Source organism: Diuraphis noxia, unplaced genomic scaffold (genome assembly GCF_037042655.1).
Source record: "Diuraphis noxia isolate RWA-SAM2 unplaced genomic scaffold, SU_Dnox_SAM2 contig0004, whole genome shotgun sequence".
In the NCBI taxonomy this organism is placed as follows: Eukaryota; Metazoa; Arthropoda; class Insecta; order Hemiptera; family Aphididae; genus Diuraphis; species Diuraphis noxia.
In genome coordinates, this window is record NW_028301714.1 from 74,346,616 (window position 1) to 74,418,704 (window position 72,089).

Below are 72,089 nucleotides of genomic sequence, written 5' to 3' on the forward strand. Positions count from 1 at the left end.
TTTTATATTTTTAACGTTAAGTTCACATTATTTTACATCTAAAACACGTATTTACAATACATTTGGGTGAATACAAAAAATAGAAAAAAAATTTGGGAAAAAATTTGGTAAAAAATGGTGATAATTCCGCTAAATATCGTTTAAAGTCATTTGTATTGAACTAATCATACTTTTTATATTTTTATCGTTAAGTTCACATTATTTTACATCTAAAACACGTCTTTACAATACATTTGGGTGAATATAAAAGGTCGTAAAAAAATTTTGAAATACAGGTGATGAATCCGCTAAATATCGTCTTAAGTCATTTCTATTAAACTAATCATACTTTTTATATTTTTAACGTTAAGTTCACATTATTTTACATCTAAAACACGTCTTTACAATACATTTGGGTGAATATAAAAGGTCGTAAAAAATTTTTGAAATACAGGTGATGAATCCGCTAAATATCGTCTTAAGTCATTTCTATTAAACTAATCATACTTTTTATATTTTTAACGTTAAGTTCACATTATTTTACATCTAAAACACGTATTTACAATACATTTGGGTGAATACAAAAAATAGAAAAAAAATTTGGGAAAAAATTGGGTAAAAAATGGTGATAATTCCGCTAAATATCGTTTGAAGTCATTTGTATTGAACTAATCATACTTTTTATATTTTTATCGTTAAGTTCACATAATTTTACATCTAAAACACGTCTTTACAATACATTTGGGTGAATATAAAAGGTCGTAAAAAAATTTTGAAATACAGGTGATGAATCCGCTAAATATCGTCTTAAGTCATTTCTATTAAACTAATCATACTTTTTATATTTTTAACGTTAAGTTCACATTATTTTACATCTAAAACACGTGTTTACAATACATTTGGGTGAATACAAAAAATAGAAAAAAAATTTGGGAAAAAATTGGGTAAAAAATGGTGATAATTCCGCTAAATATCGTTTAAAGTCATTTGTATTGAACTAATCATACTTTTTATATTTTTATCGTTAAGTTCACATTATTTTACATCTAAAACACGTCTTTATAATACATTTGGGTGAATATAAAAGGTCGTAAAAAAACTTTGAAATACAGGTGATGAATCCGCTAAATATCGTCTTAAGTCATTTCTATTAAACTAATCATACTTTTAATATTTTTAACGTTAAGTTCACATTATTTTACATCTAAAACACGTGTTTACAATACATTTGGGTGAATACAAAAAATAGAAAAAAAATTTGGTAAAAAATGGTGATAATTCCGCTAAATATCGTTTAAAGTCATTTGTATTGAACTAATCATACTTTTTATATTTTTATCGTTAAGTTCACATTATTTTACATCTAAAACACGTATTTACAATACATTTGGGTGAATACAAAAAATAGAAAAAAAATTTGGGAAAAAATTTGGTAAAAAATGGAGATAATTCCGCTAAATATCGTTTAAAGTCATTTGTATTGAACTAATCATACTTTTTATATTTTTATCGTTAATTTCACATTATTTTACATCTAAAACACGTCTTTACAATACATTTGGGTGAATATAAAAGGTCGTAAAAAAATTTTGAAATACAGGTGATGAATCCGCTAAATATCGTCTTAAGTCATTTCTATTAAACTAATCATACTTTTTATATTTTTAACGTTAAGTTCACATTATTTTACATCTAAAACACGTCTTTACAATACATTTGGGTGAATATAAAAGGTCGTAAAAAATTTTTGAAATACAGGTGATGAATCCGCTAAATATCGTCTTAAGTCATTTCTATTAAACTAATCATACTTTTTATATTTTTAACGTTAAGTTCACATTATTTTACATCTAAAACACGTATTTACAATACATTTGGGTGAATACAAAAAATAGAAAAAAAATTTGGGAAAAAATTGGGTAAAAAATGGTGATAATTCCGCTAAATATCGTTTGAAGTCATTTGTATTGAACTAATTATACTTTTTATATTTTTATCGTTAAGTTCACATAATTTTACATCTAAAACACGTCTTTACAATACATTTGGGTGAATACAAAAAATAGAAAAAAAATTTGGGAAAAAATTGGGTAAAAAATGTTGATAATTCCGCTAAATATCGTTTAAAGTCATTTGTATTGAACTAATCATACTTTTTATATTTTTATCGTTAAGTTCACATTATTTTACATCTAAAACACGTCTTTACAATACATTTGGGTGAATATAAAAGGTCGTAAAAAAACTTTGAAATACAGGTGATGAATCCGCAAAATATCGTCTTAAGTCATTTCTATTAAACTAATCATACTTTTAATATTTTTAACGTTAAGTTCACATTATTTTACATCTAAAACACGTGTTTACAATACATTTGGGTGAATACAAAAAATAGAAAAAAAATTTGGTAAAAAATGGTGATAATTCCGCTAAATATCGTTTAAAGTCATTTGTATTGAACTAATCATACTTTTTATATTTTTATCGTTAAGTTCACATTATTTTACATCTAAAACACGTATTTACAATACATTTGGGTGAATACAAAAAATAGAAAAAAAATTTGGGAAAAAATTTGGTAAAAAATGGTGATAATTCCGCTAAATATCGTTTAAAGTCATTTGTATTGAACTAATCATACTTTTTATATTTTTATCGTTAAGTTCACATTATTTTACATCTAAAACACGTCTTTACAATACATTTGGGTGAATATAAAAGGTCGTAAAAAAATTTTGAAATACAGGTGATGAATCCGCTAAATATCGTCTTAAGTCATTTCTATTAAACTAATCATACTTTTTATATTTTTAACGTTAAGTTCACATTATTTTACATCTAAAACACGTCTTTACAATACATTTGGGTGAATATAAAAGGTCGTAAAAAATTTTTGAAATACAGGTGATGAATCCGCTAAATATCGTCTTAAGTCATTTCTATTAAACTAATCATACTTTTTATATTTTTAACGTTAAGTTCACATTATTTTACATCTAAAACACGTATTTACAATACATTTGGGTGAATACAAAAAATAGAAAAAAAATTTGGGAAAAAATTGGGTAAAAAATGGTGATAATTCCACTAAATATCGTTTGAAGTCATTTGTATTGAACTAAACATACTTTTTATATTTTTATCGTTAAGTTCACATAATTTTACATCTAAAACACGTCTTTACAATACATTTGGGTGAATATAAAAGGTCGTAAAAAAATTTTGAAATACAGGTGATGAATCCGCTAAATATCGTCTTAAGTCATTTCTATTAAACTAATCATACTTTTTATATTTTTAACGTTAAGTTCACATTATTTTACATCTAAAACACGTGTTTACAATACATTTGGGTGAATACAAAAAATAGAAAAAAAATTTGGGAAAAAATTGGGTAAAAAATGGTGATAATTCCGCTAAATATCGTTTAAAGTCATTTGTATTGAACTAATCATACTTTTTATATTTTTATCGTTAAGTTCACATTATTTTACATCTAAAACACGTATTTACAATACATTTGGGTGAATACAAAAAATAGAAAAAAAATTTGGGAAAAAATTTGGTAAAAAATGGTGATAATTCCGCTAAATATCGTTTAAAGTCATTTGTATTGAACTAATCATACTTTTTATATTTTTATCGTTAAGTTCACATTATTTTACATCTAAAACACGTCTTTACAATACATTTGGGTGAATATAAAAGGTCGTAAAAAAACTTTGAAATACAGGTGATGAATCCGCTAAATATCGTCTTAAGTCATTTCTATTAAACTAATCATACTTTTAATATTTTTAACGTTAAGTTCACATTATTTTACATCTAAAACACGTGTATACAATACATTTGGGTGAATACAAAAAATAGAAAAAAAATTTGGTAAGAAATGGTGATAATTCCGCTAAATATCGTTTAAAGTCATTTGTATTGAACTAATCATACTTTTTATATTTTTATCGTTAAGTTCACATTATTTTACATCTAAAACACGTGTTTACAATACATTTGGGTGAATACAAAAAATAGAAAAAAAATTTGGTAAAAAATGGTGATAATTCCGCTAAATATCGTTTAAAGTCATTTGTATTGAACTAATCATACTTTTTATATTTTTATCGTTAAGTTCACATTATTTTACATCTAAAACACGTCTTTACAATACATTTGGGTGAATATAAAAGGTCGTAAAAAAATTTTGAAATACAGGTGATGAATCCGCTAAATATCGTCTTAAGTCATTTCTATTAAACTAATCATACTTTTTATATTTTTAACGTTAAGTTCACATTATTTTAAATCTAAAACACGTGTTTACAATACATTTGGGTGAATACAAAAAATAGAAAAAAAATTTGGTAAGAAATGGTGATAATTCCGCTAAATATCGTTTAAAGTCATTTGTATTGAACTAATCATACTTTTTATATTTTTATCGTTAAGTTCACATTATTTTACATCTAAAACACGTGTTTACAATACATTTGGGTGAATACAAAAAATAGAAAAAAAATTTGGTAAAAAATGGTGATAATTCCGCTAAATATCGTTTAAAGTCATTTGTATTGAACTAATCATACTTTTTATATTTTTATCGTTAAGTTCACATTATTTTACATCTAAAACACGTATTTACCATACATTTAGGTGAATACAAAAAATAGAAAAAAAATTTGGGATAAAATTTGGTAAAAAATGGTGATAATTCCGCTAAATATCGTTTAAAGTCATTTGTATTGAACTAATCATACTTTTTATATTTTTATCGTTAAGTTCACATTATTTTACATCTAAAACACGTCTTTACAATACATTTGGGTGAATATAAAAGGTCGTAAAAAATTTTTGAAATACAGGTGATGAATCCGCTAAATATCGTCTTAAGTCATTTCTATTAAACTAATCATACTTTTTATATTTTTAACGTTAAGTTCACATTATTTTACATCTAAAACACGTGTTTACAATACATTTGGGTGAATACAAAAAATAGAAAAAAAATTTGGTAAAAAATGGTGATAATTCCGCTAAATATCGTTTAAAGTCATTTGTATTGAACTAATCATACTTTTTATATTTTTAACGTTAAGTTCACATTATTTTACATCTAAAACACGTGTTTACAATACATTTGGGTGAATACAAAAAATAGAAAAAAAATTTGGTAAAAAATGGTGATAATTCCGCTAAATATCGTTTAAAGTCATTTGTATTGAACTAATCATACTTTTTATATTTTTATCGTTAAGTTCACATTATTTTACATCTAAAACACGTATTTACAATACATTTGGGTGAATACAAAAAATAGAAAAAAAATTTGGGAAAAAATTTGGTAAAAAATGGTGATAATTCCGCTAAATATCGTTTAAAGTCATTTGTATTGAACTAATCATACTTTTTATATTTTTATCGTTAAGTTCACATTATTTTACATCTAAAACACGTCTTTACAATACATTTGGGTGAATATAAAAGGTCGTAAAAAAATTTTGAAATACAGGTGATGAATCCGCTAAATATCGTCTTAAGTCATTTCTATTAAACTAATCATACTTTTTATATTTTTAACGTTAAGTTCACATTATTTTACATCTAAAACACGTCTTTACAATACATTTGGGTGAATATAAAAGGTCGTAAAAAATTTTTGAAATACAGGTGATGAATCCGCTAAATATCGTCTTAAGTCATTTCTATTAAACTAATCATACTTTTTATATTTTTAACGTTAAGTTCACATTATTTTACATCTAAAACACGTATTTACAATACATTTGGGTGAATACAAAAAATAGAAAAAAAATTTGGGAAAAAATTGGGTAAAAAATGGTGATAATTCCGCTAAATATCGTTTGAAGTCATTTGTATTGAACTAATCATACTTTTTATATTTTTATCGTTAAGTTCACATAATTTTACATCTAAAACACGTCTTTACAATACATTTGGGTGAATATAAAAGGTCGTAAAAAAATTTTGAAATACAGGTGATGAATCCGCTAAATATCGTCTTAAGTCATTTCTATTAAACTAATCATACTTTTTATATTTTTAACGTTAAGTTCACATTATTTTACATCTAAAACACGTGTTTACAATACATTTGGGTGAATACAAAAAATAGAAAAAAAATTTGGGAAAAAATTGGGTAAAAAATGGTGATAATTCCGCTAAATATCGTTTAAAGTCATTTGTATTGAACTAATCATACTTTTTATATTTTTATCGTTAAGTTCACATTATTTTACATCTAAAACACGTCTTTACAATACATTTGGGTGAATATAAAAGGTCGTAAAAAAACTTTGAAATACAGGTGATGAATCCGCTAAATATCGTCTTAAGTCATTTCTATTAAACTAATCATACTTTTAATATTTTTAACGTTAAGTTCACATTATTTTACATCTAAAACACGTATTTACAATACATTTGGGTGAATACAAAAAATAGAAAAAAAATTTGGTAAAAAATGGTGATAATTCCGCTAAATATCGTTTAAAGTCATTTGTATTGAACTAATCATACTTTTTATATTTTTATCGTTAAGTTCACATTATTTTACATCTAAAACACGTATTTACAATACATTTGGGTGAATACAAAAAATAGAAAAAAAATTTGGGAAAAAATTTGGTAAAAAATGGTGATAATTCCGCTAAATATCGTTTAAAGTCATTTGTATTGAACTAATCATACTTTTTATATTTTTATCGTTAATTTCACATTATTTTACATCTAAAACACGTCTTTCCAATACATTTGGGTGAATATAAAAGGTCGTAAAAAAATTTTGAAATACAGGTGATGAATCCGCTAAATATCGTCTTAAGTCATTTCTATTAAACTAATCATACTTTTTATATTTTTAACGTTAAGTTCACATTATTTTACATCTAAAACACGTCTTTACAATACATTTGGGTGAATATAAAAGGTCGTAAAAAATTTTTGAAATACAGGTGATGAATCCGCTAAATATCGTCTTAAGTCATTTCTATTAAACTAATCATACTTTTTATATTTTTAACGTTAAGTTCACATTATTTTACATCTAAAACACGTATTTACAATACATTTGGGTGAATACAAAAAATAGAAAAAAAATTTGGGAAAAAATTGGGTAAAAAATGGTGATAATTCCGCTAAATATCGTTTGAAGTCATTTGTATTGAACTAATTATACTTTTTATATTTTTATCGTTAAGTTCACATAATTTTACATCTAAAACACGTCTTTACAATACATTTGGGTGAATACAAAAAATAGAAAAAAAATTTGGGAAAAAATTGGGTAAAAAATGTTGATAATTCCGCTAAATATCGTTTAAAGTCATTTGTATTGAACTAATCATACTTTTTATATTTTTATCGTTAAGTTCACATTATTTTACATCTAAAACACGTCTTTACAATACATTTGGGTGAATATAAAAGGTCGTAAAAAAACTTTGAAATACAGGTGATGAATCCGCTAAATATCGTCTTAAGTCATTTCTATTAAACTAATCATACATTTAATATTTTTAACGTTAAGTTCACATTATTTTACATCTAAAACACGTGTTTACAATACATTTGGGTGAATACAAAAAATAGAAAAAAAATTTGGTAAAAAATGGTGATAATTCCGCTAAATATCGTTTAAAGTCATTTGTATTGAACTAATCATACTTTTTATATTTTTATCGTTAAGTTCACATTATTTTACATCTAAAACACGTATTTACAATACATTTGGGTGAATACAAAAAATAGAAAAAAAATTTGGGAAAAAATTTGGTAAAAAATGGTGATAATTCCGCTAAATATCGTTTAAAGTCATTTGTATTGAACTAATCATACTTTTTATATTTTTATCGTTAAGTTCACATTATTTTACATCTAAAACACGTCTTTACAATACATTTGGGTGAATATAAAAGGTCGTAAAAAAATTTTGAAATACAGGTGATGAATCCGCTAAATATCGTCTTAAGTCATTTCTATTAAACTAATCATACTTTTTATATTTTTAACGTTAAGTTCACATTATTTTACATCTAAAACACGTCTTTACAATACATTTGGGTGAATATAAAAGGTCGTAAAAAATTTTTGAAATACAGGTGATGAATCCGCTAAATATCGTCTTAAGTCATTTCTATTAAACTAATCATACTTTTTATATTTTTAACGTTAAGTTCACATTATTTTACATCTAAAACACGTATTTACAATACATTTGGGTGAATACAAAAAATAGAAAAAAAATTTGGGAAAAAATTGGGTAAAAAATGGTGATAATTCCACTAAATATCGTTTGAAGTCATTTGTATTGAACTAAACATACTTTTTATATTTTTATCGTTAAGTTCACATAATTTTACATCTAAAACACGTCTTTACAATACATTTGGGTGAATATAAAAGGTCGTAAAAAAATTTTGAAATACAGGTGATGAATCCGCTAAATATCGTCTTAAGTCATTTCTATTACACTAATCATACTTTTTATATTTTTAACGTTAAGTTCACATTATTTTACATCTAAAACACGTGTTTACAATACATTTGGGTGAATACAAAAAATAGAAAAAAAATTTGGGAAAAAATTGGGTAAAAAATGGTGATAATTCCGCTAAATATCGTTTAAAGTCATTTGTATTGAACTAATCATACTTTTTATATTTTTATCGTTAAGTTCACATTATTTTACATCTAAAACACGTATTTACAATACATTTGGGTGAATACAAAAAATAGAAAAAAAATTTGGTAAAAAATGGTGATAATTCCGCTAAATATCGTTTAAAGTCATTTGTATTGAACTAATCATACTTTTTATATTTTTATCGTTAAGTTCACATTATTTTACATCTAAAACACGTCTTTACAATACATTTGGGTGAACATAAAAGGTCGTAAAAAAACTTTGAAATACAGGTGATGAATCCGCTAAATATCGTCTTAAGTCATTTCTATTAAACTAATCATACTTTTAATATTTTTAACGTTAAGTTCACATTATTTTACATCTAAAACACGTGTTTACAATACATTTGGGTGAATACAAAAAATAGAAAAAAAATTTGGTAAGAAATGGTGATAATTCCGCTAAATATCGTTTAAAGTCATTTGTATTGAACTAATCATACTTTTTATATTTTTATCGTTATGTTCACATTATTTTACATCTAAAACACGTGTTTACAATACATTTGGGTGAATACAAAAAATAGAAAAAAAATTTGGTAAAAAATGGTGATAATTCCGCTAAATATCGTTTAAAGTCATTTGTATTGAACTAATCATACTTTTTATATTTTTATCGTTAAGTTCACATTATTTTACATCTAAAACACGTCTTTACAATACATTTGGGTGAATATAAAAGGTCGTAAAAAAATTTTGAAATACAGGTGATGAATCCGCTAAATATCGTCTTAAGTCATTTCTATTAAACTAATCATACTTTTTATATTTTTAACGTTAAGTTCACATTATTTTACATCTAAAACACGTGTTTACAATACATTTGGGTGAATACAAAAAATAGAAAAAAAATTTGGGAAAAAATTGGGTAAAAAATGGTGATAATTCCGCTAAATATCGTTTAAAGTCATTTGTATTGAACTAATCATACTTTTTATATTTTTATCGTTAAGTTCACATTATTTTACATCTAAAACACGTCTTTACAATACATTTGGGTGAATATAAAAGGTCGTAAAAAAACTTTGAAATACAGGTGATGAATCCGCTAAATATCGTCTTAAGTCATTTCTATTAAACTAATCATACTTTTAATATTTTTAACGTTAAGTTCACATTATTTTACATCTAAAACACGTGTTTACAATACATTTGGGTGAATACAAAAAATAGAAAAAAAATTTGGTAAAAAATGGTGATAATTCCGCTAAATATCGTTTAAAGTCATTTCTATTAAACTAATCATACTTTTTATATTTTTAACGTTAAGTTCACATTATTTTACATCTAAAACACGTATTTACAATACATTTGGGTGAATACAAAAAATAGAAAAAAAATTTGGGAAAAAATTGGGTAAAAAATGGTGATAATTCCGCTAAATATCGTTTGAAGTCATTTGTATTGAACTAATCATACTTTTTATATTTTTATCGTTAAGTTCACATAATTTTACATCTAAAACACGTCTTTACAATACATTTGGGTGAATATAAAAGGTCGTAAAAAAATTTTGAAATACAGGTGATGAATCCGCTAAATATCGTCTTAAGTCATTTCTATTAAACTAATCATACTTTTTATATTTTTAACGTTAAGTTCACATTATTTTACATCTAAAACACGTGTTTACAATACATTTGGGTGAATACAAAAAATAGAAAAAAAATTTGGGAAAAAATTGGGTAAAAAATGGTGATAATTCCGCTAAATATCGTTTAAAGTCATTTGTATTGAACTAATCATACTTTTTATATTTTTATCGTTAAGTTCACATTATTTTACATCTAAAACACGTCTTTACAATACATTTGGGTGAATATAAAAGGTCGTAAAAAAACTTTGAAATACAGGTGATGAATCCGCTAAATATCGTCTTAAGTCATTTCTATTAAACTAATCATACTTTTAATATTTTTAACGTTAAGTTCACATTATTTTACATCTAAAACACGTATTTACAATACATTTGGGTGAATACAAAAAATAGAAAAAAAATTTGGTAAAAAATGGTGATAATTCCGCTAAATATCGTTTAAAGTCATTTGTATTGAACTAATCATACTTTTTATATTTTTATCGTTAAGTTCACATTATTTTACATCTAAAACACGTATTTACAATACATTTGGGTGAATACAAAAAATAGAAAAAAAATTTGGGAAAAAATTTGGTAAAAAATGGTGATAATTCCGCTAAATATCGTTTAAAGTCATTTGTATTGAACTAATCATACTTTTTATATTTTTATCGTTAATTTCACATTATTTTACATCTAAAACACGTCTTTCCAATACATTTGGGTGAATATAAAAGGTCGTAAAAAAATTTTGAAATACAGGTGATGAATCCGCTAAATATCGTCTTAAGTCATTTCTATTAAACTAATCATACTTTTTATATTTTTAACGTTAAGTTCACATTATTTTACATCTAAAACACGTCTTTACAATACATTTGGGTGAATATAAAAGGTCGTAAAAAATTTTTGAAATACAGGTGATGAATCCGCTAAATATCGTCTTAAGTCATTTCTATTAAACTAATCATACTTTTTATATTTTTAACGTTAAGTTCACATTATTTTACATCTAAAACACGTATTTACAATACATTTGGGTGAATACAAAAAATAGAAAAAAAATTTGGGAAAAAATTGGGTAAAAAATGGTGATAATTCCGCTAAATATCGTTTGAAGTCATTTGTATTGAACTAATTATACTTTTTATATTTTTATCGTTAAGTTCACATAATTTTACATCTAAAACACGTCTTTACAATACATTTGGGTGAATACAAAAAATAGAAAAAAAATTTGGGAAAAAATTGGGTAAAAAATGTTGATAATTCCGCTAAATATCGTTTAAAGTCATTTGTATTGAACTAATCATACTTTTTATATTTTTATCGTTAAGTTCACATTATTTTACATCTAAAACACGTCTTTACAATACATTTGGGTGAATATAAAAGGTCGTAAAAAAACTTTGAAATACAGGTGATGAATCCGCTAAATATCGTCTTAAGTCATTTCTATTAAACTAATCATACTTTTAATATTTTTAACGTTAAGTTCACATTATTTTACATCTAAAACACGTGTTTACAATACATTTGGGTGAATACAAAAAATAGAAAAAAAATTTGGTAAAAAATGGTGATAATTCCGCTAAATATCGTTTAAAGTCATTTGTATTGAACTAATCATACTTTTTATATTTTTATCGTTAAGTTCACATTATTTTACATCTAAAACACGTATTTACAATACATTTGGGTGAATACAAAAAATAGAAAAAAAATTTGGGAAAAAATTTGGTAAAAAATGGTGATAATTCCGCTAAATATCGTTTAAAGTCATTTGTATTGAACTAATCATACTTTTTATATTTTTATCGTTAAGTTCACATTATTTTACATCTAAAACACGTCTTTACAATACATTTGGGTGAATATAAAAGGTCGTAAAAAAATTTTGAAATACAGGTGATGAATCCGCTAAATATCGTCTTAAGTCATTTCTATTAAACTAATCATACTTTTTATATTTTTAACGTTAAGTTCACATTATTTTACATCTAAAACACGTCTTTACAATACATTTGGGTGAATATAAAAGGTCGTAAAAAATTTTTGAAATACAGGTGATGAATCCGCTAAATATCGTCTTAAGTCATTTCTATTAAACTAATCATACTTTTTATATTTTTAACGTTAAGTTCACATTATTTTACATCTAAAACACGTATTTACAATACATTTGGGTGAATACAAAAAATAGAAAAAAAATTTGGGAAAAAATTGGGTAAAAAATGGTGATAATTCCACTAAATATCGTTTGAAGTCATTTGTATTGAACTAAACATACTTTTTATATTTTTATCGTTAAGTTCACATAATTTTACATCTAAAACACGTCTTTACAATACATTTGGGTGAATATAAAAGGTCGTAAAAAAATTTTGAAATACAGGTGATGAATCCGCTAAATATCGTCTTAAGTCATTTCTATTACACTAATCATACTTTTTATATTTTTAACGTTAAGTTCACATTATTTTACATCTAAAACACGTGTTTACAATACATTTGGGTGAATACAAAAAATAGAAAAAAAATTTGGGAAAAAATTGGGTAAAAAATGGTGATAATTCCGCTAAATATCGTTTAAAGTCATTTGTATTGAACTAATCATACTTTTTATATTTTTATCGTTAAGTTCACATTATTTTACATCTAAAACACGTATTTACAATACATTTGGGTGAATACAAAAAATAGAAAAAAAATTTGGTAAAAAATGGTGATAATTCCGCTAAATATCGTTTAAAGTCATTTGTATTGAACTAATCATACTTTTTATATTTTTATCGTTAAGTTCACATTATTTTACATCTAAAACACGTCTTTACAATACATTTGGGTGAACATAAAAGGTCGTAAAAAAACTTTGAAATACAGGTGATGAATCCGCTAAATATCGTCTTAAGTCATTTCTATTAAACTAATCATACTTTTAATATTTTTAACGTTAAGTTCACATTATTTTACATCTAAAACACGTGTTTACAATACATTTGGGTGAATACAAAAAATAGAAAAAAAATTTGGTAAGAAATGGTGATAATTCCGCTAAATATCGTTTAAAGTCATTTGTATTGAACTAATCATACTTTTTATATTTTTATCGTTATGTTCACATTATTTTACATCTAAAACACGTGTTTACAATACATTTGGGTGAATACAAAAAATAGAAAAAAAATTTGGTAAAAAATGGTGATAATTCCGCTAAATATCGTTTAAAGTCATTTGTATTGAACTAATCATACTTTTTATATTTTTATCGTTAAGTTCACATTATTTTACATCTAAAACACGTCTTTACAATACATTTGGGTGAATATAAAAGGTCGTAAAAAAATTTTGAAATACAGGTGATGAATCCGCTAAATATCGTCTTAAGTCATTTCTATTAAACTAATCATACTTTTTATATTTTTAACGTTAAGTTCACATTATTTTACATCTAAAACACGTGTTTACAATACATTTGGGTGAATACAAAAAATAGAAAAAAAATTTGGGAAAAAATTGGGTAAAAAATGGTGATAATTCCGCTAAATATCGTTTAAAGTCATTTGTATTGAACTAATCATACTTTTTATATTTTTATCGTTAAGTTCACATTATTTTACATCTAAAACACGTCTTTACAATACATTTGGGTGAATATAAAAGGTCGTAAAAAAACTTTGAAATACAGGTGATGAATCCGCTAAATATCGTCTTAAGTCATTTCTATTAAACTAATCATACTTTTAATATTTTTAACGTTAAGTTCACATTATTTTACATCTAAAACACGTGTTTACAATACATTTGGGTGAATACAAAAAATAGAAAAAAAATTTGGTAAAAAATGGTGATAATTCCGCTAAATATCGTTTAAAGTCATTTGTATTGAACTAATCATACTTTTTATATTTTTATCGTTAAGTTCACATTATTTTACATCTAAAACACGTATTTACAATACATTTGGGTGAATACAAAAAATAGAAAAAAAATTTGGGAAAAAATTTGGTAAAAAATGGTGATAATTCCGCTAAATATCGTTTAAAGTCATTTGTATTGAACTAATCATACTTTTTATATTTTTATCGTTAATTTCACATTATTTTACATCTAAAACACGTCTTTCCAATACATTTGGGTGAATATAAAAGGTCGTAAAAAAATTTTGAAATACAGGTGATGAATCCGCTAAATATCGTCTTAAGTCATTTCTATTAAACTAATCATACTTTTTATATTTTTAACGTTAAGTTCACATTATTTTACATCTAAAACACGTCTTTACAATACATTTGGGTGAATATAAAAGGTCGTAAAAAATTTTTGAAATACAGGTGATGAATCCGCTAAATATCGTCTTAAGTCATTTCTATTAAACTAATCATACTTTTTATATTTTTAACGTTAAGTTCACATTATTTTACATCTAAAACACGTATTTACAATACATTTGGGTGAATACAAAAAATAGAAAAAAAATTTGGGAAAAAATTGGGTAAAAAATGGTGATAATTCCGCTAAATATCGTTTGAAGTCATTTGTATTGAACTAATTATACTTTTTATATTTTTATCGTTAAGTTCACATAATTTTACATCTAAAACACGTCTTTACAATACATTTGGGTGAATACAAAAAATAGAAAAAAAATTTGGGAAAAAATTGGGTAAAAAATGTTGATAATTCCGCTAAATATCGTTTAAAGTCATTTGTATTGAACTAATCATACTTTTTATATTTTTATCGTTAAGTTCACATTATTTTACATCTAAAACACGTCTTTACAATACATTTGGGTGAATATAAAAGGTCGTAAAAAAACTTTGAAATACAGGTGATGAATCCGCTAAATATCGTCTTAAGTCATTTCTATTAAACTAATCATACTTTTAATATTTTTAACGTTAAGTTCACATTATTTTACATCTAAAACACGTGTTTACAATACATTTGGGTGAATACAAAAAATAGAAAAAAAATTTGGTAAAAAATGGTGATAATTCCGCTAAATATCGTTTAAAGTCATTTGTATTGAACTAATCATACTTTTTATATTTTTATCGTTAAGTTCACATTATTTTACATCTAAAACACGTATTTACAATACATTTGGGTGAATACAAAAAATAGAAAAAAAATTTGGGAAAAAATTTGGTAAAAAATGGTGATAATTCCGCTAAATATCGTTTAAAGTCATTTGTATTGAACTAATCATACTTTTTATATTTTTATCGTTAAGTTCACATTATTTTACATCTAAAACACGTCTTTACAATACATTTGGGTGAATATAAAAGGTCGTAAAAAAATTTTGAAATACAGGTGATGAATCCGCTAAATATCGTCTTAAGTCATTTCTATTAAACTAATCATACTTTTTATATTTTTAACGTTAAGTTCACATTATTTTACATCTAAAACACGTCTTTACAATACATTTGGGTGAATATAAAAGGTCGTAAAAAATTTTTGAAATACAGGTGATGAATCCGCTAAATATCGTCTTAAGTCATTTCTATTAAACTAATCATACTTTTTATATTTTTAACGTTAAGTTCACATTATTTTACATCTAAAACACGTATTTACAATACATTTGGGTGAATACAAAAAATAGAAAAAAAATTTGGGAAAAAATTGGGTAAAAAATGGTGATAATTCCACTAAATATCGTTTGAAGTCATTTGTATTGAACTAAACATACTTTTTATATTTTTATCGTTAAGTTCACATAATTTTACATCTAAAACACGTCTTTACAATACATTTGGGTGAATATAAAAGGTCGTAAAAAAATTTTGAAATACAGGTGATGAATCCGCTAAATATCGTCTTAAGTCATTTCTATTACACTAATCATACTTTTTATATTTTTAACGTTAAGTTCACATTATTTTACATCTAAAACACGTGTTTACAATACATTTGGGTGAATACAAAAAATAGAAAAAAAATTTGGGAAAAAATTGGGTAAAAAATGGTGATAATTCCGCTAAATATCGTTTAAAGTCATTTGTATTGAACTAATCATACTTTTTATATTTTTATCGTTAAGTTCACATTATTTTACATCTAAAACACGTATTTACAATACATTTGGGTGAATACAAAAAATAGAAAAAAAATTTGGGAAAAAATTTGGTAAAAAATGGTGATAATTCCGCTAAATATCGTTTAAAGTCATTTGTATTGAACTAATCATACTTTTTATATTTTTATCGTTAAGTTCACATTATTTTACATCTAAAACACGTCTTTACAATACATTTGGGTGAACATAAAAGGTCGTAAAAAAACTTTGAAATACAGGTGATGAATCCGCTAAATATCGTCTTAAGTCATTTCTATTAAACTAATCATACTTTTAATATTTTTAACGTTAAGTTCACATTATTTTACATCTAAAACACGTGTTTACAATACATTTGGGTGAATACAAAAAATAGAAAAAAAATTTGGTAAGAAATGGTGATAATTCCGCTAAATATCGTTTAAAGTCATTTGTATTGAACTAATCATACTTTTTATATTTTTATCGTTAAGTTCACATTATTTTACATCTAAAACACGTGTTTACAATACATTTGGGTGAATACAAAAAATAGAAAAAAAATTTGGTAAAAAATGGTGATAATTCCGCTAAATATCGTTTAAAGTCATTTGTATTGAACTAATCATACTTTTTATATTTTTATCGTTAAGTTCACATTATTTTACATCTAAAACACGTCTTTACAATACATTTGGGTGAATATAAAAGGTCGTAAAAAAATTTTGAAATACAGGTGATGAATCCGCTAAATATCGTCTTAAGTCATTTCTATTAAACTAATCATACTTTTTATATTTTTAACGTTAAGTTCACATTATTTTACATCTAAAACACGTGTTTACAATACATTTGGGTGAATACAAAAAATAGAAAAAAAATTTGGTAAAAAATGGTGATAATTCCGCTAAATATCGTCTTAAGTCATTTCTATTAAACTAATCATACTTTTTATATTTTTAACGTTAAGTTCACATTATTTTACATCTAAAACACGTCTTTACAATACATTTGGGTGAATATAAAAGGTCGTAAAAAATTTTTGAAATACAGGTGATGAATCCGCTTAATATCGTCATAAGTCATTTCTATTAAACTAATCATACTTTTTATATTTTTAACGTTAAGTTCACATTATTTTACATCTAAAACACGTATTTACAATACATTTGGGTGAATACAAAAAATAGAAAAAAAATTTGGGTAAAAATTGGGTAAAAAATGGTGATAATTCCGCTAAATATCGTTTAAAGTCATTTGTATTGAACTAATCATACTTTTTATATTTTTATCGTTAAGTTCACATAATTTTACATCTAAAACACGTCTTTACAATACATTTGGGTAAATATAAAAGGTCGTAAAAAAATTTTGAAATACAGGTGATGAATCCGCTAAATATCGTCTTAAGTCATTTCTATTAAACTAATCATACTTTTTATATTTTTAAAGTTAAGTTCACATTATTCTACATCTAAAACACGTGTTTACAATACATTTGGGTGAATACAAAAAATAGAAAAAAAATTTGGGAAAAAATTTGGTAAAAAATGGTGATAATTCCGCTAAATATCGTTTAAAGTCATTTGTATTGAACTAATCATACTTTTTATATTTTTATCATTAAGTTCACATAATTTTACATCTAAAACACGTCTTTACAATACATTTGGGTGAATATAAAAGGTCGTAAAAAAATTTTGAAATACAGGTGATGAATCCGCTAAATATCGTCTTAAGTCATTTCTATTAAACTAATCATACTTTTTATATTTTTAACGTTAAGTTCACATTATTTTACATCTAAAACACGTGTTTACTATACATTTGGGTGAATACAAAAAATAGAAAAAAAATTTGGTAAAAAATGGTGATAATTCCGCTAAATATCGTTTAAAGTCATTTGTATTGAACTAATCATACTTTTTATATTTTTATCGTTAAGTTCACATTATTTTACATCTAAAACACGTATTTACCATACATTTAGGTGAATACAAAAAATAGAAAAAAAATTTGGGATAAAATTTGGTAAAAAATGGTGATAATTCCGCTAAATATCGTTTAAAGTCATTTGTATTGAACTAATCATACTTTTTATATTTTTATCGTTAAGTTCACATTATTTTACATCTAAAACACGTCTTTACAATACATTTGGGTGAATATAAAAGGTCGTAAAAAATTTTTGAAATACAGGTGATGAATCCGCTAAATATCGTCTTAAGTCATTTCTATTAAACTAATCATACTTTTTATATTTTTAACGTTAAGTTCACATTATTTTACATCTAAAACACGTGTTTACAATACATTTGGGTGAATACAAAAAATAGAAAAAAAATTTGGTAAAAAATGGTGATAATTCCGCTAAATATCGTTTAAAGTCATTTGTATTGAACTAATCATACTTTTTATATTTTTAACGTTAAGTTCACATTATTTTACATCTAAAACACGTGTTTACAATACATTTGGGTGAATACAAAAAATAGAAAAAAAATTTGGTAAAAAATGGTGATAATTCCGCTAAATATCGTTTAAAGTCATTTGTATTGAACTAATCATACTTTTTATATTTTTATCGTTAAGTTCACATTATTTTACATCTAAAACACGTATTTACAATACATTTGGGTGAATACAAAAAATAGAAAAAAAATTTGGGAAAAAATTTGGTAAAAAATGGTGATAATTCCGCTAAATATCGTTTAAAGTCATTTGTATTGAACTAATCATACTTTTTATATTTTTATCGTTAAGTTCACATTATTTTACATCTAAAACACGTCTTTACAATACATTTGGGTGAATATAAAAGGTCGTAAAAAAATTTTGAAATACAGGTGATGAATCCGCTAAATATCGTCTTAAGTCATTTCTATTAAACTAATCATACTTTTTATATTTTTAACGTTAAGTTCACATTATTTTACATCTAAAACACGTCTTTACAATACATTTGGGTGAATATAAAAGGTCGTAAAAAATTTTTGAAATACAGGTGATGAATCCGCTAAATATCGTCTTAAGTCATTTCTATTAAACTAATCATACTTTTTATATTTTTAACGTTAAGTTCACATTATTTTACATCTAAAACACGTATTTACAATACATTTGGGTGTATACAAAAAATAGAAAAAAAATTTGGGAAAAAATTGGGTAAAAAATGGTGATAATTCCGCTAAATATCGTTTGAAGTCATTTGTATTGAACTAATCATACTTTTTATATTTTTATCGTTAAGTTCACATAATTTTACATCTAAAACACGTCTTTACAATACATTTGGGTGAATATAAAAGGTCGTAAAAAAATTTTGAAATACAGGTGATGAATCCGCTAAATATCGTCTTAAGTCATTTCTATTAAACTAATCATACTTTTTATATTTTTAACGTTAAGTTCACATTATTTTACATCTAAAACACGTGTTTACAATACATTTGGGTGAATACAAAAAATAGAAAAAAAATTTGGGAAAAAATTGGGTAAAAAATGGTGATAATTCCGCTAAATATCGTCTTAAGTCATTTCTATTAAACTAATCATACTTTTTATATTTTTAACGTTAAGTTCACATTATTTTACATCTAAAACACGTCTTTACAATACATTTGGGTGAATATAAAAGGTCGTAAAAAATTTTTGAAATACAGGTGATGAATCCGCTTAATATCGTCTTAAGTCATTTCTATTAAACTAATCATACTTTTTATATTTTTAACGTTAAGTTCACATTATTTTACATCTAAAACACGTATTTACAATACATTTGGGTGAATACAAAAAATAGAAAAAAAATTTGGGTAAAAATTGGGTAAAAAATGGTGATAATTCCGCTAAATATCGTTTAAAGTCATTTGTATTGAACTAATCATACTTTTTATATTTTTATCGTTAAGTTCACATAATTTTACATCTAAAACACGTCTTTACAATACATTTGGGTAAATATAAAAGGTCGTAAAAAAATTTTGAAATACAGGTGATGAATCCGCTAAATATCGTCTTAAGTCATTTCTATTAAACTAATCATACTTTTTATATTTTTAAAGTTAAGTTCACATTATTCTACATCTAAAACACGTGTTTACAATACATTTGGGTGAATACAAAAAATAGAAAAAAAATTTGGGAAAAAATTTGGTAAAAAATGGTGATAATTCCGCTAAATATCGTTTAAAGTCATTTGTATTGAACTAATCATACTTTTTATATTTTTATCATTAAGTTCACATAATTTTACATCTAAAACACGTCTTTACAATACATTTGGGTGAATATAAAAGGTCGTAAAAAAATTTTGAAATACAGGTGATGAATCCGCTAAATATCGTCTTAAGTCATTTCTATTAAACTAATCATACTTTTTATATTTTTAACGTTAAGTTCACATTATTTTACATCTAAAACACGTGTTTACTATACATTTGGGTGAATACAAAAAATAGAAAAAAAATTTGGTAAAAAATGGTGATAATTCCGCTAAATATCGTTTAAAGTCATTTGTATTGAACTAATCATACTTTTTATATTTTTATCGTTAAGTTCACATTATTTTACATCTAAAACACGTATTTACAATACATTTGGGTGAATACAAAAAATAGAAAAAAAATTTGGGAAAAAATTTGGTAAAAAATGGTGATAATTCCGCTAAATATCGTTTAAAGTCATTTGTATTGAACTAATCATACTTTTTATATTTTTATCGTTAATTTCACATTATTTTACATCTAAAACACGTCTTTCCAATACATTTGGGTGAATATAAAAGGTCGTAAAAAAATTTTGAAATACAGGTGATGAATCCGCTAAATATCGTCTTAAGTCATTTCTATTAAACTAATCATACTTTTTATATTTTTAACGTTAAGTTCACATTATTTTACATCTAAAACACGTCTTTACAATACATTTGGGTGAATATAAAAGGTCGTAAAAAATTTTTGAAATACAGGTGATGAATCCGCTAAATATCGTCTTAAGTCATTTCTATTAAACTAATCATACTTTTTATATTTTTAACGTTAAGTTCACATTATTTTACATCTAAAACACGTATTTACAATACATTTGGGTGAATACAAAAAATAGAAAAAAAATTTGGGAAAAAATTGGGTAAAAAATGGTGATAATTCCGCTAAATATCGTTTGAAGTCATTTGTATTGAACTAATCATACTTTTTATATTTTTATCGTTAAGTTCACATAATTTTACATCTAAAACACGTCTTTACAATACATTTGGGTGAATATAAAAGGTCGTAAAAAAATTTTGAAATACAGGTGATGAATCCGCTAAATATCGTCTTAAGTCATTTCTATTAAACTAATCATACTTTTTATATTTTTAACGTTAAGTTCACATTATTTTACATCTAAAACACGTGTTTACAATACATGTGGGTGAATACAAAAAATAGAAAAAAAATTTGGGAAAAAATTGGGTAAAAAATGGTGATAATTCCGCTAAATATCGTTTAAAGTCATTTGTATTGAACTAATCATACTTTTTATATTTTTATCGTTAAGTTCACATTATTTTACATCTAAAACACGTCTTTACAATACATTTGGGTGAATATAAAAGGTCGTAAAAAATTTTTGAAATACAGGTGATGAATCCGCTAAATATCGTCTTAAGTCATTTCTATTAAACTAATCATACTTATTATATTTTTAACGTTAAGTTCACATTATTTTACATCTAAAACACGTGTTTACAATACATTTGGGTGAATACAAAAAATAGAAAAAAAATTTGGTAAAAAATGGTGATAATTCCGCTAAATATCGTTTAAAGTCATTTGTATTGAACTAATCATACTTTTTATATTTTTAACGTTAAGTTCACATTATTTTACATCTAAAACACGTGTTTACAATACATTTGGGTGAATACAAAAAATAGAAAAAAAATTTGGTAAAAAATGGTGATAATTCCGCTAAATATCGTTTAAAGTCATTTGTATTGAACTAATCATACTTTTTATATTTTTATCGTTAAGTTCACATTATTTTACATCTAAAACACGTATTTACAATACATTTGGGTGAATACAAAAAATAGAAAAAAAATTTGGGAAAAAATTTGGTAAAAAATGGTGATAATTCCGCTAAATATCGTTTAAAGTCATTTGTATTGAACTAATCATACTTTTTATATTTTTATCGTTAAGTTCACATAATTTTACATCTAAAACACGTCTTTACAATACATTTGGGTGAATATAAAAGGTCGTAAAAAAATTTTGAAATACAGGTGATGAATCCGCTAAATATCGTCTTAAGTCATTTCTATTAAACTAATCATACTTTTTATATTTTTAACGTTAAGTTCACATTATTTTACATCTAAAACACGTCTTTACAATACATTTGGGTGAATATAAAAGGTCGTAAAAAATTTTTGAAATACAGGTGATGAATCCGCTAAATATCGTCTTAAGTATTTTCTATTAAACTAATCATACTTTTTATATTTTTAACGTTAAGTTCACATTATTTTACATCTAAAACACGTATTTACAATACATTTGGGTGAATACAAAAAATAGAAAAAAAATTTGGGAAAAAATTGGGTAAAAAATGGTGATAATTCCGCTAAATATCGTTTAAAGTCATTTGTATTGAACTAATCATACTTTTTATATTTTTATCGTTAAGTTCACATAATTTTACATCTAAAACACGTCTTTACAATACATTTGGGTGAATATAAAAGGTCGTAAAAAAATTTTGAAATACAGGTGATGAATCCGCTAAATATCGTCTTAAGTCATTTCTATTAAACTAATCATACTTTTTATATTTTTAACGTTAAGTTCACATTATTTTACATCTAAAACACGTGTTTACAATACATTTGGGTGAATACAAAAAATAGAAAAAAAATTTGGTAAAAAATGGTGATAATTCCGCTAAATATCGTTTAAAGTCATTTGTATTGAACTAATCATACTTTTTATATTTTTAACGTTAAGTTCACATTATTTTACATCTAAAACACGTCTTTACAATACATTTGGGTGAATATAAAAGGTCGTAAAAAATTTTTAAAATACAGGTGATGAATCCGCTAAATATCGTCTTAAGTCATTTCTATTAAACTAATCATACTTTTTATATTTTTAACGTTAAGTTCACATTATTTTACATCTAAAACACGTCTTTACAATACATTTGGGTGAATATAAAAGGTCGTAAAAAATTTTTGAAATACAGGTGATGAATCCGCTAAATATCGTCTTAAGTCATTTCTATTAAACTAATCATACTTTTTATATTTTTAACGTTAAGTTCACATTATTTTACATCTAAAACACGTATTTACAATACATTTGGGTGAATACAAAAAATAGAAAAAAAATTTGGGAAAAAATTGGGTAAAAAATGGTGATAATTCCGCTAAATATCGTTTAAAGTTATTTGTATTGAACTAATCATACTTTTTATATTTTTATCGTTAAGTTCATATAATTTTACATCTAAAACACGTCTTTACAATACATTTGGGTGAATATAAAAGGTCGTAAAAAAATTTTGAAATACAGGTGATGAATCCGCTAAATATCGTCTTAAGTCATTTCTATTAAACTAATCATACTTTTTATATTTTTAACGTTAAGTTCACATTATTTTACATCTAAAACACGTCTTTACAATACATTTGGGTGAATATAAATGGTCGTAAAAAATTTTTGAAATACAGGTGATGAATCCGCTAAATATCGTCTTAAGTCATTTCTATTAAACTAATCATACTTTTTATATTTTTAACGTTAAGTTCACATTATTTTACATCTAAAACACGTATTTACAATACATTTGGGTGAATACAAAAAATAGAAAAAAAATTTGGGAAAAAATTGGGTAAAAAATGGTGATAATTCCGCTAAATATCGTTTGAAGTCATTTGTATTGAACTAATCATACTTTTTATATTTTTATCGTTAAGTTCACATAATTTTACATCTAAAACACGTCTTTACAATACATTTGGGTGAATATAAAAGGTCGTAAAAAAATTTTGAAATACAGGTGATGAATCCGCTAAATATCGTCTTAAGTCATTTCTATTAAACTAATCATACTTTTTATATTTTTAACGTTAAGTTCACATTATTTTACATCTAAAACACGTGTTTACAATACATTTGGGTGAATACAAAAAATAGAAAAAAAATTTGGGAAAAAATTGGGTAAAAAATGGTGATAATTCCGCTAAATATCGTTTAAAGTCATTTGTATTGAACTAATCATACTTTTTATATTTTTATCGTTAAGTTCACATTATTTTACATCTAAAACACGTCTTTACAATACATTTGGGTGAATATAAAAGGTCGTAAAAAAATTTTGAAATACAGGTGATGAATCCGCTAAATATCGTCTTAAGTCATTTCTATTAAACTAATCATACTTTTTATATTTTTAACGTTAAGTTCACATTATTTTACATCTAAAACACGTGTTTACATTACATTTGGGTGAATACAAAAAATAGAAAAAAAATTTGGTAAAAAATGGTGATAATTCCGCTAAATATCGTTTAAAGTCATTTGTATTGAACTAATCATACTTTTTATATTTTTAACGTTAAGTTCACATTATTTTACATCTAAAACACGTCTTTACAATACATTTGGGTGAATATAAAAGGTCGTAAAAAATTTTTAAAATACAGGTGATGAATCCGCTAAATATCGTCTTAAGTCATTTCTATTAAACTAATCATACTTTTTATATTTTTAACGTTAAGTTCACATTATTTTACATCTAAAACACGTCTTTACAATACATTTGGGTGAATATAAAAGGTCGTAAAAAATTTTTGAAATACAGGTGATGAATCCGCTAAATATCGTCTTAAGTCATTTCTATTAAACTAATCATACTTTTTATATTTTTAACGTTAAGTTCACATTATTTTACATCTAAAACACGTATTTACAATACATTTGGGTGAATACAAAAAATAGAAAAAAAATTTGGGAAAAAATTGGGTAAAAAATGGTGATAATTCCGCTAAATATCGTTTAAAGTTATTTGTATTGAACTAATCATACTTTTTATATTTTTATCGTTAAGTTCATATAATTTTACATCTAAAACACGTCTTTACAATACATTTGGGTGAATATAAAAGGTCGTAAAAAAATTTTGAAATACAGGTGATGAATCCGCTAAATATCGTCTTAAGTCATTTCTATTAAACTAATCATACTTTTTATATTTTTAACGTTAAGTTCACATTATTTTACATCTAAAACACGTGTTTACAATACATTTGGGTGAATTCAAAAAATAGAAAAAAAATTTGGGAAAAAATTGGGTAAAAAATGGTGATAATTCCGCTAAATATCGTTTAAAGTCATTTGTATTGAACTAATCATACTTTTTATATTTTTATCGTTAAGTTCACATTATTTTACATCTAAAACACGTCTTTACAATACATTTGGGTGAATATAAAAGGTCGTAAAAAAACTTTGAAATACAGGTGATGAATCCGCTAAATATCGTCTTAAGTCATTTCTATTAAACTAATCATACTTTTAATATTTTTAACGTTAAGTTCACATTATTTTACATCTAAAACACGTGTTTACAATACATTTGGGTGAATACAAAAAATAGAAAAAAAATTTGGTAAAAAATGGTGATAATTCCGCTAAATATCGTTTAAAGTCATTTGTATTGAACTAATCATACTTTTTATATTTTTATCGTTAAGTTCACATTATTTTACATCTAAAACACGTATTTACAATACATTTGGGTGAATATAAAAGGTCGTAAAAAATTTTTGAAATACAGGTGATGAATCCGCTAAATATCGTCTTAAGTCATTTCTATTAAACTAATCATACTTTTTATATTTTTAACGTTAAGTTCACATTATTTTACATCTAAAACACGTATTTACAATACATTTGGGTGAATACAAAAAATAGAAAAAAAATTTGGGAAAAAATTGGGTAAAAAATGGTGATAATTCCGCTAAATATCGTTTAAAGTTATTTGTATTGAACTAATCATACTTTTTATATTTTTATCGTTAAGTTCATATAATTTTACATCTAAAACACGTCTTTACAATACATTTGGGTGAATATAAAAGGTCGTAAAAAAATTTTGAAATACAGGTGATGAATCCGCTAAATATCGTCTTAAGTCATTTCTATTAAACTAATCATACTTTTTATATTTTTAACGTTAAGTTCACATTATTTTACATCTAAAACACGTCTTTACAATACATTTGGGTGAATATAAAAGGTCGTAAAAAATTTTTGAAATACAGGTGATGAATCCGCTAAATATCGTCTTAAGTCATTTCTATTAAACTAATCATACTTTTTATATTTTTAACGTTAAGTTCACATTATTTTACATCTAAAACACGTATTTACAATACATTTGGGTGAATACAAAAAATAGAAAAAAAATTTGGGAAAAAATTGGGTAAAAAATGGTGATAATTCCGCTAAATATCGTTTGAAGTCATTTGTATTGAACTAATCATACTTTTTATATTTTTATCGTTAAGTTCACATAATTTTACATCTAAAACACGTCTTTACAATACATTTGGGTGAATATAAAAGGTCGTAAAAAAATTTTGAAATACAGGTGATGAATCCGCTAAATATCGTCTTAAGTCATTTCTATTAAACTAATCATACTTTTTATATTTTTAACGTTAAGTTCACATTATTTTACATCTAAAACACGTGTTTACAATACATTTGGGTGAATACAAAAAATAGAAAAAAAATTTGGGAAAAAATTGGGTAAAAAATGGTGATAATTCCGCTAAATATCGTTTAAAGTCATTTGTATTGAACTAATCATACTTTTTATATTTTTATCGTTAAGTTCACATTATTTTACATCTAAAACACGTCTTTACAATACATTTGGGTGAATATAAAAGGTCGTAAAAAAACTTTGAAATACAGGTGATGAATCCGCTAAATATCGTCTTAAGTCATTTCTATTAAACTAATCATACTTTTAATATTTTTAACGTTAAGTTCACATTATTTTACATCTAAAACACGTGTTTACAATACATTTGGGTGAATACAAAAAATAGAAAAAAAATTTGGTAAAAAATGGTGATAATTCCGCTAAATATCGTTTAAAGTCATTTGTATTGAACTAATCATACTTTTTATATTTTTATCGTTAAGTTCACATTATTTTACATCTAAAACACGTATTTACAATACATTTGGGTGAATACAAAAAATAGAAAAAAAATTTGGGAAAAAATTTGGTAAAAAATGGTGATAATTCCGCTAAATATCGTTTAAAGTCATTTGTATTGAACTAATCATACTTTTTATATTTTTATCGTTAAGTTCACATTATTTTACATCTAAAACACGTCTTTACAATACATTTGGGTGAATATAAAAGGTCGTAAAAAAATTTTGAAATACAGGTGATGAATCCGCTAAATATCGTCTTAAGTCATTTCTATTAAACTAATCATACTTTTTATATTTTTAACGTTAAGTTCACATTATTTTACATCTAAAACACGTCTTTACAATACATTTGGGTGAATATAAAAGGTCGTAAAAAATTTTTGAAATACAGGTGATGAATCCGCTAAATATCGTCTTAAGTCATTTCTATTAAACTAATCATACTTTTTATATTTTTAACGTTAAGTTCACATTATTTTACATCTAAAACACGTGTTTACAATACATTTGGGTGAATACAAAAAATAGAAAAAAAATTTGGGAAAAAATTGGGTAAAAAATGGTGATAATTCCGCTAAATATCGTTTGAAGTCATTTGTATTGAACTAATCATACTTTTTATATTTTTATCGTTAAGTTCACATAATTTTACATCTAAAACACGTCTTTACAATACATTTGGGTGAATATAAAAGGTCGTAAAAAAATTTTGAAATACAGGTGATGAATCCGCTAAATATCGTCTTAAGTCATTTCTATTAAACTAATCATACTTTTTATATTTTTAACGTTAAGTTCACATTATTTTACATCTAAAACACGTGTTTACAATACATTTGGGTGAATACAAAAAATAGAAAAAAAATTTGGTAAAAAATGGTGATAATTCCGCTAAATATCGTTTAAAGTCATTTGTATTGAACTAATCATACTTTTTATATTTTTATCGTTAAGTTCACATTATTTTACATCTAAAACACGTATTTACAATACATTTGGGTGAATATAAAAGGTCGTAAAAAAATTTTGAAATACAGGTGATGAATCCGCTAAATATCGTCTTAAGTCATTTCTATTAAACTAATCATACTTTTTATATTTTTAACGTTAAGTTCACATTATTCTACATCTAAAACACGTGTTTACAATACATTTGGGTGAATACAAAAAATAGAAAAAAAATTTGGGAAAAAATTGGGTAAAAAATGGTGATAATTCCGCTAAATATCGTTTAAAGTCATTTGTATTGAACTAATCATACTTTTTATATTTTTATTGTTAAGTTCACATAATTTTACATCTAAAACACGTCTTTACAATACATTTGGGTGAATATAAAAGGTCGTAAAAAAATTTTGAAATACAGGTGATGAATCCGCTAAATATCGTCTTAAGTCATTTCTATTAAACTAATCATACTTTTTATATTTTTAACGTTAAGTTCACATTATTTTACATCTAAAACACGTCTTTACAATACATTTGGGTGAATATAAAAGGTCGTAAAAAATTTTTGAAATACAGGTGATGAATCCGCTAAATATCGTCTTAAGTAATTTCTATTAAACTAATCATACTTTTTATATTTTTAACGTTAAGTTCACATTATTTTACATCTAAAACACGTGTTTACAATACATTTGGGTGAATACAAAAAATAGAAAAAAAATTTGGGAAAAAATTGGGTAAAAAATGGTGATAATTCCGCTAAATATCGTTTAAAGTCATTTGTATTGAACTAATCATACTTTTTATATTTTTATCGTTAAGTTCACATTATTTTACATCTAAAACACGTCTTTACAATACATTTGGGTGAATATAAAAGGTCGTAAAAAAATTTTGAAATACAGGTGATGAATCCGCTAAATATCGTCTTTAGTCATTTCTATTAAACTAATCATACTTTTTATATTTTTAACGTTAAGTTCACATTATTTTACATCTAAAACACGTCTTTACAATACATTTGGGTGAATATAAAAGGTCGTAAAAAATTTTTGAAATACAGGTGATGAATCCGCTAAATATCGTCTTAAGTCATTTCTATTAAACTAATCATACTTTTTATATTTTTAACGTTAAGTTCACATTATTTTACATCTAAAACACGTATTTACAATACATTTGGGTGAATACAAAAAATAGAAAAAAAATTTGGGAAAAAATTGGGTAAAAAATGGTGATAATTCCGCTAAATATCGTTTGAAGTCATTTGTATTGAACTAATCATACTTTTTATATTTTTATCGTTAAGTTCACATAATTTTACATCTAAAACACGTCTTTACAATACATTTGGGTGAATATAAAAGGTCGTAAAAAAATTTTGAAATACAGGTGATGAATCCGCTAAATATCGTCTTAAGTCATTTCTATTAAACTAATCATACTTTTTATATTTTTAACGTTAAGTTCACATTATTTTACATCTAAAACACGTGTTTACAATACATTTGGGTGAATACAAAAAATAGAAAAAAAATTTGGTAAAAAATGGTGATAATTCCGCTAAATATCGTTTAAAGTCATTTGTATTGAACTAATCATACTTTTTATATTTTTATCGTTAAGTTCACATTATTTTACATCTAAAACACGTATTTACAATACATTTGGGTGAATACAAAAAATAGAAAAAAAATTTGGGAAAAAATTTGGTAAAAAATGGTGATAATTCCGCTAAATATCGTTTAAAGTCATTTGTATTGAACTAATCATACTTTTTATATTTTTATCGTTAAGTTCACATTATTTTACATCTAAAACACGTCTTTACAATACATTTGGGTGAATATAAAAGGTCGTAAAAAAATTTTGAAATACAGGTGATGAATCCGCTAAATATCGTCTTAAGTCATTTCTATTAAACTAATCATACTTTTTATATTTTTAACGTTAAGTTCACATTATTCTACATCTAAAACACGTGTTTACAATACATTTGGGTGAATACAAAAAATAGAAAAAAAATTTGGGAAAAAATTGGGTAAAAAATGGTGATAATTCCGCTAAATATCGTTTAAAGTCATTTGTATTGAACTAATCATACTTTTTATATTTTTAACGTTAAGTTCACATTATTTTACATCTAAAACACGTCTTTACAATACATTTGGGTGAATATAAAAGGTCGTAAAAAATTTTTAAAATACAGGTGATGAATCCGCTAAATATCGTCTTAAGTCATTTCTATTAAACTAATCATACTTTTTATATTTTTAACGTTAAGTTCACATTATTTTACATCTAAAACACGTCTTTACAATACATTTGGGTGAATATAAAAGGTCGTAAAAAATTTTTGAAATACAGGTGATGAATCCGCTAAATATCGTCTTAAGTCATTTCTATTAAACTAATCATACTTTTTATATTTTTAACGTTAAGTTCACATTATTTTACATCTAAAACACGTATTTACAATACATTTGGGTGAATACAAAAAATAGAAAAAAAATTTGGGAAAAAATTGGGTAAAAAATGGTGATAATTCCGCTAAATATCGTTTAAAGTTATTTGTATTGAACTAATCATACTTTTTATATTTTTATCGTTAAGTTCATATAATTTTACATCTAAAACACGTCTTTACAATACATTTGGGTGAATATAAAAGGTCGTAAAAAAATTTTGAAATACAGGTGATGAATCCGCTAAATATCGTCTTAAGTCATTTCTATTAAACTAATCATACTTTTTATATTTTTAACGTTAAGTTCACATTATTCTACATCTAAAACACGTGTTTACAATACATTTGGGTGAATACAAAAAATAGAAAAAAAATTTGGGAAAAAATTGGGTAAAAAATGGTGATAATTCCGCTAAATATCGTTTAAAGTCTTTGTATTGAACTAATCATACTTTTTATATTTTTAACGTTAAGTTCACATTATTTTACATCTAAAACACGTCTTTACAATACATTTGGGTGAATATAAAAGGTCGTAAAAAATTTTTAAAATACAGGTGATGAATCCGCTAAATATCGTCTTAAGTCATTTCTATTAAACTAATCATACTTTTTATATTTTTAACGTTAAGTTCACATTATTTTACATCTAAAACACGTCTTTACAATACATTTGGGTGAATATAAAAGGTCGTAAAAAATTTTTGAAATACAGGTGATGAATCCGCTAAATATCGTCTTAAGTCATTTCTATTAAACTAATCATACTTTTTATATTTTTAACGTTAAGTTCACATTATTTTACATCTAAAACACGTATTTACAATACATTTGGGTGAATACAAAAAATAGAAAAAAAATTTGGGAAAAAATTGGGTAAAAAATGGTGATAATTCCGCTAAATATCGTTTAAAGTTATTTGTATTGAACTAATCATACTTTTTATATTTTTATCGTTAAGTTCATATAATTTTACATCTAAAACACGTCTTTACAATACATTTGGGTGAATATAAAAGGTCGTAAAAAAATTTTGAAATACAGGTGATGAATCCGCTAAATATCGTCTTAAGTCATTTCTATTAAACTAATCATACTTTTTATATTTTTAACGTTAAGTTCACATTATTTTACATCTAAAACACGTCTTTACAATACATTTGGGTGAATATAAAAGGTCGTAAAAAATTTTTGAAATGCAGGTGATGAATCCGCTAAATATCGTCTTAAGTCATTTCTATTAAACTAATCATACTTTTTATATTTTTAACGTTAAGTTCACATTATTTTACATCTAAAACACGTATATACAATACATTTGGGTGAATACAAAAAATAGAAAAAAAATTTGGGAAAAAATTGGGTAAAAAATGGTGATAATTCCGCTAAATATCGTTTGAAGTCATTTGTATTGAACTAATCATACTTTTTATATTTTTATCGTTAAGTTCACATAATTTTACATCTAAAACACGTCTTTACAATACATTTGGGTGAATATAAAAGGTCGTAAAAAAATTTTGAAATACAGGTGATGAATCCGCTAAATATCGTCTTAAGTCATTTCTATTAAACTAATCATACTTTTTATATTTTTAACTTTAAGTTCACATTATTTTACATCTAAAACACGTGTTTACAATACATTTGGGTGAATACAAAAAATAGAAAAAAAATTTGGGAAAAAATTGGGTAAAAAATGGTGATAATTCCGCTAAATATCGTTTAAAGTCATTTGTATTGAACTAATCATACTTTTTATATTTTTATCGTTAAGTTCACATTATTTTACATCTAAAACACGTCTTTACAATACATTTGGGTGAATATAAAAGGTCGTAAAAAAACTTTGAAATACAGGTGATGAATCCGCTAAATATCGTCTTAAGTCATTTCTATTAAACTAATCATACTTTTAATATTTTTAACGTTAAGTTCACATTATTTTACATCTAAAACACGTGTTTACAATACATTTGGGTGAATACAAAAAATAGAAAAAAAATTTGGTAAAAAATGGTGATAATTCCGCTAAATATCGTTTAAAGTCATTTGTATTGAACTAATCATACTTTTTATATTTTTATCGTTAAGTTCACATTATTTTACATCTAAAACACGTATTTACAATACATTTGGGTGAATACAAAAAATAGAAAAAAAATTTGGGAAAAAATTTGGTAAAAAATGGTGATAATTCCGCTAAATATCGTTTAAAGTCATTTGTATTGAACTAATCATACTTTTTATATTTTTATCGTTAAGTTCACATTATTTTACATCTAAAACACGTCTTTACAATACATTTGGGTGAATATAAAAGGTCGTAAAAAAATTTTGAAATACAGGTGATGAATCCGCTAAATATCGTCTTAAGTCATTTCTATTAAACTAATCATACTTTTTATATTTTTAACGTTAAGTTCACATTATTTTACATCTAAAACACGTCTTTACAATACATTTGGGTGAATATAAAAGGTCGTAAAAAATTTTTGAAATACAGGTGATGAATCCGCTAAATATCGTCTTAAGTCATTTCTATTAAACTAATCATACTTTTTATATTTTTAACGTTAAGTTCACATTATTTTACATCTAAAACACGTGTTTACAATACATTTGGGTGAATACAAAAAATAGAAAAAAAATTTGGGAAAAAATTGGGTAAAAAATGGTGATAATTCCGCTAAATATCGTTTAAAGTCATTTGTATTGAACTAATCATACTTTTTATATTTTTATCGTTAAGTTCACATTATTTTACATCTAAAACACGTCTTTACAATACATTTGGGTGAATATAAAAGGTCGTAAAAAAACTTTGAAATACAGGTGATGAATCCGCTAAATATCGTCTTAAGTCATTTCTATTAAACTAATCATACTTTTAATATTTTTAACGTTAAGTTCACATTATTTTACATCTAAAACACGTGTTTACAATACATTTGGGTGAATACAAAAAATAGAAAAAAAATTTGGTAAAAAATGGTGATAATTCCGCTAAATATCGTTTAAAGTCATTTGTATTGAACTAATCATACTTTTTATATTTTTATCGTTAAGTTCACATTATTTTACATCTAAAACACGTATTTACAATACATTTGGGTGAATACAAAAAATAGAAAAAAAATTTGGGAAAAAATTTGGTAAAAAATGGTGATAATTCCGCTAAATATCGTTTAAAGTCATTTGTATTGAACTAATCATACTTTTTATATTTTTATCGTTAAGTTCACATTATTTTACATCTAAAACACGTCTTTACAATACATTTGGGTGAATATAAAAGGTCGTAAAAAAATTTTGAAATACAGGTGATGAATCCGCTAAATATCGTCTTAAGTCATTTCTATTAAACTAATCATACTTTTAATATTTTTAACGTTAAGTTCACATTATTTTACATCTAAAACACGTGTTTACAATACATTTGGGTGAATACAAAAAATAGAAAAAAAATTTGGTAAAAAATGGTGATAATTCCGCTAAATATCGTTTAAAGTCATTTGTATTGAACTAATCATACTTTTTATATTTTTATCGTTAAGTTCACATTATTTTACATCTAAAACACGTATTTACAATACATTTGGGTGAATACAAAAAATAGAAAAAAAATTTGGGAAAAAATTTGGTAAAAAATGGTGATAATTCCGCTAAATATCGTTTAAAGTCATTTGTATTGAACTAACCATACTTTTTATATTTTTATCGTTAAGTTCACATTATTTTACATCTAAAACACGTCTTTACAATACATTTGGGTGAATATAAAAGGTCGTAAAAAAATTTTGAAATACAGGTGATGAATCCGCTAAATATCGTCTTAAGTCATTTCTATTAAACTAATCATACTTTTAATATTTTTAACGTTAAGTTCACATTATTTTACATCTAAAACACGTGTTTACAATACATTTGGGTGAATACAAAAAATAGAAAAAAAATTTGGTAAAAAATGGTGATAATTCCGCTAAATATCGTTTAAAGTCATTTGTATTGAACTAATCATACTTTTTATATTTTTATCGTTAAGTTCACATTATTTTACATCTAAAACACGTATTTACAATACATTTGGGTGAATACAAAAAATAGAAAAAAAATTTGGGAAAAAATTTGGTAAAAAATGGTGATAATTCCGCTAAATATCGTTTAAAGTCATTTGTATTGAACTAATCATACTTTTTATATTTTTATCGTTAAGTTCACATTATTTTACATCTAAAACACGTCTTTACAATACATTTGGGTGAATATAAAAGGTCGTAAAAAAATTTTGAAATACAGGTGATGAATCCGCTAAATATCGTCTTAAGTCAATTCTATTAAACTAATCATACTTTTTATATTTTTAACGTTAAGTTCACATTATTTTACATCTAAAACACGTCTTTACAATACATTTGGGTGAATATAAAAGGTCGTAAAAAATTTTTGAAATACAGGTGATGAATCCGCTAAATATCGTCTTAAGTCATTTCTATTAAACTAATCATACTTTTTATATTTTTAACGTTAAGTTCACATTATTTTACATCTAAAACACGTATTTACAATACATTTGGGTGAATACAAAAAATAGAAAAAAAATTTGGGAAAAAATTGGGTAAAAAATGGTGATAATTCCGCTAAATATCGTTTGAAGTCATTTGTATTGAACTAATCATACTTTTTATATTTTTATCGTTAAGTTCACATAATTTTACATCTAAAACACGTCTTTACAATACATTTGGGTGAATATAAAAGGTCGTAAAAAAATTTTGAAATACAGGTGATGAATCCGCTAAATATCGTCTTAAGTCATTTCTATTAAACTAATCATACTTTTTATATTTTTAACGTTAAGTTCACATTATTTTACATCTAAAACACGTGTTTACAATACATTTGGGTGAATACAAAAAATAGAAAAAAAATTTGGGAAAAAATTGGGTAAAAAATGGTGATAATTCCGCTAAATATCGTTTAAAGTCATTTGTATTGAACTAATCATACTTTTTATATTTTTATCGTTAAGTTCACATTATTTTACATCTAAAACACGTCTTTACAATACATTTGGGTGAATATAAAAGGTCGTAAAAAAACTTTGAAATACAGGTGATGAATCCGCTAAATATCGTCTTAAGTCATTTCTATTAAACTAATCATACTTTTAATATTTTTAACGTTAAGTTCACATTATTTTACATCTAAAACACGTGTTTACAATACATTTGGGTGAATACAAAAAATAGAAAAAAAATTTGGTAAAAAATGGTGATAATTCCGCTAAATATCGTTTAAAGTCATTTGTATTGAACTAATCATACTTTTTATATTTTTATCGTTAAGTTCACATTATTTTACATCTAAAACACGTATTTACAATACATTTGGGTGAATACAAAAAATAGAAAAAAAATTTGGGAAAAAATTTGGTAAAAAATGGTGATAATTCCGCTAAATATCGTTTAAAGTCATTTGTATTGAACTAATCATACTTTTTATATTTTTATCGTTAAGTTCACATTATTTTACATCTAAAACACGTCTTTACAATACATTTGTGTGAATATAAAAGGTCGTAAAAAAATTTTGAAATACAGGTGATGAATCCGCTAAATATCGTCTTAAGTCATTTCTATTAAACTAATCATACTTTTAATATTTTTAACGTTAAGTTCACATTATTTTACATCTAAAACACGTGTTTACAATACATTTGGGTGAATACAGAAAATAGAAAAAAAATTTGGTAAAAAATGGTGATAATTCCGCTAAATATCGTTTAAAGTCATTTGTATTGAACTAATCATACTTTTTATATTTTTATCGTTAAGTTCACATTATTTTACATCTAAAACACGTATTTACAATACATTTGGGTGAATACAAAAAATAGAAAAAAAATTTGGGAAAAAATTTGGTAAAAAATGGTGATAATTCCGCTAAATATCGTTTAAAGTCATTTGTATTGAACTAATCATACTTTTTATATTTTTATCGTTAAGTTCACATTATTTTACATCTAAAACACGTCTTTACAATACATTTGGGTGAATATAAAAGGTCGTAAAAAAATTTTGAAATACAGGTGATGAATCCGCTAAATATCGTCTTAAGTCATTTCTATTAAACTAATCATACTTTTTATATTTTTAACGTTAAGTTCACATTATTTTACATCTAAAACACGTCTTTACAATACATTTGGGTGAATATAAAAGGTCGTAAAAAATTTTTGAAATACAGGTGATGAATCCGCTAAATATCGTCTTAAGTCATTTCTATTAAACTAATCATACTTTTTATATTTTTAACGTTAAGTTCACATTATTTTACATCTAAAACACGTATTTACAATACATTTGGGTGAATACAAAAAATAGAAAAAAAATTTGGGAAAAAATTGGGTAAAAAATGGTGATAATTCCGCTAAATATCGTTTGAAGTCATTTGTATTGAACTAATCATACTTTTTATATTTTTATCGTTAAGTTCACATAATTTTACATCTAAAACACGTCTTTACAATACATTTGGGTGAATATAAATGGTCGTAAAAAAATTTTGAAATACAGGTGATGAATCCGCTAAATATCGTCTTAAGTCATTTCTATTAAACTAATCATACTTTTTATATTTTTAACGTTAAGTTCACATTATTTTACATCTAAAACACGTGTTTACAATACATTTGGGTGAATACAAAAAATAGAAAAAAAATTTGGGAAAAAATTGGGTAAAAAATGGTGATAATTCCGCTAAATATCGTTTAAAGTCATTTGTATTGAACTAATCATACTTTTTATATTTTTATCGTTAAGTTCACATTATTTTACATCTAAAACACGTCTTTACAATACATTTGGGTGAATATAAAAGGTCGTAAAAAAACTTTGAAATACAGGTGATGAATCCGCTAAATATCGTCTTAAGTCATTTCTATTAAACTAATCATACTTTAAATATTTTTGACGTTAAGTTCACATTATTTTACATCTAAAACACGTGTTTACAATACATTTGGGTGAATACAAAAAATAGAAAAAAAATTTGGTAAAAAATGGTGATAATTCCGCTAAATATCGTTTAAAGTCATTTGTATTGAACTAATCATACTTTTTATATTTTTATCGTTAAGTTCACATTATTTTACATCTAAAACACGTATTTACAATACATTTGGGTGAATACAAAAAATAGAAAAAAAATTTGGGAAAAAATTTGGTAAAAAATGGTGATAATTCCGCTAAATATCGTTTAAAGTCATTTGTATTGAACTAATCATACTTTTTATATTTTTATCGTTAAGTTCACATTATTTTACATCTAAAACACGTCTTTACAATACATTTGGGTGAATATAAAAGGTCGTAAAAAAATTTTGAAATACAGGTGATGAATCCGCTAAATATCGTCTTAAGTCATTTCTATTAAACTAATCATACTTTTTATATTTTTAACGTTAAGTTCACATTATTCTACATCTAAAACACGTGTTTACAATACATTTGGGTGAATACAAAAAATAGAAAAAAAATTTGGGAAAAAATTTGGTAAAAAATGGTGATAATTCCGCTAAATATCGTTTAAAGTCATTTGTATTGAACTAATCATACTTTTTATATTTTTATCGTTAAGTTCACATTATTTTACATCTAAAACACGTCTTTACAATACATTTGGGTGAATATAAAAGGTCGTAAAAAAATTTTGAAATACAGGTGATGAATCCGCTAAATATCGTCTTAAGTCATTTCTATTAAACTAATCATACTTTTTATATTTTTAACGTTAAGTTCACATTATTTTACATCTAAAACACGTGTTTACAATACATTTGGGTGAATACAAAAAATAGAAAAAAAATTTGGGAAAAAATTGGGTAAAAAATGGTGATAATTCCGCTAAATATCGTTTAAAGTCATTTGTATTGAACTAATCATACTTTTTATATTTTTATCGTTAAGTTCACATTATTTTACATCTAAAACACGTCTTTACAATACATTTGGGTGAATATAAAAGGTCGTAAAAAAACTTTGAAATACAGGTGATGAATCCGCTAAATATCGTCTTAAGTCATTTCTATTAAACTAATCATACTTTTAATATTTTTAACGTTAAGTTCACATTATTTTACATCTAAAACACGTGTTTACAATACATTTGGGTGAATACAAAAAATAGAAAAAAAATTTGGTAAAAAATGGTGATAATTCCGCTAAATATCGTTTAAAGTCATTTGTATTGAACTAATCATACTTTTTATATTTTTATCGTTAAGTTCACATTATTTTACATCTAAAACACGTATTTACAATACATTTGGGTGAATACAAAAAATAGAAAAAAAATTTGGGAAAAAATTTGGTAAAAAATGGTGATAATTCCGCTAAATATCGTTTAAAGTCATTTGTATTGAACTAATCATACTTTTTATATTTTTATCGTTAAGTTCACATTATTTTACATCTAAAACACGTCTTTACAATACATTTGGGTGAATATAAAAGGTCGTAAAAAAATTTTGAAATACAGGTGATGAATCCGCTAAATATCGTTTTAAGTCATTTCTATTAAACTAATCATACTTTTTATATTTTTATCGTTAAGTTCACATTATTTTACATCTAAAACACGTCTTTACAATACATTTGGGTGAATATAAAAGGTCGTAAAAAAATTTTGAAATACAGGTGATGAATCCGCTAAATATCGTTTTAAGTCATTTCTATTAAACTAATCATACTTTTTATATTTTTAACGTTAAGTTCACATTATTCTACATCTAAAACACGTGTTTACAATACATTTGGGTGAATACAAAAAATAGAAAAAAAATTTGGGATAAAATTGGGTAAAAAATGTTGATAATTCCGCTAAATATCGTTTTAAGTCATTTGTATTGAACTAATCATACTTTTTATATTTTTATCGTTAAGTTCACATAATTTTACATCTAAAACACGTCTTTACAATACATTTGGGTGAATATAAAAGGTCGTAAAAAAATTTTGAAATACAGGTGATGAATCCGCTAAATATCGTCTTAAGTCATTTCTATTAAACTAATCATACTTTTTATATTTTTATCGTTAAGTTCACATTATTTTACATCTAAAACACGTGTTTACAATACATTTGGGTGAATACAAAAAATAGAAAAAAAATTTGGTAAAAAATGGTGATAATTCCGCTAAATATCGTTTAAAGTCATTTGTATTGAACTAATCATACTTTTTATATTTTTAACGTTAAGTTCACATTATTTTACATCTAAAACACGTCTTTACAATACATTTGGGTGAATATAAAAGGTCGTAAAAAATTTTTGAAATACAGGTGATGAATCCGCTAAATATCGTCTTAAGTCATTTCTATTAAACTAATCATACTTTTTATATTTTTAACGTTAAGTTCACATTATTTTACATCTAAAACACGTATTTACAATACATTTGGGTGAATATAAAAAATAGAAAAAAAATTTGGGAAAAAATTGGGTAAAAAATGGTGATAATTCCGCTAAATATCGTTTGAAGTCATTTGTATTGAACTAATCATACTTTTTATATTTTTATCGTTAAGTTCACATAATTTTACATCTAAAACACGTCTTTACAATACATTTGGGTGAATATAAAAGGTCGTAAAAAAATTTTGAAATACAGGTGATGAATCCGCTAAATATCGTCTTAAGTCATTTCTATTAAACTAATCATACTTTTTATATTTTTAACGTTAAGTTCACATTATTTTACATCTAAAACACGTGTTTACAATACATTTGGGTGAATACAAAAAATAGAAAAAAAATTTGGGAAAAAATTGGGTAAAAAATGGTGATAATTCCGCTAAATATCGTTTAAAGTCATTTGTATTGAACTAATCATACTTTTTATATTTTTATCGTTAAGTTCACATTATTTTACATCTAAAACACGTCTTTACAATACATTTGGGTGAATATAAAAGGTCGTAAAAAAACTTTGAAATACAGGTGATGAATCCGCTAAATATCGTCTTAAGTCATTTCTATTAAACTAATCATACTTTTAATATTTTTAACGTTAAGTTCACATTATTTTACATCTAAAACACGTGTTTACAATACATTTGGGTGAATACAAAAAATAGAAAAAAAATTTGGTAAAAAATGGTGATAATTCCGCTAAATATCGTTTAAAGTCATTTGTATTGAACTAATCATACTTTTTATATTTTTATCGTTAAGTTCACATTATTTTACATCTAAAACACGTATTTACAATACATTTGGGTGAATACAAAAAATAGAAAAAAAATTTGGGAAAAAATTTGGTAAAAAATGGTGATAATTCCGCTAAATATCGTTTAAAGTCATTTGTATTGAACTAATCATACTTTTTATATTTTTATCGTTAAGTTCACATTATTTTACATCTAAAACACGTCTTTACAATACATTTGGGTGAATATAAAAGGTCGTAAAAAAATTTTGAAATACAGGTGATGAATCCGCTAAATATCGTTTTAAGTCATTTCTATTAAACTAATCATACTTTTTATATTTTTAACGTTAAGTTCACATTATTCTACATCTAAAACACGTGTTTACAATACATTTGGGTGAATACAAAAAATAGAAAAAAAATTTGGGAAAAAATTGGGTAAAAAATGGTGATAATTCCGCTAAATATCGTTTTAAGTCATTTGTATTGAACTAATCATACTTTTTATATTTTTATCGTTAAGTTCACATAATTTTACATCTAAAACACGTCTTTACAATACATTTGGGTGAATATAAAAGGTCGTAAAAAAATTTTGAAATACAGGTGATGAATCCGCTAAATATCGTCTTAAGTCATTTCTATTAAACTAATCATACTTTTTATATTTTTATCGTTAAGTTCACATTATTTTACATCTAAAACACGTGTTTACAATACATTTGGGTGAATACAAAAAATAGAAAAAAAATTTGGTAAAAAATGGTGATAATTCCGCTAAATATCGTTTAAAGTCATTTGTATTGAACTAATCATACTTTTTATATTTTTATCGTTAAGTTCACATAATTTTACATCTAAAACACGTCTTTACAATACATTTGGGTGAATATAAAAGGTCGTAAAAAAATTTTGAAATACAGGTGATGAATCCGCTAAATATCGTCTTAAGTCATTTCTATTAAACTAATCATACTTTTTATATTTTTAACGTTAAGTTCACATTATTTTACATCTAAAACACGTGTTTACAATACATTTGGGTGAATACAAAAAATAGAAAAAAAATTTGGGAAAAAATTGGGTAAAAAATGGTGATAATTCCGCTAAATATCGTTTAAAGTCATTTGTATTGAACTAATCATACTTTTTATATTTTTATCGTTAAGTTCACATTATTTTACATCTAAAACACGTCTTTACAATACATTTGGGTGAATATAAAAGGTCGTAAAAAAACTTTGAAATACAGGTGATGAATCCGCTAAATATCGTCTTAAGTCATTTCTATTAAACTAATCATACTTTTAATATTTTTAACGTTAAGTTCACATTATTTTACATCTAAAACACGTGTTTACAATACATTTGGGTGAATACAAAAAATAGAAAAAAAATTTGGTAAAAAATGGTGATAATTCCGCTAAATATCGTTTAAAGTCATTTGTATTGAACTAATCATACTTTTTATATTTTTATCGTTAAGTTCACATTATTTTACATCTAAAACACGTATTTACAATACATTTGGGTGAATACAAAAAATAGAAAAAAAATTTGGGAAAAAATTTGGGAAAAAATTTGGTAAAAAATGGTGATAATTCCGCTAAATATCGTTTAAAGTCATTTGTATTGAACTAATCATACTTTTTATATTTTTATCGTTAAGTTCACATTATTTTACATCTAAAACACGTCTTTACAATACATTTGGGTGAATATAAAAGGTCGTAAAAAAATTTTGAAATACAGGTGATGAATCCGCTAAATATCGTCTTAAGTCATTTCTATTAAACTAATCATACTTTTTATATTTTTAACGTTAAGTTCACATTATTCTACATCTAAAACACGTGTTTACAATACATTTGGGTGAATACAAAAAATAGAAAAAAAATTTGGGAAAAAATTGGGTAAAAAATGGTGATAATTCCGCTAAATATCGTTTAAAGTCATTTGTATTGAACTAATCATACTTTTTATATTTTTATCGTTAAGTTCACATAATTTTACATCTAAAACACGTCTTTACAACACATTTGGGTGAATATAAAAGGTCGTAAAAAAATTTTGAAATACAGGTGATGAATCCGCTAAATATCGTCTTAAGTCATTTCTATTAAACTAATCATACTTTTTATATTTTTATCGTTAAGTTCACATTATTTTACATCTAAAACACGTGTTTACAATACATTTGGGTGAATACAAAAAATAGAAAAAAAATTTGGTAAAAAATGGTGATAATTCCGCTAAATATCGTTTAAAGTCATTTGTATTGAACTAATCATACTTTTTATATTTTTATCGTTAAGTTCACATAATTTTACATCTAAAACACGTCTTTACAATACATTTGGGTGAATATAAAAGGTCGTAAAAAAATTTTGAAATACAGGTGATGAATCCGCTAAATATCGTCTTAAGTCATTTCTATTAAACTAATCATACTTTTTATATTTTTAACGTTAAGTTCACATTATTTTACATCTAAAACACGTCTTTACAATACATTTGGGTGAATATAAAAGGTCGTAAAAAATTTTTGAAATACAGGTGATGAATCCGCTAAATATCGTCTTAAGTCATTTCTATTAAACTAATCATACTTTTTATATTTTTAACGTTAAGTTCACATTATTTTACATCTAAAACACGTATTTACAATACATTTGGGTGAATACAAAAAATAGAAAAAAAATTTGGGAAAAAATTGGGTAAAAAATGGTGATAATTCCGCTAAATATCGTTTAAAGTCATTTGTATTGAACTAATCATACTTTTTATATTTTTATCGTTAAGTTCACATAATTTTACATCTAAAACACGTGTTTACAATACATTTGGGTGAATACAAAAAATAGAAAAAAAATTTGGGAAAAAATTTGGTAAAAAATGGTGATAATTCCGCTAAATATCGTTTAAAGTCATTTGTATTGAACTAATCATACTTTTTATATTTTTATCGATAAGTTCACATAATTTTACATCTAAAACACGTCTTTACAATACATTTGGGTGAATATAAAAGGTCGTAAAAAAATTTTGAATTACAGGTGATGAATCCGCTAAATATCGTCTTAAGTCATTTCTATTAAACTAATCATACTTTTTATATTTTTAACGTTAAGTTCACATTATTTTACATCTAAAACACGTCTTTACAATACATTTGGGTGAATATAAAAGGTCGTAAAAATTTTTTGAAATACAGGTGATGAATCCGCTAAATATCGTCTTAAGTCATTTCTATTAAACTAATCATACTTTTTATATTTTTAACGTTAAGTTCACATTATTTTACATCTAAAACACGTATTTACAATACATTTGGGTGAATACAAAAAATAGAAAAAAAATTTGGGGAAAAATTGGGTAAAAAATGGTGATAATTCCGCTAAATATCGTTTGAAGTCATTTGTATTGAACTAATCATACTTTTTATATTTTTATCGTTAAGTTCACATAATTTTACATCTAAAACACGTCTTTACAATACATTTGGGTGAATATAAAAGGTCGTAAAAAAATTTTGAAATACAGGTGATGAATCCGCTAAATATCGTCTTAAGTCATTTCTATTAAACTAATCATACTTTTTATATTTTTAACGTTAAGTTCACATTATTTTACATCTAAAACACGTGTTTACAATACATTTGGGTGAATACAAAAAATAGAAAAAAAATTTGGGAAAAAATTGGGTAAAAAATGGTGATAATTCCGCTAAATATCGTTTAAAGTCATTTGTATTGAACTAATCATACTTTTTATATTTTTATCGTTAAGTTCACATTATTTTACATCTAAAACACGTCTTTACAATACATTTGGGTGAATATAAAAGGTCGTAAAAAAACTTTGAAATACAGGTGATGAATCCGCTAAATATCGTCTTAAGTCATTTCTATTAAACTAATCATACTTTTAATATTTTTAACGTTAAGTTCACATTATTTTACATCTAAAACACGTGTTTACAATACATTTGGGTGAATACAAAAAATAGAAAAAAAATTTGGTAAAAAATGGTGATAATTCCGCTAAATATCGTTTAAAGTCATTTGTATTGAACTAATCATACTTTTTATATTTTTATCGTTAAGTTCACATTATTTTACATCTAAAACACGTATTTACAATACATTTGGGTGAATACAAAAAATAGAAAAAAAATTTGGGAAAAAATTTGGTAAAAAATGGTGATAATTCCGCTAAATATCGTTTAAAGTCATTTGTATTGAACTAATCATACTTTTTATATTTTTATCGTTAAGTTCACATTATTTTACATCTAAAACACGTCTTTACAATACATTTGGGTGAATATAAAAGGTCGTAAAAAAATTTTGAAATACAGGTGATGAATCCGCTAAATATCGTCTTAAGTCATTTCTATTAAACTAATCATACTTTTTATATTTTTAACGTTAAGTTCACATTATTCTACATCTAAAACACGTGTTTACAATACATTTGGGTGAATACAAAAAATAGAAAAAAAATTTGGGAAAAAATTGGGTAAAAAATGGTGATAATTCCGCTAAATATCGTTTAAAGTCATTTGTATTGAACTAATCATACTTTTTATATTTTTATCGTTAAGTTCACATAATTTTACATCTAAAACACGTCTTTACAATACATTTGGGTGAATATAAAAGGTCGTAAAAAAATTTTGAAATACAGGTGATGAATCCGCTAAATATCGTCTTAAGTCATTTCTATTAAACTAATCATACTTTTTATATTTTTATCGTTAAGTTCACATTATTTTACATCTAAAACACGTGTTTACAATACATTTGGGTGAATACAAAAAATAGAAAAAAAATTTGGTAAAAAATGGCGATAATTCCGCTAAATATCGTTTAAAGTCATTTGTATTGAACTAATCATACTTTTTATATTTTTATCGTTAAGTTCACATAATTTTACATCTAAAACACGTCTTTACAATACATTTGGGTGAATATAAAAGGTCGTAAAAAAATTTTGAAATACAGGTGATGAATCCGCTAAATATCGTCTTAAGTCATTTCTATTAAACTAATCATACTTTTTATATTTTTAACGTTAAGTTCACATTATTTTACATCTAAAACACGTCTTTACAATACATTTGGGTGAATATAAAAGGTCGTAAAAAATTTTTGAAATACAGGTGATGAATCCGCTAAATATCGTCTTAAGTCATTTCTATTAAACTAATCATACTTTTTATATTTTTAACGTTAAGTTCACATTATTTTACATCTAAAACACGTATTTACAATACATTTGGGTGAATACAAAAAATAGAAAAAAAATTTGGGAAAAAATTGGGTAAAAAATGGTGATAATTCCGCTAAATATCGTTTAAAGTAATTTGTATTGAACTAATCATACTTTTTATATTTTTATCGTTAAGTTCACATAATTTTACATCTAAAACACGTGTTTACAATACATTTGGGTGAATACAAAAAATAGAAAAAAAATTTGGGGAAAAATTTGGTAAAAAATGGTGATAATACCGCTAAATATCGTTTAAAGTCATTTGTATTGAACTAATCATACTTTTTATATTTTTATCGTTAAGTTCACATAATTTTACATCTAAAACACGTCTTTACAATACATTTGGGTGAATATAAAAGGTCGTAAAAAAATTTTGAAATACAGGTGATGAATCCGCTAAATATCGTCTTAAGTCATTTCTATTAAACTAATCATACTTTTTATATTTTTAACGTTAAGTTCACATTATTTTACATCTAAAACACGTCTTTACAATACATTTGGGTGAATATAAAAGGTCGTAAAAATTTTTTGAAATACAGGTGATGAATCCGCTAAATATCGTCTTAAGTCATTTCTATTAAACTAATCATACTTTTTATATTTTTAACGTTAAGTTCACATTATTTTACATCTAAAACACGTATTTACAATACATTTGGGTGAATACAAAAAATAGAAAAAAAATTTGGGAAAAAATTGGGTAAAAAATGGTGATAATTCCGCTAAATATCGTTTAAAGTCATTTGTATTGAACTAATCATACTTTTTATATTTTTATCGTTAAGTTCACATAATTTTACATCTAAAACACGTCTTTACAATACATTTGGGTGAATATAAAAGGTCGTAAAAAAATTTTGAAATACAGGTGATGAATCCGCTAAATATCGTCTTAAGTCATTTCTATTAAACTAATCATACTTTTTATATTTTTAACGTTAAGTTCACATTATTCTACATCTAAAACACGTGTTTACAATACATTTGGGTGAATACAAAAAATAGAAAAAAAATTTGGGGAAAAATTGGGTAAAAAATGGTGATAATTCCGCTAAATATCGTTTGAAGTCATTTGTATTGAACTAATCATACTTTTTATATTTTTATCGTTAAGTTCACATAATTTTACATCTAAAACACGTCTTTACAATACATTTGGGTGAATATAAAAGGTCGTAAAAAAATTTTGAAATACAGGTGATGAATCCGCTAAATATCGTCTTAAGTCATTTCTATTAAACTAATCATACTTTTTATATTTTTAACGTTAAGTTCACATTATTTTACATCTAAAACACGTGTTTACAATACATTTGGGTGAATACAAAAAATAGAAAAAAAATTTGGGAAAAAATTGGGTAAAAAATGGTGATAATTCCGCTAAATATCGTTTAAAGTCATTTGTATTGAACTAATCATACTTTTTATATTTTTATCGTTAAGTTCACATTATTTTACATCTAAAACACGTCTTTACAATACATTTGGGTGAATATAAAAGGTCGTAAAAAAACTTTGAAATACAGGTGATGAATCCGCTAAATATCGTCTTAAGTCATTTCTATTAAACTAATCATACTTTTAATATTTTTAACGTTAAGTTCACATTATTTTACATCTAAAACACGTGTTTACAATACATTTGGGTGAATACAAAAAATAGAAAAAAAATTTGGTAAAAAATGGTGATAATTCCGCTAAATATCGTTTAAAGTCATTTGTATTGAACTAATCATACTTTTTATATTTTTATCGTTAAGTTCACATTATTTTACATCTAAAACACGTATTTACAATACATTTGGGTGAATACAAAAAATAGAAAAAAAATTTGGGAAAAAATTTGGTAAAAAATGGTGATAATTCCGCTAAATATCGTTTAAAGTCATTTGTATTGAACTAATCATACTTTTTATATTTTTATCGTTAAGTTCACATTATTTTACATCTAAAACACGTCTTTACAATACATTTGGGTGAATATAAAAGGTCGTAAAAAAATTTTGAAATACAGGTGATGAATCCGCTAAATATCGTCTTAAGTCATTTCTATTAAACTAATCATACTTTTTATATTTTTAACGTTAAGTTCACATTATTCTACATCTAAAACACGTGTTTACAATACATTTGGGTGAATACAAAAAATAGAAAAAAAATTTGGGAAAAAATTGGGTAAAAAATGGTGATAATTCCGCTAAATATCGTTTAAAGTCATTTGTATTGAACTAATCATACTTTTTATATTTTTATCGTTAAGTTCACATAATTTTACATCTAAAACACGTCTTTACAATACATTTGGGTGAATATAAAAGGTCGTAAAAAAATTTTGAAATACAGGTGATGAATCCGCTAAATATCGTCTTAAGTCATTTCTATTAAACTAATCATACTTTTTATATTTTTATCGTTAAGTTCACATTATTTTACATCTAAAACACGTGTTTACAATACATTTGGGTGAATACAAAAAATAGAAAAAAAATTTGGTAAAAAATGGCGATAATTCCGCTAAATATCGTTTAAAGTCATTTGTATTGAACTAATCATACTTTTTATATTTTTATCGTTAAGTTCACATAATTTTACATCTAAAACACGTCTTTACAATACATTTGGGTGAATATAAAAGGTCGTAAAAAAATTTTGAAATACAGGTGATGAATCCGCTAAATATCGTCTTAAGTCATTTCTATTAAACTAATCATACTTTTTATATTTTTAACGTTAAGTTCACATTATTTTACATCTAAAACACGTCTTTACAATACATTTGGGTGAATATAAAAGGTCGTAAAAAATTTTTGAAATACAGGTGATGAATCCGCTAAATATCGTCTTAAGTCATTTCTATTAAACTAATCATACTTTTTATATTTTTAACGTTAAGTTCACATTATTTTACATCTAAAACACGTATTTACAATACATTTGGGTGAATACAAAAAATAGAAAAAAAATTTGGGAAAAAATTGGGTAAAAAATGGTGATAATTCCGCTAAATATCGTTTAAAGTAATTTGTATTGAACTAATCATACTTTTTATATTTTTATCGTTAAGTTCACATAATTTTACATCTAAAACACGTGTTTACAATACATTTGGGTGAATACAAAAAATAGAAAAAAAATTTGGGGAAAAATTTGGTAAAAAATGGTGATAATACCGCTAAATATCGTTTAAAGTCATTTGTATTGAACTAATCATACTTTTTATATTTTTATCGTTAAGTTCACATAATTTTACATCTAAAACACGTCTTTACAATACATTTGGGTGAATATAAAAGGTCGTAAAAAAATTTTGAAATACAGGTGATGAATCCGCTAAATATCGTCTTAAGTCATTTCTATTAAACTAATCATACTTTTTATATTTTTAACGTTAAGTTCACATTATTTTACATCTAAAACACGTCTTTACAATACATTTGGGTGAATATAAAAGGTCGTAAAAATTTTTTGAAATACAGGTGATGAATCCGCTAAATATCGTCTTAAGTCATTTCTATTAAACTAATCATACTTTTTATATTTTTAACGTTAAGTTCACATTATTTTACATCTAAAACACGTATTTACAATACATTTGGGTGAATACAAAAAATAGAAAAAAAATTTGGGAAAAAATTGGGTAAAAAATGGTGATAATTCCGCTAAATATCGTTTAAAGTCATTTGTATTGAACTAATCATACTTTTTATATTTTTATCGTTAAGTTCACATAATTTTACATCTAAAACACGTCTTTACAATACATTTGGGTGAATATAAAAGGTCGTAAAAAAATTTTGAAATACAGGTGATGAATCCGCTAAATATCGTCTTAAGTCATTTCTATTAAACTAATCATACTTTTTATATTTTTAACGTTAAGTTCACATTATTCTACATCTAAAACACGTGTTTACAATACATTTGGGTGAATACAAAAAATAGAAAAAAAATTTGGGAAAAAATTTGGTAAAAAATGGTGATAATTCCGCTAAATATCGTTTAAAGTCATTTGTATTGAACTAATCATACTTTTTATATTTTTATCGTTAAGTTCACATTATTTTACATCTAAAACACGTATTTACAATACATTTGGGTGAATACAAAAAATAGAAAAAAAATTTGGGAAAAAATTTGGTAAAAAATGGTGATAATTCCGCTAAATATCGTTTAAAGTCATTTGTATTGAACTAATCATACTTTTTATATTTTTATCGTTAAGTTCACATTATTTTACATCTAAAACACGTCTTTACAATACATTTGGGTGAATATAAAAGGTCGTAAAAAAATTTTGAAATACAGGTGATGAATCCGCTAAATATCGTCTTAAGTCATTTCTATTAAACTAATCATACTTTTTATATTTTTAACGTTAAGTTCACATTATTCTACATCTAAAACACGTGTTTACAATACATTTGGGTGAATACAAAAAATAGAAAAAAAATTAGGGAAAAAATTGGGTAAAAAATGGTGATAATTCCGCTAAATATCGTTTAAAGTCATTTGTATTGAACTAATCATACTTTTTATATTTTTATCGTTAAGTTCACATTATTTTACATCTAAAACACGTCTTTACAATACATTTGGGTGAATATAAAAGGTCGTAAAAAAATTTTGAAATACAGGTGATGAATCCGCTAAATATCGTCTTAAGTCATTTCTATTAAACTAATCATACTTTTTATATTTTTAACGTTAAGTTCACATTATTCTACATCTAAAACACGTGTTTACAATACATTTGGGTGAATACAAAAAATAGAAAAAAAATTTGGGAAAAAATTGGGTAAAAAATGGTGATAATTCCGCTAAATATCGTTTAAAGTCATTTGTATTGAACTAATCATACTTTTTATATTTTTATCGTTAAGTTCACATTATTTTACATCTAAAACACGTCTTTACAATACATTTGGGTGAATATAAAAGGTCGTAAAAAAATTTTGAAATACAGGTGATGAATCCGCTAAATATCGTCTTAAGTCATTTCTATTAAACTAATCATACTTTTTATATTTTTATCGTTAAGTTCACATTATTTTACATCTAAAACACGTGTTTACAATACATTTGGGTGAATACAAAAAATAGAAAAAAAATTTGGTAAAAAATGGTGATAATTCCGCTAAATATCGTTTAAAGTCATTTGTATTGAACTAATCATACTTTTTATATTTTTATCGTTAAGTTCACATAATTTTACATCTAAAACACGTCTTTACAATACATTTGGGTGAATATAAAAGGTCGTAAAAAAATTTTGAAATACAGGTGATGAATCCGCTAAATATCGTCTTAAGTCATTTCTATTAAACTAATCATACTTTTTATATTTTTAACGTTAAGTTCACATTATTTTACATCTAAAACACGTCTTTACAATACATTTGGGTGAATATAAAAGGTCGTAAAAAATTTTTGAAATACAGGTGATGAATCCGCTAAATATCGTCTTAAGTCATTTCTATTAAACTAATCATACTTTTTATATTTTTAACGTTAAGTTCACATTATTTTACATCTAAAACACGTATTTACAATACATTTGGGTGAATACAAAAAATAGAAAAAAAATTTGGGAAAAAATTGGGTAAAAAATGGTGATAATTCCGCTAAATATCGTTTAAAGTCATTTGTATTGAACTAATCATACTTTTTATATTTTTATCGTTAAGTTCACATAATTTTACATCTAAAACACGTGTTTACAATACATTTGGGTGAATACAAAAAATAGAAAAAAAATTTGGGAAAAAATTTGGTAAAAAATGGTGATAATTCCGCTAAATATCGTTTAAAGTCATTTGTATTGAACTAATCATACTTTTTATATTTTTATCGTTAAGTTCACATAATTTTACATCTAAAACACGTCTTTACAATACATTTGGGTGAATATAAAAGGTCGTAAAAAAATTTTGAAATACAGGTGATGAATCCGCTAAATATCGTCTTAAGTCATTTCTATTAAACTAATCATACTTTTTATATTTTTAACGTTAAGTTCACATTATTTTACATCTAAAACACGTCTTTACAATACATTTGGGTGAATATAAAAGGTCGTAAAAATTTTTTGAAATACAGGTGATGAATCCGCTAAATATCGTCTTAAGTCATTTCTATTAAACTAATCATACTTTTTATATTTTTAACGTTAAGTTCACATTATTTTACATCTAAAACACGTATTTACAATACATTTGGGTGAATACAAAAAATAGAAAAAAAATTTGGGAAAAAATTGGGTAAAAAATGGTGATAATTCCGCTAAATATCGTTTAAAGTCATTTGTATTGAACTAATCATACTTTTTATATTTTTATCGTTAAGTTCACATAATTTTACATCTAAAACACGTCTTTACAATACATTTGGGTGAATATAAAAGGTCGTAAAAAAATTTTGAAATACAGGTGATGAATCCGCTAAATATCGTCTTAAGTCATTTCTATTAAACTAATCATACTTTTTATATTTTTAACGTTAAGTTCACATTATTCTACATCTAAAACACGTGTTTACAATACATTTGGGTGAATACAAAAAATAGAAAAAAAATTTGGGAAAAAATTTGGTAAAAAATGGTGATAATTCCGCTAAATATCGTTTAAAGTCATTTGTATTGAACTAATCATACTTTTTATATTTTTATCGTTAAGTTCACATAATTTTACATCTAAAACACGTCTTTACAATACATTTGGGTGAATATAAAAGGTCGTAAAAAAATTTTGAAATACAGGTGATGAATCCGCTAAATATCGTCTTAAGTCATTTCTATTAAACTAATCATACTTTTTATATTTTTAACGTTAAGTTCACATTATTTTACATCTAAAACACGTGTTTACAATACATTTGGGTGAATACAAAAAATAGAAAAAAAATTTGGTAAAAAATGGTGATAATTCCGCTAAATATCGTTTAAAGTCATTTGTATTGAACTAATCATACTTTTTATATTTTTAACGTTAAGTTCACATTATTTTACATCTAAAACACGTCTTTACAATACATTTGGGTGAATATAAAAGGTCGTAAAAAATTTTTGAAATACAGGTGATGAATCCGCTAAATATCGTCTTAAGTCATTTCTATTAAACTAATCATACTTTTTATATTTTTAACGTTAAGTTCACATTATTTTACATCTAAAACACGTCTTTACAATACATTTGGGTGAATATAAAAGGTCGTAAAAAATTTTTGAAATACAGGTGATGAATCCGCTAAATATCGTCTTAAGTCATTTCTATTAAACTAATCATACTTTTTATATTTTTAACGTTAAGTTCACATTATTTAACATCTAAAACACGTATTTACAATACATTTGGGTGAATACAAAAAATAGAAAAAAAATTTGGGAAAAAATTGGGTAAAAAATGGTGATAATTCCGCTAAATATCGTTTAAAGTTATTTGTATTGAACTAATCATACTTTTTATATTTTTATCGTTAAGTTCATATAATTTTACATCTAAAACACGTCTTTACAATACATTTGGGTGAATATAAAAGGTCGTAAAAAAATTTTGAAATACAGGTGATGAATCCGCTAAATATCGTCTTAAGTCATTTCTATTAAACTAATCATACTTTTTATATTTTTAACGTTAAGTTCACATTATTTTACATCTAAAACACGTGTTTACAATACATTTGGGTGAATACAAAAAATAGAAAAAAAATTTGGTAAAAAATGATGATAATTCCGCTAAATATCGTTTAAAGTCATTTGTATTGAACTAATCATACTTTTTATATTTTTATCGTTAAGTTCACATAATTTTACATCTAAAACACGTCTTTACAATACATTTGGGTGAATATAAAAGGTCGTAAAAAAATTTTGAAATACAGGTGATGAATCCGCTAAATATCGTCTTAAGTCATTTCTATTAAACTAAAGATACTTTTTATATTTTTAACGTTAAGTTCACATTATTTTACATCTAAAACACGTGTTTACAATACATTTGGGTGAATACAAAAAATAGAAAAAAAATTTGGGAAAAAATTTGGTAAAAAATGGTGATAATTCCGCTAAATATCGTTTAAAGTCATTTGTATTGAACTAATCATACTTTTTATATTTTTATCGTTAAGTTCACATAATTTTACATCTAAAACACGTCTTTACAATACATTTGGGTGAATATAAAAGGTCGTAAAAAAATTTTGAAATACAGGTGATGAATCCGCTAAATATCGTCTTAAGTCATTTCTATTAAACTAATCATACTTTTTATATTTTTAACGTTAAGTTCACATTATTCTACATCTAAAACACGTGTTTACAATACATTTGGGTGAATACAAAAAATAGAAAAAAAATTTGGGAAAAAATTTTGAAATACAGGTGATGAATCCGCTAAATATCGTCTTAAGTCATTTCTATTAAACTAATCATACTTTTTATATTTTTATCGTTAAGTTCACATAATTTTACATCTAAAACACGTCTTTACAATACATTTGGGTGAATATAAAAGGTCGTAAAAAAATTTTGAAATACAGGTGATGAATCCGCTAAATATCGTCTTAAGTCATTTCTATTAAACTAATCATACTTTTTATATTTTTAACGTTAAGTTCACATTATTCTACATCTAAAACACGTGTTTACAATACATTTGGGTGAATACAAAAAATAGAAAAAAAATTTGGGAAAAAATTTGGTAAAAAATGGTGATAATTCCGCTAAATATCGTTTAAAGTCATTTGTATTGAACTAATCATACTTTTTATATTTTTAACGTTAATTTCACATTACTTTACATCTAAAACACGTCTTTACAATACATTTGGGTGAATATAAAAGGTCGTAAAAAATTTTTGAAATACAGGTGATGAATCCGCTAAATATCGTCTTAAGTCATTTCTATTAAACTAATCATACTTTTTATATTTTTAACGTTAAGTTCACATTATTTTACATCTAAAACACGTGTTTACAATACATTTGGGTGAATACAAAAAATAGAAAAAAAATTTGGTAAAAAATGGTGATAATTCCGCTAAATATCGTTTAAAGTCATTTGTATTGAACTAATCATACTTTTTATATTTTTATCGTTAAGTTCACATAATTTTACATCTAAAACACGTCTTTACAATACATTTGGGTGAATATAAAAGGTCGTAAAAAAATTTTGAAATACAGGTGATGAATCCGCTAAATATCGTCTTAAGTCATTTCTATTAAACTAAAGATACTTTTTATATTCTTAACGTTAAGTTCACATTATTTTACATCTAAAACACGTGTTTACAATACATTTGGGTGAATACAAAAAATAGAAAAAAAATTTGGGAAAAAATTTGGTAAAAAATGGTGATAATTCCGCTAAATATCGTTTAAAGTCATTTGTATTGAACTAATCATACTTTTTATATTTTTATCGTTAAGTTCACATAATTTTACATCTAAAACACGTCTTTACAATACATTTGGGTGAATATAAAAGGTCGTAAAAAAATTTTGAAATACAGGTGATGAATCCGCTAAATATCGTCTTAAGTCATTTCTATTAAACTAATCATACTTTTTATATTTTTAACGTTAAGCTCACATTATTTTACATCTAAAACACGTCTTTACAATACATTTGGGTGAATATAAAAGGTCGTAAAAAATTTTTGAAATACAGGTGATGAATCCGCTAAATATCGTCTTAAGTCATTTCTATTAAACTAATCATACTTTTTATATTTTTAACGTTAAGTTCACATTATTCTACATCTAAAACACGTGTTTACAATACATTTGGGTGAATACAAAAAATAGAAAAAAAATTTGGGAAAAAATTTGGTAAAAAATGGTGATAATTCCGCTAAATATCGTTTAAAGTCATTTGTATTGAACTAATCATACTTTTTATATTTTTATCGTTAAGTTCACATAATTTTACATCTAAAACACGTCTTTACAATACATTTGGGTGAATATAAAAGGTCGTAAAAAAATTTTGAAATACAGGTGATGAATCCGCTAAATATCGTCTTAAGTCATTTCTATTAAACTAATCATACTTTTTATATTTTTAACGTTAAGTTCACATTATTTTACATCTAAAACACGTGTTTACAATACATTTGGGTGAATACAAAAAATAGAAAAAAAATTTGGTAAAAAATGGTGATAATTCCGCTAAATATCGTTTAAAGTCATTTGTATTGAACTAATCATACTTTTTATATTTTTAACGTTAAGTTCACATTATTTTACATCTAAAACACGTCTTTACAATACATTTGGGTGAATATAAAAGGTCGTAAAAAATTTTTGAAATACAGGTGATGAATCCGCTAAATATCGTCTTAAGTCATTTCTATTAAACTAATCATACTTTTTATATTTTTAACGTTAAGTTCACATTATTTTACATCTAAAACACGTCTTTACAATACATTTGGGTGAATATAAAAGGTCGTAAAAAATTTTTGAAATACAGGTGATGAATCCGCTAAATATCGTCTTAAGTCATTTCTATTAAACTAATCATACTTTTTATATTTTTAACGTTAAGTTCACATTATTTAACATCTAAAACACGTATTTACAATACATTTGGGTGAATACAAAAAATAGAAAAAAAATTTGGGAAAAAATTGGGTAAAAAATGGTGATAATTCCGCTAAATATCGTTTAAAGTTATTTGTATTGAACTAATCATACTTTTTATATTTTTATCGTTAAGTTCATATAATTTTACATCTAAAACACGTCTTTACAATACATTTGGGTGAATATAAAAGGTCGTAAAAAAATTTTGAAATACAGGTGATGAATCCGCTAAATATCGTCTTAAGTCATTTCTATTAAACTAATCATACTTTTTATATTTTTAACGTTAAGTTCACATTATTTTACATCTAAAACACGTGTTTACAATACATTTGGGTGAATACAAAAAATAGAAAAAAAATTTGGTAAAAAATGGTGATAATTCCGCTAAATATCGTTTAAAGTCATTTGTATTGAACTAATCATACTTTTTATATTTTTATCGTTAAGTTCACATAATTTTACATCTAAAACACGTCTTTACAATACATTTGGGTGAATATAAAAGGTCGTAAAAAAATTTTGAAATACAGGTGATGAATCCGCTAAATATCGTCTTAAGTCATTTCTATTAAACTAAAGATACTTTTTATATTTTTAACGTTAAGTTCACATTATTTTACATCTAAAACACGTGTTTACAATACATTTGGGTGAATACAAAAAATAGAAAAAAAATTTGGGAAAAAATTTGGTAAAAAATGGTGATAATTCCGCTAAATATCGTTTAAAGTCATTTGTATTGAACTAATCATACTTTTTATATTTTTATCGTTAAGTTCACATAATTTTACATCTAAAACACGTCTTTACAATACATTTGGGTGAATATAAAAGGTCGTAAAAAAATTTTGAAATACAGGTGATGAATCCGCTAAATATCGTCTTAAGTCATTTCTATTAAACTAATCATACTTTTTATATTTTTAACGTTAAGTTCACATTATTCTACATCTAAAACACGTGTTTACAATACATTTGGGTGAATACAAAAAATAGAAAAAAAATTTGGGAAAAAATTTGGTAAAAAATGGTGATAATTCCGCTTAATATCGTTTAAAGTCATTTGTATTGAACTAATCATACTTTTTATATTTTTAACGTTAATTTCACATTATTTTACATCTAAAACACGTCTTTACAATACATTTGGGTGAATATAAAAGGTCGTAAAAAATTTTTGAAATACAGGTGATGAATCCGCTAAATATCGTCTTAAGTCATTTCTATTAAACTAATCATACTTTTTATATTTTTAACGTTAAGTTCACATTATTTTACATCTAAAACACGTATTTACAATACATTTGGGTGAATACAAAAAATAGAAAAAAAATTTGGGAAAAAATTGGGTAAAAAATGGTGATAATTCCGCTAAATATCGTTTAAAGTCATTTGTATTGAACTAATCATACTTTTTATATTTTTATCGTTAAGTTCACATAATTTTACATCTAAAACACGTGTTTACAATACATTTGGGTGAATACAAAAAATAGAAAAAAAATTTGGGAAAAAATTTGGTAAAAAATGGTGATAATTCCGCTAAATATCGTTTAAAGTCATTTGTATTGAACTAATCATACTTTTTATATTTTTATCGTTAAGTTCACATAATTTTACATCTAAAACACGTCTTTACAATACATTTGGGTGAATATAAAAGGTCGTAAAAAAATTTTGAAATACAGGTGATGAATCCGCTAAATATCGTCTTAAGTCATTTCTATTAAACTAATCATACTTTTTATATTTTTAACGTTAAGTTCACATTATTTTACATCTAAAACACGTCTTTACAATACATTTGGGTGAATATAAAAGGTCGTAAAAAAATTTTGAAATACAGGTGATGAATCCGCTAATTATCGTCTTAAGTCATTTCTATTAAACTAATCATACTTTTTATATTTTTAACGTTAAGTTCACATTATTTTACATCTAAAACACGTGTTTACAATACATTTGGGTGAATACAAAAAATAGAAAAAAAATTTGGTAAAAAATGGTGATAATTCCGCTAAATATCGTTTAAAGTCATTTGTATTGAACTAATCATACTTTTTATATTTTTATCGTTAAGTTCACATAATTTTACATCTAAAACACGTCTTTACAATACATTTGGGTGAATATAAAAGGTCGTAAAAAAATTTTGAAATACAGGTGATGAATCCGCTAAATATCGTCTTAAGTCATTTCTATTAAACTAAAGATACTTTTTATATTCTTAACGTTAAGTTCACATTATTTTACATCTAAAACACGTGTTTACAATACATTTGGGTGAATACAAAAAATAGAAAAAAAATTTGGGAAAAAATTTGGTAAAAAATGGTGATAATTCCGCTAAATATCGTTTAAAGTCATTTGTATTGAACTAATCATACTTTTTATATTTTTATCGTTAAGTTCACATAATTTTACATCTAAAACACGTCTTTATAATACATTTGGGTGAATATAAAAGGTCGTAAAAAAATTTTGAAATACAGGTGATGAATCCGCTAAATATCGTCTTAAGTCATTTCTATTAAACTAATCATACTTTTTATATTTTTAACGTTAAGTTCACATTATTCTACATCTAAAACACGTGTTTACAATACATTTGGGTGAATACAAAAAATAGAAAAAAAATTTGGGAAAAAATTTGGTAAAAAATGGTGATAATTCCGCTAAATATCGTTTAAAGTCATTTGTATTGAACTAATCATACTTTTTATATTTTTATCGTTAAGTTCACATTATTTTACATCTAAAACACGTATTTACAATACATTTGGGTGAATACAAAAAATAGAAAAAAAATTTGGGAAAAAATTTGGTAAAAAATGGTGATAATTCCGCTAAATATCGTTTAAAGTCATTTGTATTGAACTAATCATACTTTTTATATTTTTATCGTTAAGTTCACATTATTTTACATCTAAAACACGTCTTTACAATACATTTGGGTGAATATAAAAGGTCGTAAAAAAATTTTGAAATACAGGTGATGAATCCGCTAAATATCGTCTTAAGTCATTTCTATTAAACTAATCATACTTTTTATATTTTTAACGTTAAGTTCACATTATTTTACATCTAAAACACGTCTTTACAATACATTTGGGTGAATATAAAAGGTCGTAAAAAATTTTTGAAATACAGGTGATGAATCCGCTAAATATCGTCTTAAGTCATTTCTATTAAACTAATCATACTTTTTATATTTTTAACGTTAAGTTCACATTATTTTACATCTAAAACACGTATTTACAATACATTTGGGTGAATACAAAAAATAGAAAAAAAATTTGGGAAAAAATTGGGTAAAAAATGGTGATAATTCCGCTAAATATCGTTTGAAGTCATTTGTATTGAACTAATCATACTTTTTATATTTTTATCGTTAAGTTCACATAATTTTACATCTAAAACACGTCTTTACAATACATTTGGGTGAATATAAAAGGTCGTAAAAAAATTTTGAAATACAGGTGATGAATCCGCTAAATATTGTCTTAAGTCATTTCTATTAAACTAATCATACTTTTTATATTTTTAACGTTAAGTTCACATTATTTTACATCTAAAACACGTGTTTACAATACATTTGGGTGAATACAAAAAATAGAAAAAAAATTTGGGAAAAAATTGGGTAAAAAATGGTGATAATTCCGCTAAATATCGTTTAAAGTCATTTGTATTGAACTAATCATACTTTTTATATTTTTATCGTTAAGTTCACATAATTTTACATCTAAAACACGTCTTTACAATACATTTGGGTGAATATAAAAGGTCGTAAAAAAATTTTGAAATACAGGTGATGAATCCGCTAAATATCGTCTTAAGTCATTTCTATTAAACTAAAGATACTTTTTATATTTTTAACGTTAAGTTCACATTATTTTACATCTAAAACACGTGTTTACAATACATTTGGGTGAATACAAAAAATAGAAAAAAAATTTGGGAAAAAATTTGGTAAAAAATGGTGATAATTCCGCTAAATATCGTTTAAAGTCATTTGTATTGAACTAATCATACTTTTTATATTTTTATCGTTAAGTTCACATAATTTTACATCTAAAACACGTCTTTACAATACATTTGGGTGAATATAAAAGGTCGTAAAAAAATTTTGAAATACAGGTGATGAATCCGCTAAATATCGTCTTAAGTCATTTCTATTAAACTAATCATACTTTTTATATTTTTAACGTTAAGTTCACATTATTCTACATCTAAAACACGTGTTTACAATACATTTGGGTGAATACAAAAAATAGAAAAAAAATTTGGGAAAAAATTGGGTAAAAAATGGTGATAATTCCGCTAAATATCGTTTAAAGTCATTTGTATTGAACTAATCATACTTTTTATATTTTTATCGTTAAGTTCACATAATTTTACATCTAAAACACGTGTTTACAATACATTTGGGTGAATACAAAAAATAGAAAAAAATTTTGGAAAAAATTTGTTAAAAAATGGTGATAATTCCGCTAAATATCGTTTAAAGTCATTTGTATTGAACTAATCATACTTTTTATATTTTTATCGTTAAGTTCACATAATTTTACATCTAAAACACGTCTTTACAATACATTTGGGTGAATATAAAAGGTCGTAAAAAAATTTTGAAATACAGGTGATGAATCCGCTAAATATCGTCTTAAGTCATTTCTATTAAACTAATCATACTTTTTATATTTTTAACGTTAAGTTCACATTATTTTACATCTAAAACACGTCTTTACAATACATTTGGGTGAATATAAAAGGTCGTAAAAAATTTTTGAAATACAGGTGATGAATCCGCTAAATATCGTCTTAAGTCATTTCTATTAAACTAATCATACTTTTTATATTTTTAACGTTAAGTTCACATTATTTTACATCTAAAACACGTATTTACAATACATTTGGGTGAATACAAAAAATAGAAAAAAAATTGGGGAAAAAATTGGGTAAAAAATGGTGATAATTCCGCTAAATATCGTTTAAAGTCATTTGTATTGAACTAATCATACTTTTTATATTTTTATCGTTAAGTTCACATAATTTTACATCTAAAACACGTCTTTACAATACATTTGGTTGAATATAAAAGGTCGTAAAAAAATTTTGAAATACAGGTGATGAATCCGCTAAATATCGTCTTAAGTCATTTCTATTAAACTAATCATACTTTTTATATTTTTAACGTTAAGTTCACATTATTCTACATCTAAAACACGTGTTTACAATACATTTGGGTGAATACAAAAAATAGAAAAAAAATTTGGGAAAAAATTTGATAAAAAATGGTGATAATTCCGCTAAATATCGTTTAAAGTCATTTGTATTGAACTAATCATACTTTTTATATTTTTATCGTTAAGTTCACATTATTTTACATCTAAAACACGTATTTACAATACATTTGGGTGAATACAAAAAATAGAAAAAAAATTTGGGAAAAAATTTGGTAAAAAATGGTGATAATTCCGCTAAATATCGTTTAAAGTCATTTGTATTGAACTAATCATACTTTTTATATTTTTATCGTTAAGTTCACATTATTTTACATCTAAAACACGTCTTTACAATACATTTGGGTGAATATAAAAGGTCGTAAAAAAATTTTGAAATACAGGTGATGAATCCGCTAAATATCGTCTTAAGTCATTTCTATTAAACTAATCATACTTTTTATATTTTTAACGTTAAGTTCACATTATTTTACATCTAAAACACGTCTTTACAATACATTTGGGTGAATATAAAAGGTCGTAAAAAATTTTTGAAATACAGGTGATGAATCCGCTAAATATCGTCTTAAGTCATTTCTATTAAACTAATCATATTTTTTATATTTTTAACGTTAAGTTCACATTATTTTACATCTAAAACACGTATTTACAATACATTTGGGTGAATACAAAAAATAGAAAAAAAATTTGGGAAAAAATTGGGTAAAAAATGGTGATAATTCCGCTAAATATCGTTTAATGTCATTTGTATTGAACTAATCATACTTTTTATATTTTTAACGTTAATTTCACATTATTTTACATCTAAAACACGTCTTTACAATACATTTGGGTGAATATAAAAGGTCGTAAAAAATTTTTGAAATACAGGTGATGAATCCGCTAAATATCGTCTTAAGTCATTTCTATTAAACTAATCATACTTTTTATATTTTTAACGTTAAGTTCACATTATTTTACATCTAAAACACGTATTTACAATACATTTGGGTGAATATAAAAGGTCGTAAAAAATTTTTGAAATACAGGTGATGAATCCGCTAAATATCGTCTTAAGTCATTTCTATTAAACTAATCATACTTTTTATATTTTTAACGTTAAGTTCACATTATTTTACATCTAAAACACGTATTTACAATACATTTGGGTGAATACAAAAAATAGAAAAAAAATTTGGGAAAAAATTTGGTAAAAAATGGTGATAATTCCGCTAAATATCGTTTAAAGTCATTTGTATTGAACTAATCATACTTTTTATATTTTTATCGTTAAGTTCACATAATTTTACATCTAAAACACGTCTTTACAATACATTTGGGTGAATATAAAAGGTCGTAAAAAAATTTTGAAATACAGGTGATGAATCCGCTAAATATCGTCTTAAGTCATTTCTATTAAACTAAAGATACTTTTTATATTTTTATCGTTAAGTTCACATTATTTTACATCTAAAACACGTCTTTACAATACATTTGGGTGAATATAAAAGGTCGTAAAAAAATTTTGAAATACAGGTGATGAATCCGCTAAATATCGTCTTAAGTCATTTCTATTAAACTAATCATACTTTTTATATTTTTAACGTTAAGTTCACATTATTTTACATCTAAAACACGTCTTTACAATACATTTGGGTGAATATAAAAGGTCGTAAAAAATTTTTGAAATACAGGTGATGAATCCGCTAAATATCGTCTTAAGTCATTTCTATTAAACTAATCATACTTTTTATATTTTTAACGTTAAGTTCACATTATTTTACATCTAAAACACGTATTTACAATACATTTGGGTGAATACAAAAAATAGAAAAAAAATTTGGGAAAAAATTGGGTAAAAAATGGTGATAATTCCGCTAAATATCGTTTGAAGTCATTTGTATTGAACTAATCATACTTTTTATATTTTTATCGTTAAGTTCACATAATTTTACATCTAAAACACGTCTTTACAATACATTTGGGTGAATATAAAAGGTCGTAAAAAAATTTTGAAATACAGGTGATGAATCCGCTAAATATCGTCTTAAGTCATTTCTATTAAACTAATCATACTTTTTATATTTTTAACGTTAAGTTCACATTATTTTACATCTAAAACACGTATTTACAATACATTTGGGTGAATACAAAAAATAGAAAAAAAATTTGGGATAAAATTTGGTAAAAAATGGTGATAATTCCGCTAAATATCGTTTAATGTCATTTGTATTGAACTAATCATACTTTTTATATTTTTAACGTTAATTTCACATTATTTTACATCTAAAACACGTCTTTACAATACATTTGGGTGAATATAAAAGGTCGTAAAAAATTTTTGAAATACAGGTGATGAATCCGCTAAATATCGTCTTAAGTCATTTCTATTAAACTAATCATACTTTTTATATTTTTAACGTTAAGTTCACATTATTCTACATCTAAAACACGTGTTTACAATACATTTGGGTGAATACAAAAAATAGAAAAAAAATTTGGGAAAAAATTTGGTAAAAAATGGTGATAATTCCGCTAAATATCGTTTAAAGTCATTTGTATTGAACTAATCATACTTTTTATATTTTTATCGTTAAGTTCACATTATTTTACATCTAAAACACGTATTTACAATACATTTGGGTGAATACAAAAAATAGAAAAAAAATTTGGGAAAAAATTTGGTAAAAAATGGTGATAATTCCGCTAAATATCGTTTAAAGTCATTTGTATTGAACTAATCATACTTTTTATATTTTTATCGTTAAGTTCACATTATTTTACATCTAAAACACGTCTTTACAATACATTTGGGTGAATATAAAAGGTCGTAAAAAAATTTTGAAATACAGGTGATGAATCCGCTAAATATCGTCTTAAGTCATTTCTATTAAACTAATCATACTTTTTATATTTTTAACGTTAAGTTCACATTATTTTACATCTAAAACACGTCTTTACAATACATTTGGGTGAATATAAAAGGTCGTAAAAAATTTTTGAAATACAGGTGATGAATCCGCTAAATATCGTCTTAAGTCATTTCTATTAAACTAATCATATTTTTTATATTTTTAACGTTAAGTTCACATTATTTTACATCTAAAACACGTATTTACAATACATTTGGGTGAATACAAAAAATAGAAAAAAAATTTGGGAAAAAATTGGGTAAAAAATGGTGATAATTCCGCTAAATATCGTTTAATGTCATTTATATTGAACTAATCATACTTTTTATATTTTTAACGTTAATTTCACATTATTTTACATCTAAAACACGTCTTTACAATACATTTGGGTGAATATAAAAGGTCGTAAAAAATTTTTGAAATACAGGTGATGAATCCGCTAAATATCGTCTTAAGTCATTTCTATTAAACTAATCATACTTTTTATATTTTTAACGTTAAGTTCACATTATTTTACATCTAAAACACGTATTTACAATACATTTGGGTGAATATAAAAGGTCGTAAAAAATTTTTGAAATACAGGTGATGAATCCGCTAAATATCGTCTTAAGTCATTTCTATTAAACTAATCATACTTTTTATATTTTTAACGTTAAGTTCACATTATTTTACATCTAAAACACGTATTTACAATACATTTGGGTGAATACAAAAAATAGAAAAAAAATTTGGGAAAAAATTTGGTAAAAAATGGTGATAATTCCGCTAAATATCGTTTAAAGTCATTTGTATTGAACTAATCATACTTTTTATATTTTTATCGTTAAGTTCACATTATTTTACATCTAAAACACGTCTTTACAATACATTTGGGTGAATATAAAAGGTCGTAAAAAAATTTTGAAATACAGGTGATGAATCCGCTAAATATCGTCTTAAGTCATTTCTATTAAACTAATCATACTTTTTATATTTTTAACGTTAAGTTCACATTATTTTACATCTAAAACACGTCTTTACAATACATTTGGGTGAATATAAAAGGTCGTAAAAAATTTTTGAAATACAGGTGATGAATCCGCTAAATATCGTCTTAAGTCATTTCTATTAAACTAATCATACTTTTTATATTTTTAACGTTAAGTTCACATTATTTTACATCTAAAACACGTATTTACAATACATTTGGGTGAATACAAAAAATAGAAAAAAAATTTGGGAAAAAATTGGGTAAAAAATGGTGATAATTCCGCTAAATATCGTTTGAAGTCATTTGTATTGAACTAATCATACTTTTTATATTTTTATCGTTAAGTTCACATAATTTTACATCTAAAACACGTCTTTACAATACATTTGGGTGAATATAAAAGGTCGTAAAAAAATTTTGAAATACAGGTGATGAATCCGCTAAATATCGTCTTAAGTCATTTCTATTAAACTAATCATACTTTTTATATTTTTAACGTTAAGTTCACATTATTTTACATCTAAAACACGTATTTACAATACATTTGGGTGAATACAAAAAATAGAAAAAAAATTTGGGATAAAATTTGGTAAAAAATGGTGATAATTCCGCTAAATATCGTTTAATGTCATTTGTATTGAACTAATCATACTTTTTATATTTTTAACGTTAATTTCACATTATTTTACATCTAAAACACGTCTTTACAATACATTTGGGTGAATATAAAAGGTCGTAAAAAATTTTTGAAATACAGGTGATGAATCCGCTAAATATCGTCTTAAGTCATTTCTATTAAACTAATCATACTTTTTATATTTTTAACGTTAAGTTCACATTATTTTACATCTAAAACACGTATTTACAATACATTTGGGTGAATATAAAAGGTCGTAAAAAATTTTTGAAATACAGGTGATGAATCCGCTAAATATCGTCTTAAGTCATTTCTATTAAACTAATCATACTTTTTATATTTTTAACGTTAAGTTCACATTATTTTACATCTAAAACACGTATTTACAATACATTTGGGTGAATACAAAAAATAGAAAAAAAATTTGGGAAAAAATTTGGTAAAAAATGGTGATAATTCCGCTAAATATCGTTTAAAGTCATTTGTATTGAACTAATCATACTTTTTATATTTTTATCGTTAAGTTCACATTATTTTACATCTAAAACACGTCTTTACAATACATTTGGGTGAATATAAAAGGTCGTAAAAAAATTTTGAAATACAGGTGATGAATCCGCTAAATATCGTCTTAAGTCATTTCTATTAAACTAATCATACTTTTTATATTTTTAACGTTAAGTTCACATTATTTTACATCTAAAACACGTCTTTACAATACATTTGGGTGAATATAAAAGGTCGTAAAAAATTTTTGAAATACAGGTGATGAATCCGCTAAATATCGTCTTAAGTCATTTCTATTAAACTAATCATACTTTTTATATTTTTAACGTTAAGTTCACATTATTTTACATCTAAAACACGTATTTACAATACATTTGGGTGAATACAAAAAATAGAAAAAAAATTTGGGAAAAAATTGGGTAAAAAATGGTGATAATTCCGCTAAATATCGTTTGAAGTCATTTGTATTGAACTAATCATACTTTTTATATTTTTATCGTTAAGTTCACATAATTTTACATCTAAAACACGTCTTTACAATACATTTGGGTGAATATAAAAGGTCGTAAAAAAATTTTGAAATACAGGTGATGAATCCGCTAAATATCGTCTTAAGTCATTTCTATTAAACTAATCATACTTTTTATATTTTTAACGTTAAGTTCACATTATTTTACATCTAAAACACGTATTTACAATACATTTGGGTGAATACAAAAAATAGAAAAAAAATTTGGGAAAAAATTTGGTAAAAAATGGTGATAATTCCGCTAAATATCGTTTAAAGTCATTTGTATTGAACTAATCATACTTTTTATATTTTTATCGTTAAGTTCACATTATTTTACATCTAAAACACGTCTTTACAATACATTTGGGTGAATATAAAAGGTCGTAAAAAAATTTTGAAATACAGGTGATGAATCCGCTAAATATCGTCTTAAGTCATTTCTATTAAACTAATCATACTTTTTATATTTTTAACGTTAAGTTCACATTATTTTACATCTAAAACACGTCTTTACAATACATTTGGGTGAATATAAAAGGTCGTAAAAAATTTTTGAAATACAGGTGATGAATCCGCTAAATATCGTCTTAAGTCATTTCTATTAAACTAATCATACTTTTTATATTTTTAACGTTAAGTTCACATTATTTTACATCTAAAACACGTATTTACAATACATTTGGGTGAATACAAAAAATAGAAAAAAAATTTGGGAAAAAATTGGGTAAAAAATGGTGATAATTCCGCTAAATATCGTTTGAAGTCATTTGTATTGAACTAATCATACTTTTTATATTTTTATCGTTAAGTTCACATAATTTTACATCTAAAACACGTCTTTACAATACATTTGGGTGAATATAAAAGGTCGTAAAAAAATTTTGAAATACAGGTGATGAATCCGCTAAATATCGTCTTAAGTCATTTCTATTAAACTAATCATACTTTTTATATTTTTAACGTTAAGTTCACATTATTTTACATCTAAAACACGTGTTTACAATACATTTGGGTGAATACAAAAAATAGAAAAAAAATTTGGGAAAAAATTGGGTAAAAAATGGTGATAATTCCGCTAAATATCGTTTAAAGTCATTTGTATTGAACTAATCATACTTTTTATATTTTTATCGTTAAGTTCACATAATTTTACATCTAAAACACGTCTTTACAATACATTTGGGTGAATATAAAAGGTCGTAAAAAAATTTTGAAATACAGGTGATGAATCCGCTAAATATCGTCTTAAGTCATTTCTATTAAACTAAAGATACTTTTTATATTTTTAACGTTAAGTTCACATTATTTTACATCTAAAACACGTGTTTACAATACATTTGGGTGAATACAAAAAATAGAAAAAAAATTTGGGAAAAAATTTGGTAAAAAATGGTGATAATTCCGCTAAATATCGTTTAAAGTCATTTGTATTGAACTAATCATACTTTTTATATTTTTATCGTTAAGTTCACATAATTTTACATCTAAAACACGTCTTTACAATACATTTGGGTGAATATAAAAGGTCGTAAAAAAATTTTGAAATACAGGTGATGAATCCGCTAAATATCGTCTTAAGTCATTTCTATTAAACTAATCATACTTTTTATATTTTTAACGTTAAGTTCACATTATTCTACATCTAAAACACGTGTTTACAATACATTTGGGTGAATACAAAAAATAGAAAAAAAATTTGGGAAAAAATTTGGTAAAAAATGGTGATAATTCCGCTAAATATCGTTTAAAGTCATTTGTATTGAACTAATCATACTTTTTATATTTTTAACGTTAATTTCACATTATTTTACATCTAAAACACGTCTTTACAATACATTTGGGTGAATATAAAAGGTCGTAAAAAATTTTTGAAATACAGGTGATGAATCCGCTAAATATCGTCTTAAGTCATTTCTATTAAACTAATCATACTTTTTATATTTTTAACGTTAAGTTCACATTATTTTACATCTAAAACACGTCTTTACAATACATTTGGGTGAATATAAAAGGTCGTAAAAATTTTTTGAAATACAGGTGATGAATCCGCTAAATATCGTCTTAAGTCATTTCTATTAAACTAATCATACTTTTTATATTTTTAACGTTAAGTTCACATTATTTTACATCTAAAACACGTATTTACAATACATTTGGGAGAATACAAAAAATAGAAAAAAAATTTGGGAAAAAATTTGGTAAAAAATGGTGATAATTCCGCTAAATATCGTTTAAAGTCATTTGTATTTAACTAATCATACTTTTTATATTTTTATCGTTAAGTTCACATAATTTTACATCTAAAACACGTCTTTACAATACATTTGGGTGAATATAAAAGGTCGTAAAAAAATTTTGAAATACAGGTGATGAATCCGCTAAATATCGTCTTAAGTCATTTCTATTAAACTAATCATACTTTTTATATTTTTAACGTTAAGTTCACATTATTCTACATCTAAAACACGTGTTTACAATACATTTGGGTGAATACAAAAAATAGAAAAAAAATTTGGGAAAAAATTTGGTAAAAAATGGTGATAATTCCGCTAAATATCGTTTAAAGTCATTTGTATTGAACTAATCATACTTTTTATATTTTTATCGTTAAGTTCACATTATTTTACATCTAAAACACGTATTTACAATACATTTGGGTGAATACAAAAAATAGAAAAAAAATTTGGGAAAAAATTTGGTAAAAAATGGTGATAATTCCGCTAAATATCGTTTAAAGTCATTTGTATTGAACTAATCATACTTTTTATATTTTTATCGTTAAGTTCACATTATTTTACATCTAAAACACGTCTTTACAATACATTTGGGTGAATATAAAAGGTCGTAAAAAAATTTTGAAATACAGGTGATGAATCCGCTAAATATCGTCTTAAGTCATTTCTATTAAACTAATCATACTTTTTATATTTTTAACGTTAAGATCACATTATTTTACATCTAAAACACGTCTTTACAATACATTTGGGTGAATATAAAAGGTCGTAAAAAATTTTTGAAATACAGGTGATGAATCCGCTAAATATCGTCTTAAGTCATTTCTATTAAACTAATCATACTTTTTATATTTTTAACGTTAAGTTCACATTATTTTACATCTAAAACACGTATTTACAATACATTTGGGTGAATACAAAAAATAGAAAAAAAATTTGGGAAAAAATTGGGTAAAAAATGGTGATAATTCCGCTAAATATCGTTTAATGTCATTTGTATTGAACTAATCATACTTTTTATATTTTTATCGTTAAGTTCACATAATTTTACATCTAAAACACGTCTTTACAATACATTTGGGTGAATATAAATGGTCGTAAAAAAATTTTGAAATACAGGTGATGAATCCGCTAAATATCGTCTTAAGTCATTTCTATTAAACTAATCATACTTTTTATATTTTTAACGTTAAGTTCACATTATTTTACATCTAAAACACGTGTTTACAATACATTTGGGTGAATACAAAAAATAGAAAAAATATTTGGTAAAAAATGGTGATAATTCCGCTAAATATCGTTAAAAGTCATTTGTATTGAACTAATCATACTTTTTATATTTTTATCGTTAAGTTCACATTATTTTACATCTAAAACACGTCTTTACAATACATTTGGGTGAATATAAAAGGTCGTAAAAAAATTTTGAAATACAGGTGATGAATCCGCTAAATATCGTCTTAAGTCATTTCTATTAAACTAATCATACTTTTTATATTTTTAACGTTAAGTTCACATTATTTTACATCTAAAACACGTGTTTACAATACATTTGGGTGAATACAAAAAATAGAAAAAAAATTTGGGAAAAAATTGGGTAAAAAATGGTGATAATTCCGCTAAATATCGTTTAAAGTCATTTGTATTGAACTAATCATACTTTTTATATTTTTATCGTTAAGTTCACATTATTTTACATCTAAAACACGTATTTACAATACATTTGGGTGAATACAAAAAATAGAAAAAAAATTTGGTAAAAAATGGTGATAATTCCGCTAAATATCGTTTAAAGTCATTTGTATTGAACTAATCATACTTTTTATATTTTTATCGTTAAGTTCACATTATTTTACATCTAAAACACGTCTTTACAATACATTTGGGTGAATATAAAAGGTCGTAAAAAAACTTTGAAATACAGGTGATGAATCCGCTAAATATCGTCTTAAGTCATTTCTATTAAACTAATCATACTTTTTATATTTTTAACGTTAAGTTCACATTATTTTACATCTAAAACACGTGTTTACAATACATTTGGGTGAATACAAAAAATAGAAAAAA